This window comes from Leopardus geoffroyi, chromosome E2, assembly GCF_018350155.1.
Source record: "Leopardus geoffroyi isolate Oge1 chromosome E2, O.geoffroyi_Oge1_pat1.0, whole genome shotgun sequence".
Lineage (NCBI taxonomy): Eukaryota > Metazoa > Chordata > Mammalia > Carnivora > Felidae > Leopardus > Leopardus geoffroyi.
The window spans coordinates 2,402,227-2,456,246 of NC_059335.1; the positions used below are offsets into that span (position 1 = coordinate 2,402,227).

General features: G+C 42.7%; 2 protein-coding genes, 1 long non-coding RNA gene and 1 pseudogene across 4 annotated transcripts; 1 reads left to right on the forward strand and 3 right to left on the reverse strand.

Moving 5' to 3' along the window:
• Positions 1–6,190: 6,190 nt before the first annotated feature.
• Positions 6,191–7,753, reverse strand: LOC123578450 (zinc finger protein 883-like). The gene is made up of 2 exons (XM_045441324.1): positions 7,256–7,753; positions 6,191–6,488 (listed from the first exon to the last, which is right to left on the reverse strand). Exons 1-2 carry the CDS (start codon positions 7,648–7,650, stop codon positions 6,191–6,193), a joined length of 693 nt encoding a protein of 230 aa, XP_045297280.1. The 5' UTR covers positions 7,651–7,753.
• Positions 7,754–20,956: 13,203 nt separating this feature from the next.
• Positions 20,957–26,789, reverse strand: LOC123577958. Its single transcript, XR_006702169.1, has 3 exons — positions 26,659–26,789; positions 26,216–26,350; positions 20,957–21,857 (listed from the first exon to the last, which is right to left on the reverse strand). It is a non-coding gene; the product is annotated as an uncharacterized LOC123577958 (long non-coding RNA).
• A 208-nt stretch (positions 26,790–26,997) lies between these two features.
• Positions 26,998–51,177, reverse strand: ZNF582 (zinc finger protein 582). Of its 2 annotated transcripts, none has more exons than XM_045440304.1 (5): positions 49,229–50,905; positions 47,873–47,999; positions 47,547–47,642; positions 28,700–28,770; positions 26,998–27,101 (listed from the first exon to the last, which is right to left on the reverse strand). In XM_045440304.1, the coding sequence occupies exons 1-5, from the start codon at positions 49,235–49,237 to the stop codon at positions 27,093–27,095; spliced, it is 312 nt and encodes a 103-aa protein (XP_045296260.1). In that variant the 5' UTR covers positions 49,238–50,905; the 3' UTR covers positions 26,998–27,092. The 2 variants fall into 2 exon arrangements, with proteins under 2 accessions (XP_045296260.1, XP_045296259.1); XM_045440303.1 differs by lacking the exons at positions 26,998–27,101; positions 28,700–28,770 and adding exons at positions 37,550–40,858; positions 50,914–51,177 and having other exon boundaries at positions 49,229–49,317.
• On the forward strand, positions 41,050–42,982 carry LOC123578432 (annotated as a pseudogene).
• Positions 51,178–54,020: the final 2,843 nt, after the last annotated feature.

Below are 54,020 nucleotides of genomic sequence, written 5' to 3' on the forward strand. Positions count from 1 at the left end.
TTCAATTTTTAATCATTGCAATGTTAGAGGTGTCTGGGTGGCTCAGTCGGTTAGGCATCTGACTTTGGCTGAGGTCATGATCGTGTGGTTCGAAGGTTCGAACACTGGATCAGGCTGTGTGCTGACAGCTCAGAGCCTGGAGCCTGCTTTGGATTCTCTCTCTCTCCCAAAAATAAACATTAAAAAATAAATAAAATAATTGCAATGTTAAAATTATTGATTGCCACAAACAATATGAGAAAAGTGCTCAAAATCTTGAATACTAAGCAAATTCTTAGTATACTTCTAGCTCAAGTCTTGGCCAACTGACCCTCCTGTCGGTGTAGCGTGGATGCTTGACGAGTAAGTGTCATTCATTTCTGGGGTCAGAGATGCTCATATTTGTGAGGATATATGAACCACGGAGAATTGCATACTGTTATTTGTTACTGGAGAACTACAGAAAGCATTAGGATTAGAAAACAATATATTCTACTACCCAACATCTTGGTCTACCCTCCAGAGATTCTGGCATCCAACTATCTGGGCCAATTCTGCAGAAAAAAATATAAACTCTGCACAAAATAGGAAAAACAGTTACCTGAAAGCACCAGAGAGTTACCAAAGGAGGCAACAATTGAAAACATAATGACCACAATTTTCTCAATTTGATGAATGCATAAAACTGCAGATTCAAAAAGTTGAGTGTGCTGGGGAATCCTGGGCAGAGAGGGGACTCAAAACTTTTACAGTTGGATTCAGAATCCCTCGTATGTAGCCCCATGGCAGGAGGCAGTGCTGGGTGCTGAAAATGGGGGAGGGGGGCGGGGGGGAGGGGAAGTCTCCTCATGGAGTCCTCCATCCAGACTACCCTCTCCTTCCCTTACTCCTTGCCCTTCTTTAAGCTCCCATCAAAGAACAGCTAATCTCCTGGCAGCTTCTGCATTTCCGTAGGAAAAATAAAGTGCCCAAATTCAACTGATAGGATGTAAGCAATGTTTGCAAGGGGGATGAAAGCTAAAGTGATCTTGATTTAGCGTATAATGAGAAAATAGCAACATCTAGCCATCTAATGTCCTTTCGTCATGCTTTATGATTGCTATTGTAGTTAGTTTATATATTTACTCATTTATCTGTTTATTGTCTCTCTTCCTAGTGTGTGTGTTCTACGAAGATAGTTCTGTTTGTTTCACTTCTGTTTAGAACGCTTCCTAGCATAAAGTGGTACTCAATAAATAAAATAGGATGAATTTTTTAAACTGATGTGTTGTATCACAGGAAACAAAAGATGTTGGCAAGGATGTGAGAAGGGAACCCTCTAACACTCACTGTTGGTGGGAATGCAAACTGGTGCAGCCACTCTGGAAAACAGTATGGAGGTTCCTCAAAAAGTAAAAAATACAATTACCCTACAGCCCAGTGAAGGATCCAAAAATACTGATTTGAAGAGGCGCATGCACTGTTGTGTATAGCAGCACTATCAACAATAGCCAAACTATGGAGAGAGCCCAAATGTCCATCGATTGACGAAGGGATAAAAAAGATGTGGTGTATATATACAATGGACTGTCACTCAACCATCTAAAAGAATGAAATCTTGCCATTTGCAAGAGCTAGAGTGTATTATGCTAAGTGAAATAAGTCAGTGATAGAAAGACAAATACCAGGGGCGCCTGGGTGGCTTAGTCGGTTGAGGGTCCAACTTCAGCTCAGATCATGATCTTGCAGTTCGTGAGTTCGAGCTCCGCATCGGGCTCTGTGCTGACAGCTCCGAGCGTGGAGCCTGCTTCAGATTCTGTGTCTCCCTCTCTCTCTGCCCCTTCCCCGCTCATGCTTTGTCTCTGTCTCTCAAAAATGAATAAACATTAAAAAAAAAGAAAGAAAGACAAATACCATATGATTTCACTCATATGTGGAATTTAAGAAACAAAAACACGGGAAAATAAAAGGAGAGAAGGGTCAAACCATAAAACAGATTCTTAACTATAAGAGAACAAACAGGGTTGCTAGAGGGGAAGTGGGTGGGGGGTGGGCTAAATAGGTAATGGGTATTACTTGAGATGAGCACTGGGTGTTACATTTAAGTGATGAATCACTAAATTCTACTCCCGAAACCAGTATTACACTATATGTTCACTAACTATAATTTAAATAAAAACTTTAAAAAATAATAAAATAAAAATTGATGTGTTCTATGTGTATTCTAAATGCCCACAAAGAACCAAAAGAGCTTGTCCGATGCGGAGATCACCCATGTAGAGATGACTCCTGTCCCCTCCCAGGTGAGCTAAAGAAAACAAAATGAAATCCCTGGATGAAAGAAAAAAAACGGACGCATTAGAGAAGAGAATGTGCTGAGAGACTGTTTCACGGTACAGCAGCGCCACCTGCCGGACAAGGCGCCAAATACAACAGCTCCATCTCCTGGGAGCTGAGCTTTCTGGCAAGGCGGCCTGGGGACTCCCCCCTTCCCCACGCCCCATCCCCATTCCAAGGCCACTTAGACTGAATGGTTAGCAAGCGAGGGACGCAACAGGCTTTGCCGGCCAGAGGAAAATAGTCCATTCAGGAGTGGAGCCAACCTGGCCCTAACGTTGTCTCAGTTTTACGTGAAGGAGTGGCAGACACCCTTTCAGGGAAGCTTTATCCTTCTCCCTAAAGATCCAGTAGCTCAGTGGGGATTTTGAATCGCAGAGGTTACCCCCCCCCCCCCCAAAGTGCCTGGGTGCAATTCATTGATGGTCCAGCTAGGTGAAAGCGTATGGTATCTGTCAATGGTGGCATCTACCCAAACCTCTGCAGTAGGGTCAGGTGACAGAACAGGCCCAGAGGAAAGCCATCAGCCTTGCCTCGGACAAAGCTCTAAGGACTAGACCTCACAAAACATTAAGAATCTGGAGGAGCAGTGACCTACTTACTACCCAGGCAGGATATAAAAGAAAGGGCAGCTAGTTCTACTGGTAATGTTACAGAATTTAAAAATCACAGCAGTTGAGGGGTGCCTGGGTGGCTCAGCCGATTAAGCGGCTGACTTTGGCTCAGGTCATGATCTCGCGGTTTAGGAGTTCAAGCCCCAGGTCCAGGGTCCTTGCTGACAGCTCAGAGCCTAGAGCCTGCTTCAGATTTTGTCTGTCTGTCTGTCTCTCTCTCTCTCTCTGCACCTCCCCCACTCATGCTCTCTCTCAAAAATACACATTCAAAGAATGAATGAACGAACAAATCAATGAATGAATGAACAAATAAATAAAATAGTGAGAAGGGAAAGGGGTGGAGATATTTACAGGGGGACAGATACCAAATTGAGGCCCTTGCAGGTCATGTCAGAGACTTGAATCCTCTCCTGTGGTTGACGGGGAGCCACCAAAGGCTTCTGAATGGGGCACAGACACGATGACTTCTGCATGGTCCTGGTGGCAGGATGGAGCTGGGGGAAGAGGCAGGGAAGTCAGCCAGACAGCCAGCTCATTTCCTGGCACCCTCTGCCCTTTGTGTCCAGGGAAGACTGGCATGATTTGTCTACATTCAGTTCCACCATACACCATCAAGTTCACAATCTAAAACCAATCTCATGGTCAACACTTGCACGCAAGAAAATAAAAGGTGACAGTTCCCAGGCGAATGTTCAGAACTAGGCTACCTGGCGTAGAGTGCCCACTCATTGGTGACCTGGCTCTCCCATAACGTAGAGGAACACATGCTCTTTCCCCTTCACAGCTGCATCTGCAGATTTTCCAAGGAAGGTTTGGCTTGCTGAGGTAGGCAAATGCAGAAGGTGTGATTTTTCTTCTCTTGTTTGGGGGCGGGGGGACTTAAGAGTTTTTTTTTTAATGGTTTTAAAAAATATTTATTTTTTGAGAGAGAGAGAACACGAGCAGGGGAGGGGCAGAGAGAGAGGGAGATAGAGAATCCGAAGCAGGTTCCTCACTGTCAGGGCAGAGCCTGATGTGGGACTTGAACCCACAAACCATTAGATCGTGACCTGAGCCAAAATTGGATGCTTAAGCGACTGAGCCACCCTGGCGCCCCATTTTTTTTAAATTGTGGTAAAATATACATGAAATTTACCACGTTTGCCATTTTTAGGTGTGCAACTCAGCAGCATTAAGCACATGCACAAGCAGCACAACCAAGTGAGGTGTCTCCAAGGAATGCAAGGTGGTTTGGATACCTGAAAATCAAGCAACATAATTCACATTAAACAACTCAAAAAAATTAAAAACCAGATGATCATTTCAATACATGCAGAAAAGCTTTTTACAAAATGTAACATCCAACCCAAATAAAAACTGTGAGGAAACTAAGAAAGAAGGGAACTTAAACAACCTGATTAAAAGAAAACAATTTTCAAAACAAGCTAATTTAATATATAATGATAAAAAAAAACTGGATGCTTTCCCCCCAAAATCAGGAGCAAAGATGTCCTCTCTCCTACTTACTACTGTACTAGAGGCTTCATCCAGTACAGTAGGAAAAATAAATAAGACATCCAGATGGGAAAGAAAAGAGTAAAATTGCCTTTATTTGAAGAAGAGCAGATCACCGTAGGTTGAACAAGCTAATGTACCAAAACAACACAAACCCAACGAGAACAACCGAGTTTAGTATGGTTGCGAGATACCAGATGGCTACACAAACATCCACTGTATTTCTATATACCAGCAATGGTCAGAAGCTGACATTTTAAGGCAAATAGAATAATAAATATGAAATATGTAGGGAAATATGTAGGGAATAATATGTACGGAATAATGCCAGATCTATTAACTGAAAACTACAAAACAGCATTTAGAGAAATGAAAAGTCTGGCAACTTCTGTCTTTCACTCTTGGGCGCTCTGATGTACCCCATGAGAAGTCCAGCTATTCAGTCCAGACCACGGAGGGGGGGGTGGGCAGGCAGTCAGGGGCAGGGGTTCTGGGGCTGCATGGCTGAAAGCAGCAGCAGCAGCGGACAATGGAAACAGAGGCTCCATAGTCATGGTCCCAGCCACTCCAGCTTTGTGTCAGACGTGTTAAAGAAGAAGCCATCCTGGATGTTCGGTCCTGGCAGGGATCACATAGATGGGAGATCAGACACCTATCCCCCAGATACAATATGAATGCTTCACACACAGAATCAGGAGAAATATATAAAAGAAACAAAAAATGGTCCTTGCTCTGGCTCCAATGATTTGGGGTGGACTTTTAAGAAGCAATAAATAATCAAGGCAACGTGACTCAGGAAACCACAGAAGGGCGCTATATCACCTCATCTACTTCCACTGTAAAAGTTTAGCAATCCCCCCCCCCCCACCACACACACACAAAACACTTTCTTCTGCCGTGTCAACCCAATGAACATCAAGTGCCCCATGGTGGCAGAAATACACATTTTCACATTTTTCCAAATGTTAAATTATTTTTAAAATTACTTTTTATTATTATTTCTTAAAAACCTGGTTTAGGGACCCCTGGATGTCTCAGTTGATTAAGCATCTGACTCCTGATCCTGGCTCAGGTCATGATCTCACAGTGTGTGAGTTCGAACCCTGCATCAGGCTCTGTGCTGATAGTACCGAGCCTGCTTTGGATTCCCTCCATCTCTCTCCCTCTCTCTCTGGCACTATGTTTGGGCGCCATTTTTAGGATGCAGAACCATCAAGAAGTAACTTCTTGTTCTTTCATGTTGTATAATGTTTAACATTTTCCCATTTGAGGGGAGCTCTCTATTGTGTCTGAACTTGGTAGGATAAATGTCTTCCCTGTTAAAAGCAAAAGCCAAGAGATGATCTCTTGCCTATTCTCTGGCAGTTAGGACAGAAGCACTGTGATCTTGGTTTCAAGATACCTAACGTGAAGTGACACAGACCGACGACCAGTAAAGTTTCACTTGTAAAGCACTATTGCTCATTACTGATGGCACAGTGTAGGCCTTGTGTGGGAGCAAGAGGCCAGAGCTGCCTAGATCATGGGGTAATGGCTTCACTTTCTGCTCTTGAACCAGATTTACTTAGGTTCCTCTCCATTTTCAGAAGGGGGTTCATTACTATTCCATCCATTCAACAAGAACTTGAGACACTGTGAATAAACTGCTTCTTAAGAGGATCAGTGTCATGGATGCCACTTGTTACCAAGATCTTGACAGACTGTCAAATAACTAGAATGTTAACATTTCCAAGTCCAATTAGCTTTTGTTAATATTCCTCAACATGAATCCGCTGATGTTGAGTAAACTATGACTTGCATCTAAAGGTCTTCCCACATTCATGGCAATCAAAGGGTTTTTCACCAGTATGAATCCTCTTATGCTGACAAAGATATGAAGAAGTATTAAAGGCCTTCCCACATGCAGGGCATCCAAAGGGTTTCACTCCATTCTGCATCCTATCGTGCGTAACAAGTGAAGAGTGGTTACTGAAAGTTTTCCCACATACCTGACTTTCACAGGGTCTTTCCCCTGTATGACTCCTCCTATGATTGACCAAATGGCACCTGTAGGTAAAGGCATTTCCAGATTCCTTACATTCATAGTGTTTCTTGCCAGTGTGAAGTCTCCTATGTAGAGTGAGTTGCATGATATAGCAAGAGGCCTTTTTTCATTTCATACACTGATATAGTTTTTCTCTGTTGCAGACTAGGAGTCTGGAGTTCTCTCTTGTCCAGCAAGAGAGTGGATGCAGAATTGAATACGAGAGAGGCTAATGTCTATATGGGGAGACAAGAGTCCTGAATAGGCGTCCTTTCTCTGTATTTATTAGGATTTTGAAGGCTTACATATGTAATGGACGTGCAGAAAGAAACAATAAAAACCAGTAGTAATTAACTCATCAGTGTAAGAGATAAAGGGACTCGAGGGCATGCCGTGTTAGAGGTTAGGGTCAAAGCATAACAACATCTCAGCACCATGCAGACAGCCGTTTCCTGAAGGCACTACATCTGCTTTTCTGACTTTTCTAAGGACTAAGATAAATGGAACATGCTATCCTGAGAATGGTAAGTTAGTCAAGATTCCATTACGGCCTATATATCATTAGCTGTCCTCAGACACTTTCATCCTGTTAAGGCGGCTTTCCGCCTGATGCCTTTTTAACCTATTTGTGTAAGTGTAGAGAATTCTTAAACCTATTTCCCACATTTCTCCAGTATGAACTCTCTGATGCTCAATCAGGGAAGAGAGACATAGGAAGGACTTCTTACACTTACTACATTCGTAGGGTTTTTCTCCAGAATGAATTTTCTTATGTCTAGTGAACTGTGCGCTTTGAGTGAAGACATTACTGCAGTCCTTACGTTTGCAGGGTCTTTCCCCACTATGAATTCTCCAGTGATCAATCAGGGCTGAGGAATGGCTGAAGGTCTTTCCACATTCATGGCACTCACGGGACCTTTCTCTAGCATGTGTACTCTGATGCTGAATAAGATGAGTCATCTGGCTGAAGGTCTTCCTACATTCCTGACATTCATATGGTGTCTCAGCTGTGTGGATTCTCTCGTGCTGGTTAAGGTGTGCCGTCTGATCAAAGGTTTTACCACATTCATTACATGTATAGGGTCTCTCTCCTGTGTGGATCCTCTGATGTTGAACGAGAGTGGATCGACAGCTAAAGGACTTCCCATACTTATGGCACTGGTGGCACTTGTGAAGAATTTTGATAAGCGATAAGGTGCGTATTGGTGCAGGAAGTTTTTGCATGTTCTTTACATGGGTTGTTCATTCTTTTCATCACTGTTTCATGTTGGAATGTATCTTCTTTAATAGTCTTCCTTAGAGATAATTCCTTGCTACTCTCCGCTGAAGTAGAGAGCGAACGCAAATTTCATACCTTTTATAAGAAGCGAGCGGTCACAGAGGTTGCTGCTGACGCTCTGGGTGAACAATGGAAGGGTTACGTGGTCCAAATCCATGGAGGGAATGACAGACAAAGCTTCTCCATGAAGCAGGCTGTCTTGACCCATGGCAGTATCCACTTGCCATTGAGTAAGGGGTGTTCCCGTTACAGACCCAAGAGGACTGGAGAAAGAAAGTACAAATCTGTTCAGGGTTGCACTGTGGCTACCAATCTGGGTGTTCTCAACTTAGTCACTAGAAACAAGGCGGAGAAGGATACTCCTGGGCTCGCTGATACTACCATGCCTTGCCGCCTGAAGCCTCAGAAAGCAAGCAGAATCGGCCAATGTTTCAATCTCTCTAAAGATGATGATGTTCAGTGCACCTGGCTGGCTTGGTCGGAAGAACATGCGACTCTTGATGTCAGAGTCGTGAGTTCGAGCCCCACGTGGAGTGTAGAGATTGCTTATAAACAAACTTAAATTTAAAAACTTTTTTAATGTTTTATTTATTTTTGAGACAGAGGGAGACAGAGCATGAGCAGGGGAGGAGAAGACAGAAAGGGAGACGCAGAATCTGAAGCTGGTTCCAGGGTCCAAGCTGTCAGCACAGAGCCTGATGCGGGACTTGAACTCACAAACCACGAGACCGTGACCTGAGCTGAAGTCGGATGCTTAACCGACTGAGCCACCCAGCCGTCCCCAAACAAACTTAAATTAAAAAAAAAAAAAAAAAGACGATGTTCACTAGTATGTTGTGAGAAAGCCCCTAAAAAAGAGGGGGAGAAACCTAGAACCAAAGTGCCCAACATTCCTCATCTTGTTACTCCACATGTCCTGCAATACGGATGTCGGTGTATCATTCTCAAGAAACGGCGTACTGAGGAAAGGTAAGGCAGAGGCTGCAGAATATGGTAAACTGTGACCAAGAGAATGAAAGAGGCCAAAGAAAGCACCAGATTGCCAAGAGATGGACACTGTCCTCGTGAGAACTTCTATCTCTGAGTCTCATTGAAAATGAGATTTTCTAGGGGCACCTGGGTGGCTCAGTTGGTTAAGCGTCCAACTTCAGCTCAAGTCATGATCTCACAGTTCAAGCCCTGTGGGTTCAAGTTCGTGGGTTCAAGCCCTGTGTAAGGCTCTGTGCTGACAGTTCAGAGCCTGGAGCCTGCTTCAGACTCTGTGTCTCCCTCTCTCTCTGCGTCTTGCCTCTTCATGCTCTCTCTCTCTCTCAAAAATACATAAACATTTTTAAAAAACGAGATCTTCCAAGAGTGACAAATAAATAACATCAGACATCAAGTCTCAAAAAAACAGGGCCGGCTGGGTGGCTCAGTCAGCTAAGCACTTCGGCTCAGGTCATGATCTCGCGGTTCATGAGTTTGAGCCCTGTCTCAGGCTCCATGCTGTCAGTGTGGAGCCTGCTTGGGATTCTGTCTCTCTCCATCTCTCTCTAAATAAATAAATAACCTTAAAAAAATAGATTTATGTGCATATGGATATGTATCTTAGAATATACCTTAGGATAGGATATCCCATCTGTCCCCTAATAGGGCCTAGAAACAATAACACCCAAGCAGTAATGAGCACACGCAACCCCCACTCAGCTCCACCATTTGGTTTCTAAGTTCCATTCTAGAAAGAAAGAAAGAAAGAAAGAAGAAAGAAAGAAAGAAAGAAAGAAAGAAAGAAAGAAAGAAGAGAGAGAGAAAGAGAGAGAGAGAGAGAGAGAGAAAGAAAGAAAGAGAAAGAAAGAAAAAAAGAAAGAAAGAAAGAAAGAAAGAAAGAAAGAAAGAAAGAAAGAAAGAAAGAAAGAAAGAAAGAAAGAAAGACGGACAAAAATAAATCCCAGGACACCATGGAGAAATAGAGACCCCAGGGGTGGGTCCGGGAAAGTACAAAATGTGCCTGGATCATCTTGTGGTGCTAGAAGGTAAGGAAGTGCTCATAAAATAATGGGGCATGTCTAAAACACACAGGAACCAACCCGATGGTGTTCCCAATAGCTAAACCAGGGACAGCTTGGGCAAAACAAATGAGGGCTTCCTTTCAAGATACTTATTAATTCTAGGGACTAAAATAGTAACTTCACAGTGGAGAGACCTGTCAGACATCCCCTCAACCATGTTATCAAAGCCAATCTTTCCCAGTTGACATCATGTACCACGTGACATGATGTTCTTAGGAGGACTCATGACTTCTGTGGTCTTCAATTCCAAAATGAATAACTTCAATCTAATCATGGGAAAACATCAGACCTACCTAAGTTGAAGGTCATTCTTTTTTTTAAATTTTTTTTTTCAACGTTTATTTATTTTTTGGGACAGAGAGAGAGCATGAACGGGGGAGGGGCAGAGAGAGAGGGAGACACAGAATCGGAAACAGGCTCCAGGCTCTGAGCCATCAGCCCAGAGCCCGACGCGGGGCTCGAACTCACGGACCGCGAGATCGTGACCTGGCTGAAGTCGGACGCTTAACCGACTGTGCCACCCAGGCGCCCCGAAGGTCATTCTATAAAATAACTGGCCTCGACTCCTCAAAAAGTATCAAGGTCATGAAAGACAAAGATCTATGGCACTGTCATCAATTGGAGACTCGGAAGACACACCAACTAAATAAATGCAATATACATTGGATCCTTCAACGAAAAAAAGTACACGAGTGGGAAAACTGGCCAAATGAGAATAAGGTCAATACATGAGCTAACATTATTTTATCAATGTCGATTTCATGTATACAAGATGTTAACTTCAGGTGCAGCTGGATGAAGGGAACATGGCAGTTGTGTACCATTTTTGCAACTTTTCTGTAAGTTCAAAGGTATTTCACAATAACGTTTTTAAAAAGGAAAATGTTAATACAAAGACTGAGGAAATGTCAGATTAAAAGAGACTAAAGAGACATGACGTATGCCACCCAATTTTCTGGATTTTTTTTTGTTTTTTTTGTTTTGTTTTGTTTTTTATATATATAAAAGGCATCATGAGGATAACCAACCTCGGATTAGATGACAGAATTATATCGACGTGAACTTATTTTAATAACTTCACTTTTAATTTTGATAGCTGTGTAAGGAATTCACACTGGATAGATACTAAGGAGGGCACTTGTTGGGATGAGCACTGAGTGTTGTACATAAGTGATGAATCACTGAATTTTACCCCTGAAACCAATATTACACTATATGTTAACTCACTAGAATCTAAATAAAAACTTGAAATAACAACAACAAAAACCAAAAAGAAAAAAAGAAATTCACAATGAAATACTTAGGTTAAGTAGAGGAGCATCAAGTTGGCAACTTACTTTCAAATGTTTAAAAAAATAATACGAATATAAAGAAATATATGGATTAAGCAAAGGTAGTAAAAGGGTAACATTCAACGAACTGGAATGAAAGGATAAGGGAATTCTTTGTACTTTTCTTGTACCATTTTTTAAAATTTGAAGATGTGTCAAAAAGCAAAATTATCATCATCGCCATAAATCATGTAACCCACCAATGACTGCACTGGGAAGCTTATTCAATTTTCTGATTGCCATCAGATAAACTACTTTAGTCGGCTATGAAAAGTACAGCCTAGGAAACATAGTTAACAATACTGTAATAACCTTGCATGGTTAACACCGGATGGTAACTACCTATTGTGGTAAAAGCAACATAACATACAGAATTGTTTAATCAGTATGTGGTACACCTGAAACTAATATAACACTGCATGTCAACCATAATTCAATTTTGAAATTTAAATTAAAGAGGTACTTTAGTCAGAGTTTGCTACTCTACTGCTTCTACCTGGTTCTATTTCTAGACCTCACAGAAAAAAGCAGCAACTTAAATACTTTTTACCAGAGCCACAATTCCACACATCTCTGCAACCATCTCCTCTCCAGGCAAAAATACACAGGTTTTTCTACCCCTTCTCATGAGACATCGTTTCCAGACCCTCAATCATCTTGGCTTCCCACCTTAGTGTATGTTCCAGTTTATCAAAATCCTTCAGAAAATGTTGCTCCCAGTATCAAATTCAATCCTTTGATGGTCTGTCATTACGGGATACAGGAGGACTATGAAGTTTCAACTAAACACCACAGGGTGATGGAAAAGGCGGAATCCTCAGAGTCTGCCAGATGTGGTGGGAACCCCAGCTGGCACGACTCCCACCCGGAATCACTCCGCTCACACTGCAAGGAAAACAACTTCAGATTCACTGGGACAAAGTCATTTGCATCTCATCTTTCTTTTTACCATTTTAGTCCTTTCCTACTTCTTGTCTTCACATCTTTCCCTCTTTGCTTCTATCCTTTATTTTTAAAAGGGGTGGTACCATCAAAGTAAAAAAAAAAAAAAAAAAAAAAAGGTATGGATGAGAAAGTGATTCAGCCAGGTATTAAGTTTCCCATAGCAACTTTCCTTACAGAAATTAGGTACATGGAAGGGGACCTGGGTGGTTCGGTCGGTGGAGGGTCCGACTCTTGATTTCGGCTCTAGTCATGATCCCAGGGTTGTGGGATCGAGCCCCACATCAGGCAGCATGCTAAGCATGGAGCCTAAGATTCTCTCTCTGCCTCTACCCCTCTCCCCTGCTCGTTCCCTCGAGAGAAAGAAAGAAAGAAAGAAAGAAAGAAAGAAAGAAAGAAAGAAAGAAAGAAAGATAAAGAAGGAAGGAAGAAACATTCGGTACATGGAGTATTTCTAATTCATAAATAAGCCATCAACTTGATTAAAAAAACTTTTCTGAAGGTATAAGGAATGCTCTAGAGAAAGAGTGCTGGACACTTTGGGCATAAATGGAAACAGGTCTGCCTACCCAGAGGCCACCCAGGAAAGCTAGATAGCAGGTGAGAAGATGAACTGCTGGAGAGTTTCTGGGCTGGAAAATAAAATCCTCATGTGAAAATAAAATCCTCAATACATTGAGGAGCGAGAGGACCTGCAGTGTAATGGCACTTTTCTCAAGGTCATTATTCTTCCGTAGGGTTTTTGGACCAAGAGTAAGAAAGAGACATTTTACCACATGACCTTGTGACACTGCTAATGAAAGAATTTGAGAATGAAGTAAAATAGTTTTCAGCTATTAATACAAGGACACCTCGCTAACAGGGAGCTGGGAGGCCAGCAGGGGGAGCCATCAAGCCCCGCCACTCCTGGTCAATTGCAGGCCTAAAAGGAAAAGAGGGACCTTGCACTTGGATACTACCCTACAATCCCAACAGGTGGAAGGAAGGGTTTCCTCCTCCCCCAGCAACAGCCCAGCCAAAGAGAAGCCACTATACTTCCAACTCCAAGTGTATTCCCATGGACTTTTTGTTTATAACAGCCTTCCCAACTCTCCCCTTTCTCTATCAAGGTGCATTCCTCTCTTTCTTCTCCCTTCCTCGCCTTTGTTCTCTGGACTTGCCTGTGGTTTTGCCCCTAACATAACTGAATTTTACTTTTAAGGGAGCGTTAGGCAAGTAATAAATCAGAATATCTGTTAAAATTAAATTAGCTTCATTAAAGAATGAGGCATTACCATACACGCCTAAGAGCCGTCCATATTTTAATAAAGCATTTTTAAAAATAAAAACCTCTGAAGTGAAATTAGAGAAAGACAAAAATCATGACTTCACTCATACGAGGACTTTAAGAGACAAAACAGATGAACATAAGGGAAGGGAAACAAAAATAATATAAAAACAGGGAGGGGAACAAAACTGAAGATACTCATAAATATGGAGAACAAACTGAGGGTTGCTGGAGGGGTTGTGGGAGGGGGGATGGGCTAGATGGGTAAAGGGCACTAAGGAATCTACTCCGGAAATCATTGTTGCACTATATGCTAATTTGGATGTCAATTTTAAAAAATAAAAAATAAAATAAAAATTTAAAAATCCTAAAAATAAATAAATATATAAAAATAAAAACCTCTGTCCCTGGAGACAGAACAGACAAGACAGGCCACACATAACCTCCTACACACTGATGACCACGGACTTTGATATTGTCAGCCCATGTAAGTCCGAAAAAGAACCAGGATCAACCTAAGTGGGGTCTAGGCCCAACAGGAAATTCAGGAGCGCTCCAGGGAAGAAATCTGAACGAGCGGCGAGCTCTCTGCAAGTGCAATTCCGTGTGTGTTCTGTGGTTGCTCGGGGGGGCCACAGCTTCTCTCCTCTGTGCCCGCGCCAACCCCACACTGAACAGTAATAGCGGGAGTCTCGTAACCGAGATAAGCCCTCTGCATGTCCTCTTTTTAATCAGCACAGCTGCCATAAAACAGATTTCACTTTCCGCATCTGACAGATTTAAGTGCCAGGGTCGATTCTGAAAACCCAGATCTGGCGGACAGGACAGGGCAGAGGAGGGGAGAAGAGGGGAGGAGAGGGGAGAGGAGGGGGAAGGGAAAGAACAGAAAAGAAAAAAGAAAAACCTCATTGCACCATTGCACTTCCAACCAGGTCCCTGCTGACTTCAGGCTGAGCACCATTCGAGGTATTCAACCCTGGGACACGAGGAGCCGCTCAGGACGCAGCGTCCACTCTGCACGTGAGCAAGCCGGGCTCCCAAAGACGAAACGAGGTGCGAAAAGCCACACGGCCCCTCTGAGGCTCCACGAGCGGCCCAAGCAACACCCACACTGCCGCCTCAGGGGCCAGCCGGCGCACGAGCAGGCCGCCGGCACGCCAACGATGACACCTAGTCCCACACCCCTGCGGCGACCCCCAGAACCCGCTAGCAGGGGTGCTCCCCCAAGAGACCCTGCCCCACGCCGCCGGGGAGCCCCAGCTGCAACTCCAGAACGCCTCAGCTACCCCAGACAGCGGCCGCATGGTACTCCCTGCGCCTGCGCAGCACCCCCTCCCACGCGCCTTTGGGCACTAAGCCACGCCCCCCTCCAAACGCTCGAACGCACGCGTGTTCCGTCACTCGCAACCACCTTCCCTCCCTTCGCACATCCCGGAGACCCAATGCGCTGAGGCCCCGCCTCCGCTGTCGGCAGTAAACTTGCGCGTCCTATTCTTGGAAAACTCCGGCATCCATCATTGACCGAGACTCGGGGACAGGAGACCATTCTCTTTTGGATAGGAGGTTCTGGCTCTTTACTAACGCAGACACTCACGGCTCTACATCCGTCCCTCGCTACCGACACCGCAGCCTCTAGCTGGCCAGGACCGCGCTGCCTTCAGGGCTCTGGGACTACGGTGGTGGAATTGCGCCTGCACACACCGAGGCCAAGCGGCTCCCGGAAGCCACTGCGGCACGTGGGTGGTGAAGGGATACTTCCGGTCTGTGTGGCTCCTGGGAGACCTTGGTCGGGTGCCTGGCCTTCTCTTCCTTCGTGGTGTTGTTCTCCCAACTACGCGCGGTGGAAGGACACGTTTGAGCTTTGGCACGGGCGGCCAGGGCTAAATCCGCTCATTCCATGTTCAATACAGTAAAATTTCCTGAGTGTTGACTTTCTGTGATACTGGTACAAGCAGATGGTGCGGTGGAGGTGTATCTGAAAAGGACCGTGCAGGGCAGTTACTGGTGGTTGAAACCATAGTGAATCATTGTCTGAGGATTTAATGCAGCCTCAGGCTGTCGGAAAGGACAAAGAACCATATGCCCAGCATCCTCAGTTCATCCCTGGCTCTTTCTACATAAACAGCTGAAGATGAAACCCAATGCCTTGGTCCTGTTGCAGGCTCTGGTGGAGGCAGATGGGGAGAGATAACACATCTGCAGTGGAAGACCACGGTTAAAAAACGAATTACAACTGAGTAAATATCTAATTGGCTTTATTGAATGATTCATGAATCTAGCAGCAAACTAGCAAGTAGGGGAGCCCTGGAGAGTGCCACAAAATGAAAGGTTTTTATAGGAAGGAGGTTGGATTGAGAAAGTTATTAGCAAAAACAAAACAACGACAACAAAAAAGGGTTGTTCCAGGCAAGGTCATCTTCTGTTAGGGGGGTGGACAGGGTCCTATTAGATGGATTATCTCTTCTTCCTTTGGGGGATGGAGAGGGCCCACATGACAGATTGATATTGTAGTGGTGACCAGAAAGTTTCTGACAGGTGAACACTGTATTTCTGGGGGACTCCTGGGTGGCTCAGTGGGTTGCACATCTGACCCTTGATTTTGGCTCAGGTCATGATCTAATGGTTCATTAAACTGAGTCCTTGTCAGGCTCCTATCTGACAGCACTGATCCTGTTTGGGATTCTCCCCCTCTTTCTCTCTGCCTCTCCCCTGCTCACATTCTCTCTCTTTTCGTTCCCTCTCTCTCTCTCTCTCTATCTCAGAATAGATAAACTTTAGAACAAAAACACTATATTTCTCGGATTCGTTGAAAGTGCAGTTAGGATAGTTATTAAGCCCCGATTTGGTGACTTAGCCTAAGTGATGCCATTTTAATGACACCATTTTGGGCCTGTGGTTTTCTTTTTAATAGTACTTTGTCTTCAAAGTTTGTTGCTACCTAACAAACTCTACCTAAAATGCAGTTGAGATATCTTTTAAGTCAAAGCCGAGTGAAAGGAGATAGTTTATTCCACATTTCCTAAGAAAACATTTAAGTTCCACATTGTGCATATGTTTAGATGATTCTAAGTTGTTCTTATTTTTTGTGGTTAATAATTACTTTTAAGTATCACATTCTAATTCGACATATGTCATCATACCATTCTTCAGTGGTTTTAAATCAAGTGATTTTAAAATATTTTCCATTTTTAGTTAAGCTGCGTAAACTCTGGAAGAATAACCAAGCTTGGATAGGTATTTTCTCCTGAATTCCTGAAAAATTATCTTCTAGTTTAAAAAAAAAAGTAACAGGGGCACCTGAGTGGCTTAGTCGGTTAAGTGTTTGACTTCAGCTCAGGTCATGATCCCGAGGTTCATGAGTTTGAGTCCCACGTCGGGCTCTGTGCTGACAGCTCAGAGCCTGGAGAGCCTTCTTTACATTCTGTGTCTCCCTCTCTCTCTGCCCCTCTCTGCTCATGCTCTGTCTCTCTCTCTTTCTCTCTCTCTCTCTCAGAAATAAACATTAAATTAAAAAAAAATTGTGTTTTTTTAAATTTTATTTATTTATTTATTTATTTATTTTAAGTTTATATCCAAATTAGTTAGCATATAGTGCAACAATGATTTCAAGAGTAGATTCCTTAGTGCCCCTTACCCATTTAGCCCATCCCTCCCAATACCACCTCCTGTAACCCTCTGTTTGTTCTCCATATTTATGAGTCTCTTACGTTTTGTCCCCCTCCCTGTTTTTTATATTATTTTTGTTTCCCTTCCCTTATGTTCATCCATTTTGTCTCTTAAAGTCCTCATATGAGTGAAGTATATATGATATTTGTCTTTCTCTGACTGACTAATTTCACTTAGCATAATACCCTCCAGTTCCATCCACATAGTTGCAAATGGCAAAATTTCATTCTTTTTGATTGCTGAGTAATACTCCAATATAACTTCTTCTTTATCCATTCATCCATTGATGGACGTTTGGGCTCTTTCCATACTTTGGCTATTGTTGATAGCACTGCTATAAACATTGGGGTGCATGTGCCCCTTCGAAACAGCATACCTGTATCCCTTGGCTAAATACCTAGTAGTGCAATTGCTGGGTCGTAGGGTAGTTCTATTTTTAGTTTTTTGAGGAACCTCCATACTGTTTTCCACAGTGGCTGTGCCAGCTTGCATTCCCATTTTTATTTAAAAAAAAAATTTTTTTTTAACGTTTATTTTTGAGACAGAGAGAGGCAGAACATGAACGGGGGAGGGTCAGAGAGGGAGACACAGAATCTGAAACAGGCTCCAGGCTCTGAGCTGTCAGCACAGAACCCGACGCGGGGCTTGAACTCTCGGACCCCGAGATCATGATCTGAGCCGAAGTCGGCCGCTTAACCGACTGAGCCACCCAGGTGCCCCTTGCATTCCCATTTTTAATTTTTACAGTAGTAACAATTATATTACTGATTTTAAAATATTTACATTTTAAAGAGAAACAACTAAAATATTAATTTGGTAGTACTTATGATTCTTAAAATTTATATTCACAATTAACATGTAGATAAGTATTTGGTATTCAAGCACTCAACATTTTTTTTTGTAATTTGGGAGGTTGAGGAAATATGTAAATTTTGTTTCCTGTTTATATGTTGAGATCATGCAAGGTTTAGAAAAGGAACTGATAATTGCGTCTTTTCAAACTTGGAAATTTGTATCATAGATATTCCCTCTACACTTAATAGTTGGGTAAGTTTTTCTTCTTAAAAACTGATAATAATGGGGCACCTGGGTGGCTCAGTCGAGTGTAAGACTCTTGATTTCAGCTCAGGTCATGCATGATCCCAGGGTTGAGGGATCAAGCCCCGTGTAAGGGGCTTAAAATTCTCTCTCTCTCTCACTCTCTCTCTCTCCCCCCTCCCCTGCTCATGCTCTCTCTAAAATAAAAAAATAAAATAACTGATTTTTTTTAACACTTAATTGCATTCCCTATAAAATCTGTCCTTTGCTAATCTTTAGTCAATTCTAGAAACATAGTTTTTCCTTTTTAGGAAGGAAAGTTAATCTAAAAATTTTAATTTATTGGCATAAAAATTGGTAAGTATTCAACCTTATTTCTTAATATCCTTTATGTGTGTTGCTGCATCCTCCTCATTTGTTTTGTTTTGTTTTGTTTTTGTTTTGTGAGAGAGAGAGAGAGAGAGCATGAACAGGGGAGAGGGGCAGAGGGGGAGAGAATCTTAAGCAGGCTTCATGCTCCACACAAAGCCAAGTGCAGGGCTCAATCCCACGACCCTGGGATCATGACCTGATCCAAAATCAAGAGTCGGACCCTCAACCGACTGAGCCACCCAGGCGCCCCTACATCATTTATAATAATAGTACTTTTGGGGCATCTAGGTGGCTCAGTCGGTTGAGGGTCCAATTCTTTTTTTTTTTTTTTTTTTTTAATGTTTATTTATTTTTGAGAGAGAGAGTGCGTGAGCAGGGGAGGGGCAGAGAGAGAAGGAGACATAGAATCCAAAGCAGGCTCCAGGCTCCAAGCTGTCAACACAGAGCCTGACGCAGGGCTCGAACCCATGAACCATGAAATCAAGACCTGAGCTGAAGTTGGACACTTAACCAACTGAGCTACCCAGGCGCCCCTGTTGAGGGTCCAACTCTTGATTTTGGCTCAGGTCATGATCTCATAGTTTGTGGGATCAAGCCCTGCGCTGAGCTCTGTGCTGACAGTGTGGAGCTGCTTAGTATTCTATCTCCCCACCTCTCTAATCTCTCTCCTGCTCTCATGATTTCTCTCTCTCTCTCTCTCTCTCTCTCAGTAAGCTTCAAAAATTGTAAGCGTCCGACTTCAGCCAGGTCACGATCTCGCGGTCCGGGAGTTCGAGCCCCGCGTCGGGCTCTGGGCTGATGGCTCAGAGCCTGGAGCCTGTTTCCGATTCTGTGTCTCCCTCTCTCTCTCTGCCCCTCCCCCGTTCATGCTCTGTCTCTCTCTGTCCCAAAAAAAATAAATAAACGTTGAAAAAAAATTGTACTGTTATGAGATTTGCTAAATGTTTATATTATCCTTTTAAAGAAATAGCTTCAAGGTTGACAAAACCTACTTCTCTCGTAATTTCAAAACATTCTTTCATTGCTGAGTTATGTTCATTTTCTAGCTTCTCAAGAGGTCTCTGGTTCACTTATTCCAGTGTTTATAGTTTTCTGACCTATAAACACATTTAAAATTATAACTTCTTTGAGTAGTAACATGGTCACATCCCACAGGTTTTGTTATGTACTGCTGTTATTCACTTCAGAGTCTTCTTGTTTAACTGAAGCAGAAAATATTAGGTAACATAAAGGTGACTTTGTTAATGTCTAATTTATCACATTTTTACCTGAGTTATATCCCTGTATGATTTGTTACAAACTTCTGCACATCTTCCTCAACTTCTTTAATAGTTAAATGCTTAACTGTTGTTTTACATACCTGGAGTTTTATTCACTTTGCATCTTTTTTTAATGTTTATTTATTTATTTTTTTTTCGAGAGAGCACAACCTGGGGAGGGACAAAGAGAAAGAAAGAGAGGGAGACACAGAATCCGAAGCAGGCTCCAGGCTCTGAGCTGTCAGCACAGAGCCTGACGCAGGGCTCGAACCCACGAACCATGAGATCATCACCCGAGCAGAAGTCAGACACTTAATGAACTGAGCCACCCAGGCGCTCCTCAACTTTGCATTTTCTGACGCACAATAAATGGCAAGTTCTGAATGGGGGTTTTAAAACTTATATTCATCAGTATGAATCTTCTCATTAAAAGAGCCTTATGGTGGGGCGCCTGGGTGGCGCAGTCGGTTAAGCGTCCGACTTCAGCCAGGTCACGATCTCGCGGTCCGTGAGTTCGAGCCCGGCGTCAGGCTCTGGGCTGATGGCTCAGAGCCTGGAGCCTGTTTCCGATTCTGTGTCTCCCTCTCTCTCTGCCCCTCCCCCGTTCATGCTCTGTCTCTCTCTGTCCCAAAAATAAATAAACGTTGAAAAAAAAAAATAAATTAAAAAAAAAAAAATAAAAGAGCCTTATGGCTAAAGAAATTCTCACATATGTGACATATAAAGCGTTACTTTCTCTTATGCATCCTTTTCTGTAAATTAGGATTAGCTTATGGTAATAGGTTTTCAAAATTCTCCACTTGCATGGTTGTTTGCCATCATGAATTGTACAATAGTTAATAATTGATAGGTAGTAGGGGGAGCTCTTCTACGTTACCATATTAATATGGTCTTTAGTGATGATGTAATGATGTGAATCTGCTGATAAATGCAACATGAGCTGAAAGATAAAGCATTTCCATATTGGACAAGGTTATACGTAATAATAAATTATTTGATGTTCTTTCAGGGACAAAACCAGTGAAATATTTCCTTCACTTATTTATAGGAAGTTTCTATGGCATGAATTCCTTAAGACTAAGAAAGATGACCGTGTCTTGAAGGCCTTCCCACATTACTACATACATAACAAATAATGTTGAGTAAGTTGTGAACCCTGACTAAAGGTTTTCCCACATTCCTGACATTCATAGTGATTTTCACCAGTATGAATTTTCTAATGTCGAATAACTAGTGTTAAGTGACTAAAAGCTTTTCCACATTCAGTACAGTGAGAAAGGTTCTCACCAGTAAGGGTGCTAATGCTCATTAAATTATGAAATTCGACCAAAAGCTTCCATTACATTTATATAATTTCTCACTTGGTATAAATTTTCTGGTGATGATAAAGCTTTGAGCCCTGCCTAAAGGCCTTCCCACAAACCTTACGTTTATAAGGTGCCTCACCAGTATGGATCCTCTGATATTGAGGAAGATATGGCTGATGACCGAAGGCCTTTCCACATTCATTACATTTTTATGGCTTCTCCCTGGTATATATTCTTTGATGTTCATGAAGTTGCGTGATACCTCTAAAGGCCTTCCACATTCCTTACAGTCATAGGGTTTTCTCCAGTATGAATTCTCTGATGTTGAATAATTAGTGACAAGTTTTTGCACATTCAGTATATTGATAGAATTTTCCCCGAGTATGCATTCTATGATGTGCATTAAGTTTGAGAGCTCAATATAGCTTTTTTGATACTCCTTACATTCATAGGTTTTCTCACCAGTAGGAATTCTCTGGTGTTGGGTAAAGAGGGAAATAGGACTAAAGGCCCTTCCACATTCTTTACATTCACAGGGTCTTTCCCAGTGTGAGTTCTATGATGTTGAGGGGGATCAGAACGGTGATGGAGAAAGCCTTCCCATGTTGCTTGCATTCCTCAGATCGGTCAGCAGTATACATTTTCTGGTGACTTAGAAGGGATGTCTTCTGCCGAAACCCTTCTCTACATTCGTTATGCATAGGGCTTACTTCCAGGTGGAACTTTCTGATGCAGGTTATGGGAAGTTTGCTGTCTCACAGTAGATACTCTTCCTGGGTGATTATCACTTGACTGGAATTTCCTTCCTCATTTCTTTGATGTCTCTCAAATATGCCTTTATATTCCCAGTCATCCTGGAACATGGGGTCCTCAGGATCTTTGTTTATAAATTTTTCCATTTTCTCCCATGAGGATACATGATCTGAAAGATAATGAAAAAGCAGAGATGCTCATTTTAGTCCTTCCTCTTAGAGAGTTAGAGCTTCTTTAGTAGAAACTGTTTTTCATTTTTTAAAAAAAAATTTTTTTTTTCAACGTTTATTTATTTTTGGGACAGAGAGAGACAGAGCATGAACGGGGGAGGGGCAGAGAGAGAGGGAGACACAGAATCGGAAACAGGCTCCAGGCTCTGAGCCATCAGCCCAGAGCCCGACGCGGGGCTCGAACTCCCGGACCGCGAGATCGTGACCTGGCTGAAGTCGGACGCTTAACCGACTGCGCCACCCAGGCGCCCTCATTTTTTTAATGTTTATTTACTTTTGAGAGAGAAAGACAGAGTGCAATCAGGGGAGGGGCAGAGAGAAAGGGAGACACAGAATCCAAAGCAGGCTCCATCCAGGTTCTGAGCTGTCAGCACAGAGCCCCACGCAGGGCTTGAACTCATGAACCATGAGATAGTGACCTGAGCTGAAGTCAGATGCTTAACCAACTGAGCCATCTAGGCGCCCCTAGTAGAAATTGTTTTAAACTGAAAATGATGTTTATGTAAAAAATGACTGTTCTTTACAGCTCCCAAATATGACTAAGCAATTAGGTAAGTGAACAAGGAGAACAGGATATGTGGACATCCCCTAAGTGAAGTAAGTGAGGTAGTTATTCAGATAGACTTTTCAGTTTTTATCATTACAGTTGCCTAAGGAGTTTGTTGAAATAAGGATATCTAAGGTGGTTCTTGCAAGTGACAATGAGACCCATTGCTGAAAACACTTCAGAGCTTCATGTTGCACAAGAGTGAAATCCTGAGTCCTCAACCTGTCAAATGTATTCAAGTTCATCTTCAGCTACTTGCCTTCCTCACTGTGTTCCACCCCCAGTTTCTCCTTGCACATGTGAGGATACATGGGGTTGCATTTGCTGATCTGTATGCAACACTGTGCCCAGTTTTTGCAAAGCTGGCTTCTTGTTAGAATTCAGATCTCATATTCAACATCACTTCTTTAGATGGCTGTCATTTGTCTTATTCTAAATACTGTCACCCCTATGATTTCCCATTCGAGAATCTTACTGCAAAATAGAAAAAAGTTGTGATGGGTCACCTGGGTAGTTCAGTCGCTTAATCTTCCAGCTCTTGGTTTTGGCTCAGGTCATGATCTCGTGGTCATGGGATCAAGCCCCATGTCAGGCTCGGTGCTGTGCATGGAGCCTGCTTGGGATTCTCTCTCCCTCTCCCCCTGCCCTTCTTCTCCACTCAAACTCTCTCTCAAAATAAATAAATATACTTTATCGGAAAAATTTTTTAATGTTTATTTATTTTCGAGACACAGAGATAGGGTGCGAGAGGGGGAGGGGCAGAGAGAGAGGGAGACACAGAATCCGAAGCAGGCTCCAGGCTCTGACCTGTCAGCACAGAGCCTGACACAGGGCTTGAACCCACAGGCCACAAGATCATGACCTGAGCCAGTGCCAGACACTTAACCGACTGAGCCACCCAGTTGCCCCCAAATAAACTTTAAAAATTAAAAAATAAAATGCTTTAAAAAAAAAAAAAAGCTGTGACGATATACATGGAAATACTTTATCTACCTCTTTACTGCCTTCTCCCCTCAACCAAACTTTAACCCAAATCTAATTTACTTACTGTTGTATAATAAACCTCAAATTCCATGCCTGCCACACATATGACATCATATAACTCATGAATATTGAAAGAATGGACCATTAGGTTGAAGGAAGAAAATCAGGATAAGGATAAGGGGAAATAGCACAAAGGAGAAGGGAACCTACAATAGGTTATTATTTCATGCCTATAATTAAGTATTAGTAATATCAAAGTATAGTTTTCAAAAATTTTTCCAAATAAAAAATGAAGTTGTGTTAACGATTTATTTAACTCATTAATAAGGAACCAAGATGATGGTAAAGGTGCTTCAAAGAAGAAGTCAATAATTGAATAAATACACACAAATACTCAAATGAGTTTGCTAATAGATTAAAAACTGGTTAATGCCATACAGAGTATGAAAACCAGAACATTTGGATTTTTTTTTTTTTTTTTTTTTGGCCAGCCAGAAATGTCCAAGTTGACAAGCTAATAAGTTCATGAGTCTAGGTTCTTTTGTTTTTTGTTTTTATTTTTTTAATGTTTATTTGTTCTTGAGAGAGAGAGGGAGAGAGAGGGGAGGAGGGGCAGAGAGAGAGAGGGAGACACAGAATCCCAAGCAGGATCCAGGCTCTGAGCTGTCAGCACAGAGTTTGATGCAGGGCTCACACTCATGAACCATGAGATCATTACCTGAGCTAAAGTTGGATAATTAACCGACTGAGCCACCCAGGCATCCCTCAAGAGTCTAGGTTCTAACCAATATTTAACAGTAAGTCAAACAAAGGTACAAATCCTCTAGAAAATGAAACAGCCCTTGGGTATACTTATTAGGCAGTTTCCTAGTATGGTATTTAAAAAACATGGGTCTTGGGTACCAAAATCCCACATCTAGGAATCTACCCTGATGAAATACCTCCAACATTATGATAAACATGATACACATGATTATTCATTATGGTATGATCATCATTTTAAAATACTGGGAAGGGCGCCTGTGTGGCTCAGTCCGTTAAATGTCTGACTTGAGCTCAGGTCATGATCTCACCGTTCATGGATTGGAGCCCCGCATCCGGCTCTGTGCTGACAACTCAGAGCCTGGAGTCTGCTTCGCATTCTGTGTCTCCTTCTCTCTCTGCCCCTCCCCCGCTCACACTGTCTCTCAAAAATGAATAAATGTAAAAAAAAAACCTTTTTAATAAAAAATAAAATACTGGGAACAATCTAAACACCCATATATAGGAGAGTGGTTCAATAAACTGGCATATCTACAAAATGAAGTGTTATACAGTTGCATACAAGAATGAAAAAAATGTCCATGAAATTATAAGTAATTTCCAAGACATATTCTTAGGTGAAAAAAAGCTAGGTGCAAAAGTATACATAGAGTATGTGACTTTTTCTGTAAGAAAATAAATATAAGAGAATATACATGTATCTGCTCATTTTTACACAAGAAATACTGGAAGGAAAAGAATGTAAAATAATGAGTTTGATTAACTACAGGGGTAGGTGGGGATAAGGTTGAAAAGAGGAGACTGAGAATAGGTAGCAGGAATGAGGGAGATGCCATACTTTTCTGAGTACACTCTTTTGTAAAGTTCTGACTTTTCAGAATGACAGTAATGTTTCACACAGCATCCAAATAAACAACTAAAACAGTAATGAATGAACCTGCCTGTACTTCAAATAAATACAGCCACGATGAAGGGGGTGGGGAAGAAAAGAACCAATTTTAGTATATTTAGAAAACAGTATTTTGATCACATACTGTAAGACCAAAGAGAAAAAAACTCATACATAAACGTTGTACTCTACTTAATACATGTGTTTCTCACAGGGGTATGATAAGAATTATTTAAAAATTGACTACATAGAATTTTAGAAAATGTTTAAGAAATGTCTGGCAGCAGAAATTACAGGCTGGTCTAATCCTACATCTCAGGATGAATCAGAAGCAACCTTGGGACCCACGTTATTGCAGAGAGCCTGACTCAAATTGGAAAATTTGAACATGTTAAAAAAAAATGTTTTTTAAAGCATGAAAGAAAGAATGTACAAAATCTGAATCTGGAAATACATATCAAAGGAAGAAAAATCATTGGGAGGTAACCAAAATAAACTATTTTTAGAACCATATTTTCGGATGGAAACAATGATCCAACTGTTTATTTATTTATTTATTTTTTTTACAAAACCAACAATATTTTATTGCTGAATCAACTTGAGGTTCAAATTATGGGAGACAGGAGTCCATAGCCTCACCAGGGTGGATCCAACTGTTTAAAAAGTGGTGGGGGAGGGGCGCCTGGGTGGCTAGGTCAGTTAAGTGTCTGACTTCGGCTCAGGTCATGATCTCATGGTTCCTGAGTTGAGCCCCGAGTCAGGCTCTGTGCTGACAGTGTGGAGCCTGCTTGGGATTCTCACTCTTTCTGCCCCTCCCCCACTCATGCTCGGTCTCTCTCAAAATAAGTATAAAAAGGGGGTGGGGGAGAAACTGGAAAGAAACAGTGTTCCCTGGGTAGGTAAAAAGTTGTACTTCAAAGAACTCGCCTTCCTCTTTGAGTGGGGAGAAGCATGGGGAGGGTGCAGGGGGTGGTATGTGTGAGTAGGAGAGAGGCCCCTCCAGGCGCTCACCCTGATGGGAGTAATGCTCTGCTCTGAACACTAGGGACTTTGAGGGGAACTTTCCAGGCATTGTCTCAAAGGTGCCGCGTCTTGCTAACCGTCTGAGCCATTACCTACAGCGCCACTGCCCTTCTTAATGATCCTTCACTCAGCTGGGCACAGGCTTCCTGTCACATCTCTTTGTGCCCCCAAGGGTTCTTTCCCTTGTTCTGATAAGGAGATCACACCTGGCCTGGAAATAGAAGAACCTGTGTACGCAAGAAGAAATGCAACAGAGTCACAAAGGGGGCATCCCAGAAGTCACACCCAGCTCCTGGTCATCAATGAGGAAAAGAAACCAGAAAATTCCAGAGAAGAGGAGGAAGTCACTTTTGGAATGGGGAAGAAGCTTCTTTGGGTGTTATCCTACAGAACTATCTGTCCCCATTCAGTACAATTGCATTGACAACAGAGCAGAAACTCAACCATAGTCTTGAAGGCACCTCAGAATTCACACCCAAGGCAGCAGGTATTCCCGTGGGCAAATCCCAGCCTCCCAGGGGTGCTAACATCTTACCTAGAGATGAAGCTGCTGAAGTTCTCCAGTGTCACGTCCCTGTACAAATCCTTCCTAGAAGGATCTGGCTGGCCCCACTCGTCCTGAGAAGACTACTGCCACATCCCTAAACATCACTGAGCCCTGAAACAACAAACTGAGGATGTGTGCCATCCAAGTGAGTATTCATGACCAGGAAAATAGGAGGATGGAAAAGGACACCGCAGGGAGTGGGGAGACATACCCAGAGAATAAGCTGAGGCAGATGAGCACGTAAGACGATTTTGGCAATTCAAGAGAAGGGTCCGTATGTTCTTGATATTTCTATGGAGAGCAGCACAACTTCCTTCGTAAAGGGAGATACAGCCATCAAAAGATACTTCAATGAACGAAAAGAAGTCAGTTCAATGTTTTGCCAATAAACTGTAGAAGTTGAATTCACATGTCTGAATTCTCTATTCCTTCTGTTCTGAAATCAAAGGAGTGAATATGGAAATATACTGATATTGTTTTCAGTGTTTGAGTGCTTTCATAATGTTTCAAGAAAACTCAAACTAGAGAAATGGCTCTCAGGGACAATATGGCGCCCCCAGAAGACAGTGGGCAATGCCTGCAGACACTCTGGTTGGCGCCACTGCGATAGGGGGCGCTATTAGCACCTAGCGGGTAGAGACCACAGATGCCGCTGACCGGTCACCTGTTCACAAGACAGCACAACGAACAACTATCAGCCTCAAATCGCCTTCGTGTTGAGCTCGGGAAATCCTGAAACATTTTTCTCATGGAATCATTCCAAAATGACTAACAGAATCTGTGCTAGGAATTATGGGATTTGTGTATCATTCTTAAATATATTGAAGAAGCAGCTTCATCACTGTCCAAATGTTTCCTTATTCGGTCAGACTCTTTAATACAGACTTATTATTATCAGCTGCACAATTTCCCATGACATCGCACTAAGTGACAAACTCTTTTATTTCTGGGCACTTGAGGTTGAATAAGATACCTTTTTTTTTTTAAGTTTAGTTTTTAATTTTTATTTTGACAGCACAAGCAGGGGAGGGGCAGAGAGAAGGGGAGACAGAATCCCAAGCAGGCTCCATACCATCAGCGCAGAACCCGATATGGGGCTTGAACTCACGAACCGTGAGGTCATTACCTGAGCCAAGATCCAGTGAGTTCAACCACCCAGTTGAACATCTAGTTGAACAAGATATCTTTAGGGACATTCTTAGCTCTGCCAATTTATGGTTTTCAACAACTCACGCACTCTGACTAGTCTCACCTAGCTCATCCCCAGGCACACTCTTTCCTTGTTCCCGAGCACTAGAATGCTGATGGGCGATAAACCAGGCTCACACAGATGCGACCCGTTACCCACACGTATGGCTCAGCATCACATCTGATCTTGGGTCAGGCATCCATCTGGGCTGGATGGAGGGACTGCTGGGCAATGCCTCAAATTCCCAATGCCAACTCCAATTCAAAAGGTCCTGAACCTGAGACCTTCTGTCTTAGTCCATTCAGGCTGCTATAACAAAGTACCACTGGTCAACTTCCCATTACGTCCTCACGGGGTTGAAGAGGACCAGGGATTTGTCTAGAGCCTCTATTATAGGGACACTAATCCCATTCACCCTGACCTAATCACTTAGTAAAGGTCCATCTCCAAATACCATAACATATGAATTGGGGGGATACATTCGGACCACAGCAGAGACCAACCAACACCACGGCCCATCTTGTCTAACTGGGAAACCCTGGTCTGTAGGTTACCATTAAAGCATTGTTATGTGTGGTTCCTTTAGTCCATCAAATCATATTTCACATAGGAGTCTTTCACGTTTCCCTGAAGCAATGCGTTTCTGCAGAATTGAGTCCATAGGAGAGTCTACGTCATGTGGATACATGAACGCAGGTTCAGAGAGAGAGGGATTCTTAGCGATGGCTCAGGGCCTTTTGATCTTTTCATGCATGGGTGAGACAGGAAATCCAAGGAAGTTGTCCTATATTCATAAAAAATGAGCACAGTTTGAGGAAGGGGAAAGAAAGCATGACTCACCTGGGCCATGGCTTTCAGAACAGCAAGGGCCAATGAGTCATCCAGCCTCCTCTCCTGGGGAAGGGTGAGTCCTGAAAGGGCAAAACCAGGGAGGGAAGAAAAAACATGAGCGGTCAGCCTTGCCTCCCAGAAGGACAGGTTGCAATTCTCTTCCTCCCTCGTCTGGTGCCAGCCTTCTGGTGTTCATGAAAATTTTGGACAGACTTCTAGGACGTCCCTCCCCACCAAAGCCTGCTCCTCCCATGCTGCATGCCCTGTATGATTATAATTAAGCTACTAATCAGCTGACTTTGAGTTACCAAAAGGAAGATTAGCTTAAATGAGGCTGACTTAATCAAACAAGCCCTTTAAAAGCAGAAGTCAGAAAGAGACACACTCCTGCTGACCTCAAGGAAGAAAATCAGTGTTCTGAACCACTGATGGAGAGGTGTGGCCCCCGGGAGCTGTGAGTGACTCTGGTGGGCAGCCAGAAAGAACATGGGTACCCACGATTGTAAGGAAGTGAATTCTGCCAACAACCAGTAGCCTTGAGAGAGAACCCTCAGCTCCAGATAAGAACTTCAGTGTGGCCAACACGCAGACTGTAGCCTTGTGAAACGTTGAGCAAAGGATCCAGCTGAGTTATGCTCACTCCCATGGAATTGGGAGATTGTAAAGGATTGTTGTTCTAAGCCTCTGAGCTTGTGACGGTTGATCAAACAGAAATAGAAAACTAATACATTGAGGTCGATGGGGAGATTGGGGTCATATCTCAGCCATCCCCAACCCCAGTGGAAACATCTCCAGCCCTAGTGAGGAAACAGGGATGGGACGGCCCGCCCACTGCTGCTCTCCAAAATCCCAAGTTCCTGCTTCAGCAGGAAGGATGCATCCAGATGACCATGCATGCCCAACGTGCTAATGGGGCTCCAACTGGGGAGCCCTAGGTGGGGCTCCAAGGACCAGAAACAACCTCATCAGAGCAGCATGCAGGACGAAGCTTGCCTCCCCCGGCAAAGGAGCAGGGCACGAGCCGAAACCACGGACAAGAACAAGATAACTGCATAAACTGAGAGAATATAAAATGAGCATGGATTAAAATGCATGAAGAGATCAAGGAAGAAACAAGTCACACTACTGAAAGGAAAACAAACCAACCAGAGGATGTTGAGAAAGAGCTAAATACAAATTCTAGAAAACCCTGTAAAAGTACAGTTCCTGTGGCTAATTTTAATTGGCTGGCACTCAGAGTTCATTGCCACATCGTCCTGGTTGGACTTCCTCTCATGAATAGGCTGGAAAAGTAATTTTCCTGCTCTGTGCACAAAGCACTCTGAACAGAAATAAGATTCCACCCTTTAGATGCCCTTGTGTGACATTTGGATGACAGAGGCAGCATCTCCTCCTGCTGTGGCTACCAAAAGGTGGTGGCAGAGACAGCACGGCTGGGGTCTGAACTCCGCGTTCCACGCGTCTGTGGCAACAGTGAGTGGTGGTTTCATCATCTTACTTTCTTTTTTTTTTTTAACGTTTTATTTACTTTCAAGAGAGAGAGAGAGACAGAGTGCAAGTGGGGGAGGGGCAGAGAGAGAGGGAGACACAGAATCCGAAGCAGGCTCCAGGTTCTGAGCTGTCAGCACAGAGCCCGACGTGGGGCTTGAGCCCGCAAACCGTGAGATCACGACCTGAGCTGAAGTTGGTTGCTTAACTGACTGAGCCACCCAGGCGCCCTGCGTCATCTTACCTTCTGACCCTGGATTGCAGGTAAAGCAGCATGTGCTTGAAGTTGGTGGTCCCAGAGGCAGCCCCCTGCAGCTCGACCTCTGGACCGTGGCTGAGGGAGCACACGTTTTGAAGGTTCAGTTTTGCCACATTTGGGGAGGCACTTCTGGAGACCTACCTTGCAAAGTCAGCTCTTGTGACCCTTCTAACAATTTTATAAGTGCCCACTTCCTGTATTTTATATGTTTAAATACGTTCATCTCATACTCCCCCACACCTGTCAGAATGGCTAGGATGAACAACTCAGGCAACAAGAGATGTTGGTGAGGATGCAGAGAAAAAGGGTCTCTTTTGCACTGCTGGTGGGAATGCAAACTGGTGCAGCCACTCTGGAAAACAGTATGGAGGTTCCTCAAAAAACTAAAAATAGAACTACCCTATGACCCAGCAACTGCACTACTAGGTATTTATCCAAAGGATACAAAAATGTTGATTCGAAGGGGCACATGCACCCCGATGTTTACAGCAGCACTATCAACAGTAGCCAAAGTATGGAAAGAGCCCAAATGTCCATCAGTTGATGAATGGATAAAGAAGATGTGACTATATATATGTATACTATATAGTATATATACTATACTGTACTATACTGTATACTATATACTATATATACTATATAATATATACTATACTATATACTATATATATTATATATATATAAATACATATAATGGAATATTACTCAGCGATCAAAGAGAATGAAATCTTGCCATTTGCAACAATGTGGATGGGAATAGAGTATATTATGCTAAGTGAAATAAGTTAGAGAAAGACAAATATTATATGATTTCACTCATATATGGAATTTAAGAAACAAAACAGATGAACCTAGAAGGGAAGGAAAAATAAAATAAGATAAAAACAGAGAGAGACAAACCATAAGAGACTCTTAAATACAGAGAACAAACCGAGGGTTGCTGATGGGGTGTTTGGGTGGGGGGATGGGCTAAATGGGTGATGGGCATTAAGGAGGACACTTATTGGTATGAGCACTGTTATATGTAAGTGATAAATCACTAAATTCTATTCCTGGGATCATTATTATACTACATGTTAACTAACTTGGATTTAAATTAAAAAAAAATACCTTCATCACACACACACAATCTTAATACTGATCTTAAGAGATTAGAGGGGGATAAAAAACAAACCAGGATTTCAAGAGTAGAGAGGCCAGGTTATTCAAAACAACCCTCCCACTGAAAACACATTTTTAAAATAAAATTCACCCCCAAAATCTTAAGAGCATCAAAGTTCTGAAAAAAAAAAAAAAATAGCCAAGGCTTACCAGCCCAAATGTAAGGAAACTTGGGCTACAAAGTCAAGAGTACCAAAGATGCTTTTTCCTTGAGAATCCATCCTCAGCTCAGATGACCTCCTTGTCCTCGGGTAGGCAGAAAGGTGTCACAAGCCCAAGACTATCCAAGTGGGATACCTAACGGAAGAGCCTCCTTACAGTGAGATGAAGTCACAAGGGACTACTTAGGGGAAAGGTGAAACAAGTAAACCTTCCCCAGCCCTCCCCAGGAGGGCTGCCCTAGCACGGAGAAACGTAGTGGAGACAACGGGGGAGAAGGAACGTCTGTGCAGCTGTAACCACACGCCAGCCCCAACACGTCACCTGGTGTCTTAGTCCGTTAGCGCTGTTATAACAAAATACCACAGACTGGGTGGCTTATACACAACAGAAATCTGTGTCTCACAGTTCCAGAGGCCGGGAAGTCCAAGATCAAACGCTGACCTTCAGTGTCGGGAAGTAAATTCTTCTACTGTTCAAGCCATCGTATTCTGGAGTCTCTCACAGAGCAGCTCAGCCTGAGCTCCAAGACAAAAGTAAGGTCAGCTTGAGAGCTCTGTAAGCATTTAAGGAAAGAATTTAGGACGAAATTCTGAAAAGTCTTGCCAAACAGATGTGCGGTTTTTTCCCACAATGGCTTCCCCCTTCCTCCCTCACCTAGGCTGCTGTCTCTTCATCATCAAAGGCTATTCCCTTGCACCAACAATCACACCTGGCTTAGAATTGCTGAGCCCTGCATATAGGAAAATGAGTCAGACCTGTATGCTATTGCTGTTCAAAACCTCAAGCCCAGTCCCTTGAGAGGACATTGATACAGAGAGGCAAAGAGAATGGCTTGAAGAATCAGGGAGGGAAAATTTCAGAAATTATTCAGACTGGTCTATTTCCAGCATTATAAGTCTGAAACTGTTGATTCCCAGAGTCAAACACTAGCAGTTCCCTGGAGAGTCATGATGGAGAAATTATGATGCTCCAGATGACAGTCAATGAATTTTGAGAGGAAGCTCTTCACCAACAATTTGAGACTCCTGTCACTCTCCAATTTGTCCACATCCCTCTGGGTAGATATGTGTGGGAGTACGGAGAGAGACAGGGATTGGCCACCCACACTCTGCTCAAAGATGGCCGCATCCTTGTGGCTATCCTGGTGTGAAAAACCAACATTTTTAGTTTTAAAAACTGAGAGACCACATGGCCCTGAGGGGAGAAGTATGTGAAGGGAAGGAGGCCACTGTAAAGAAACTGCAGATAGCCTTAACGTATTGAGTCCAATAATAGCAAACCAGTTAAATTACCTAAGGTCCATAGAATCATGGACTAAATACTTTAAAAAAGTATTTAGTGTCCATTGACAGATGAATGGATGGAGACGTGGTGTGTATATACAATGGAGTATTACTCAGCAATAAAAAAGAATGAAATCGGGGCGCCTGGGTGGCGCAGTCGGTTAAGCGTCCGACTTCAGCCAGGTCACGATCTCGCGGTCCGTGAGTTCGAGCCCCGCGTCAGGCTCTGGGCTGATGGCTCAGAGCCTGGAGCCTGTTTCCGATTCTGTGTCTCCCTCTCTCTCTGCCCCTCCCCCGTTCATGCTCTGTCTCTCTCTGTCCCAAAAATAAACGTTGAAAAAAAAAAAATAAAATAAATAAAAAATTAAAAAAAAAAAAAAAGAATGAAATCTTGCCATTTGCAGCTACGTAGATGGAACTGGAGGGTATTATGCTAAGTGAAATTAGTCAAAGAAAGACAAATATCATAAGACTTCACTCATATGTGGAATTTAAGATACAAGACAGATGAACATAAGGGAAGGGAAGCAAAAACAACATAAAAACAGGGAGGGGAACAAACCATAAGAGACTCTTAAATATAGAGAACAAACTGAGGGTTGCTGGAGGGGAGGTGAGGGAAGGGAAGGGATAAATGGGCAAGGGGCATTAAGGAGGACATTTGTTGAGATGAGCACTGAGTGTTATATGCAGGGGATGAATCACAGGATTCTACTCCTAAAATCATTATTGCACTGTATGCTAGCATACATGGATGTAAATTTAAAATTTTTTAAATTTAAAAATTAAAAACAAAAGTATTTGGGGCACCTGGGTGGCTCAGTTGGTTAAGCAACCAACTCTTAATTTTGGCCCAGGTTATGCTCTCACAGTTTGAGCCCAAGTCGGGCTCTGCACTGACAGAGCGGAGCCTGCTTGGGATTGTCTCTCTTTCTCTCTCTGCCCCCTCCCCCACTCATTCTTTCTCCTCTCTCTCAAAATCAATAAATGTTAAAAAATGAAAGTAATCTTTGCAAATTCTTTCTGACCAGATGCAATTTAAATACAAGGATTTCCTGAGAATACGTTCATTGTTGTGAATGTTTAACATTAGATCATGGATGTTTTTCCTTGTTCTGGAAAACTTCAAAAATATTATCTTTATTAACTGTATAGTATTCTACCACATGGGCAGACATATTAGATTCTAAGATTTTCCCAGTCATTCTTGATTGGAGGGCACTCCTTTCCCACAAGATCTTACTTTTCCCAGACACCTGCTTTGGTTCCAAATTTTTCACAGGTGGCATAGGACGAGTCCAAACTCCAGCGCGGCCGCCTGGGCTTGGGAATGGTGGCTGCACCAATATCTATGATGTCATGAAGTAAGTGTCTTCTATCTCTGATACTGCTTTCTCTAAGGAATTCCCCACCTTGATTCAACTTCGATGGGGCTGGAATATATAGAGGACCATTTTCCTGCAGGCACTGTGTTTGATGAAAGATTTTAGAGTGACATAGACCCAAGTGCAAACACCAAACTCAACCACTCACATCCTAGCTTTGTGTTTTTCGGCAAGTCACTTAACTTTTCTACGTCTGCATTTTTTTCTACAATAACGAAAATATAATTGGGCTGCAGGGTTACTGCGGGGAACTATGATTACTGATATTAAAAGAAGAGATGAATTAGTTATACCTTTGAAGACTCAAAGCCCAGAAATGTAGTATTCTGAGAGAAGGGAAGGGAAGAGGATAGAAGGACTTGTTTTTGAATCATGAGGATATACTGCTTATTCAAAAATGTTCAAGTTTTTTTAAAAAAGGAATAAAATAGAACAATTGAGAAGTACTAATTAATATTTAGAAGAAAATTTCCTTGGGCTAAGAAAAGACATGAGACTATCTCCCCAGCATATCCTACTTGAGGTCCTGAATTCTTTTTTTTTTTTTTTTTTTAAATTTTTTTTTCAACGTTTATTTATTTTTGGGGCAGAGAGAGACAGAGCATGAACGGGGGAGGGGCAGAGAGAGAGGGAGACACAGAATCGGAAACAGGCTCCAGGCTCTGAGCCATCAGGCCAGAGCCCGACGCGGGGCTCGAACTCACGGACCGCGAGATCGTGACCTGGCTGAAGTCGGACGCTCAACCGACTGCGCCACCCAGGCGCCCCGAGGTCCTGAATTCTAAGGATGGAAACTCTTGCCAAATGCTAGGACAGAAGCAATTACTGTGGTAGGCAGAATTATGGCTCACCAAAGAGGCCCCTGTCCTAATCCCAGGAACCTGTGGATATGTTATGTTGGTAGCAAGGGGGAATTAAGTTGCAGATAGACTGAAGGTTGTCAATCAGCTGACCTTAAGATAAGATTATCTTGGATTGTCCACATGAGCCCAGTATAATCAGGAGATTCCTTAAAGGTGAAAGAGGAGGCAAAAGAGTGTTGCAGTGTTGCAGTGTGAGACACAGCGAACTATTACTGGCATTGAAGACAAAAGGGGCCACACCAAGGAATGCAGGCAGCCTCTAGAAGCTAAAAGAGGCTAGGAAATGGTTTTTCCCACAGAGCCTCTGGAAGAGAACACATCCCATCAATACCTTACTTTGGGGGGCGCCTGGGTGGCTCAGTTGGTTGAGCGTCTGATTTCGGCTCAGGTCATGATCTCGCGGTCTGTGAGTTCAAGCCCCGCGTCGGGCTCTGTGCTGACAACTCGGAGCCCGGAGCCTGCTTCGGATTCTGTGTGTCCCTCTCTCTCTGCCCCCCCCCCCCCCACTCATGTTCTCTGTCAAAAATAAACATTTTATAAAAATTTAAAAATACCTTGATTTTGGCCCAAGAGATCTAATGACCTAACCTATTTCAGACTTCTGCCCTCCTGATAATAAATGTGTTGTTTTAAACCAGTAAGTTTTTGATAATTTGTTATAGCAGCAAAAGGAAACAACTCTTTGAGAGAGAGAGAGAGAACTTGAGTGGGGTAGAAGGGCACAGGGATAAAGAGAATTGCTAAGTAGGCTCCATGCTTAGTAGAGCCCAATTTGGGGCTCAATCCCATGACCTGAGCTGGAATCAAAAGTCAGATGCTCAACTGACTGAACCACCCAGGCACCCCAGAAACAAAAATACCTACGTAAGCTAAGAAAATCATATTATTCAGAAAAAAACTATAATCCCAAGAATGTTCTACAAGCCAAAAACATAATTTGTGAGGGCCCAAGAAAGTTTTGGACATACAAGCATTCAGAGAATACAAATACTCAATAAAACAGCCTAACAAAATAGGATTTGAAATAAAACTGTTACGAGACAGCAAAAAAGATGAAAAGAAACAGCAGCCAGCAATGAATGTTACTCTCCCTGAGGATCTTTAAATTTAAATGGTTATCATGAATGGGTCTGGCAGTAAGTAACGTTGAGCATCAAATAAGTAAGAGAAAAACTAAAAGCTTTGGATTAGGTTCTTATTAGGTTAGTGAAATGGAGGAATTGTGAAATCGGCTTGCAGGAAAGAAAAAGCAAGAGTGGTCTCTTCTTGAAGGAAAGTGGCAGAGAAAATTAACAATGGGTGAGAAAGTGTTAACACTGCTCTCATTCTGTGGCACCTGGGACCCAAACAGGGTGGCTCAGTTGGTTGAGCTTCCGACTTTGGCTCAGGTCATGATCTCATGGTTCATGGGGTCGGGCTCTGTGCTGACCGCTCAGAGCCTGGAGCCTGCTTCTGCTTTTGTGTCTCCCTCTCTCTCTGCCCCTAACCCACTCGCATTCTGTCTCTGTCTCTCTCAAAAATAAATAAACATTAAAAAAAATTAAAAAATACTGCTCTCATTCTGCCCAAATAATAATTAAGAATGGGGAGATGATCACTACCCTAAGTACAGTGTTAAGTTCCAATTTAGCAAAAGGAATGATCAGCCAACATGAGCAAAGGAAAGCCCAAAATAAATCGAATACACACTAAAATGAAAGGAATCAAGTTGAAATTACACCCAACACGAATTTCTTAACAGAAAAAAGACTCAGTTTCTTAAGTTTTTAATTTATTTTGAGAAAGACAGAGACAACACAAGTGGGGGAGGGGCAGAGAGGGAGAGAGAGGATCCCAAGCAGGCTTCAGGCTGCCAGTACAGAGCCCCATGCAGGGCTCAAACTCACGAAACCGTGAGATCATGTCCTAAGCCAAAATGAAGAATCAGACACTTAACCCACTGAGCCACCCAGGTTCCCTCATATTTTCAATTTTTAAAAATCAGCAATTTTTAAAATAAGAAATCACTAAAATGACAGGGGTTGAAAATAATGGGATGGGTGAAAATATACCAGGTAAACAAAGACAAATTACTATTAGTAATATTACATGGTATGGAAATAGAATGCTAAAAGGATTACAGTAGGCCAGGGTTGACAAACTTTTATTCTAAAGGGTCAGTCAATATAGGCTTTGTGGCCATAGTCTGTGTTGCAACCACTCAGTTCTGCTGTCGTAGTGTAAAAACAGTAGACAATATGGAAATAAATGAGCATGGCTGTGTTCCACTAAAGCTTTATTTATAAAACAGGTAGTGGGCCAGATCTGGTTTGTCAACCACTACACTTGGCAGAGTTAGGATATTATATAATGATAAAAGGTAGGATTCATAAATAGGGGTTAAGTTGTATGTTTTTATAGGTCAAGCAACATAAATTAAAAAGTAAAACTCTCTGGAAATTCAAGATCTTGGTTTAAAAAATTCAATTTTAGAAAATTCTGATCCAGTATACAAATTATATAAGAACATGGAGAGTTTTATCATTATAATCCACTGGCTTACACAGAATCTTGTACCTAAGAAAAGTAGAATATATATATTCTTTTGCAACGTTACAGAATATATACAAAAATCAATCCTGGAATTAGCCACAAAGAGAAATGTCAAATTCAAAAAAAGTACTTTCAGCCACGTTTACCCATCATAATAAAATAAAATTTGAAGTTATGTAATTTAGGACGCTTTTGGCCACAAGTTTACAAAATACCCAACTAAAAGTAAGTTCAGCAGTGAATGGTTGTTTCTTTTACACAAGGCTTCAGAGACGTTCCAGAATTGGCCTGATAGTTCAGTGTCGTCAGGGCTCTGGGTCAGCTTCTCTGAGCTCCTCTGTTCTCTCCTCTTGGTTCCAACATGGCTACAACAGCTCCAGGCATTATGTTCTCATGGGAAAATGTTTAAAAGCAGATGAAAAGAGAGGGAGTCTTCCTAATGTTCCGGTCTCTTCTGAGTAAGGAAAATCTTTCCCAGAAGACTCTACAGACCCCTGGAACATATTGGCCTTACCCTGGAACAAGAGCCACCCTGAGCTGCAAAAGAGGCTGAAAAGTTTGCATCTGTTAGCTTCAGAGTCTAAGACCAAGACACAGATGCTGCCAATAGGAAAGGGAACTGGGTATGGCCACTATGTAGGCGACTGACCCCTCTGTTCGACAGAAGTTATGAAAGATAATCTAGAACATGGGAATTGAGAAATATTATCCTAAGTGTAGTTTATTCCTGGGCCAGGAAGAAATAAAACTGAGACTACTTTAAGATAACCACTTTCTAATTTCATTTTTTTTTTCTATTAATTTGTTCTTTCTTCACGTGGGTGTTTGGTATTCTCTTTTCTGGCTTCTCAAATAGTATGTTTAATATATTTGAGAATAATCGTTCAGGTTTTCACACTTTGCATGCATTTAAAGGCTATAAAAATTCTTCTAACTTTAGCCACATCCTCCAACTCCTAGAATATAAATCTCTCAATTGTCATTCTTTTCATTACCATTCATAATCATTTGCATGATTATTTCCTTATTAACCCAAGAGTAACGGGGCACCTGGCTGGCTCAGTCAGTAGAGCATGTGACTCGATCTCAGGGTCATGAGCTTGAGCCCCACATTCTATGTGGAGCCTACCTTAAAAAAAAAAGAAGTGGAACCCAAGAGTAATTTGGCTTTTTTTTTTTTTTTTCTTTTTGATTTCCAAGCAAATGAAAACTTTTGGCTGTTAAAAAAAAAAAAAAAAAAAAAAAAAAAAAAAAGTTTGGCTATTGTTAAATTTGTTACAGTGTGGTTAGAAAATATGGTTCTGGGAGTACCCGGGAGCTCAGTCAGTTAAGTGTCTGACTCTTGATTTTAGCCCGGGTCATGATCTCACAGCTGTGAGATCAAGCCCCGCAAGAGGCTCTGCATTGGGCATGGAGCCTGCTTAAGATTCTCTCACTCTCTCTCTCTTAATCCCTCTGCGCCTCTCCCACTCACTCTCTCTTGAAAAAAAAAAAAAAAGGACAGAAAAGAAAGAAAATGTGATTCCAAAATGTGTTAGAGGCAAAACTTTTTCCAATCTTCCCTTGCTTTTTTGATAATCATGGAGTAAACAATTTATATCCATACACTTGTTCCTCATTACAAATCTTATGATTCAGGATAAAGGATGGCTTGAATGAAGGCATTCTCATCCGTATTACACTCTTCAAGTCTTTCTCCAAAGTATAAGGGCTAAGCTGTGATGCCTAAGCTAATGGGCTCTCCCCACTGCTTCCATTTATATGGTTGCTTGCTAACATAAATTCTCTGATGATTAGTAAGGGGTAAGTGCTGATGGAAGGCTTTTCTACATTTATTATATTCACTTGTGTTTCTCTATTGTGCATTCTCTGATGTTGAGCTGTTGCTGAATCATGGTGTGTAGTCCTCCCACATTCCTTATATTCACAGGGCTTTTCCTCAGTATGAATTACCTGATGTTGTATCAGTTGCGAGCAATGACTGAAGGCCTTCCCACATTTCTTACACTCATATGGCTTCTCACCCGTATGAATTCTATAATGTACCGTGAGATGTGAGACCCGTTTGAAAGCCCTACCGCATACCCTACATTGGTAGGGTTTCTCTCCAGTGTGAATTCTCTGATGTTGCTTAAGTTGTGAGCTCACCCTAAAGGCCTTCCCACATGCCTTGCATTCATAGGGTTTCTCACCAGTGTGGATTCTCTGATGACGAATAAGAGTTGAGCCTTGATTAAAGGCCTTCCCGCATTCCTTACATTCATAGAGTTTCTTGCCTGTATGAACAGTCTGATGTTGAATCAACTGAGACCGATGACTAAAGGTCTTCCCACATTCCCTGCATGCATAGGGTTTTTCACCAGTATGGATTCTATAATGTACTTTAAGATGTGAGATCCTATTGAAGGCCTTGCCACAGTCCTTACATTGATAGGGTTTCTCACCAGTATGAATTCGTTGATGTTCAATCAGCTGTGAGCTTCGACTGAAGGCCTTTGCACAGTCCTTACATTCATAAGGTTTCTCACCAGTATGAACTCTCTGATGTTGTATAAAATTTGAACCAGAATTGAAAGCCTTTCCACATTCATTACATTCATAGGGTTTCTTGCCAGAGTGAATATTCTCATGTTGTATTAATCGTGAGCCATATTTAAAGGCCTTGCCACATTCCTTACATTTATAGGGTTTCTCATTAGTATGAATTCCTTGATGATTAATAAGGAAGTCTTCCTGCCAGAAATCTTTTCTACAGTCATCATATCCATAGGGCTTTTGTCCAGTATGAATTTTCTGATAAAAAGGAAATGATGGTGCTTGTTGGTTGAAAGTAGACATTTCTTCATCATTGACTATCACTGGACTCAGATGTCCATCTGAACTTCCCTGTTGTCTGCATTCCCAATCATCTTGGAACCTTGAGCACGCAAGACCATAACTTGCAAGGCTTTCCATTATCTCCCACTGTGGTGACTGTACCTCATAAATATGCTGCTTTGGAGAGGATACCTTAGTATCATACCTGGAGTTCAATTCTGGGGGGGGGGGGGGGGGGGGGGGGAGAAAAAAAAAAGCATGTGTTTTTTTCCCTTTTCCAGAAAAAGGAACTTCTATAGTAAAACCAGAAAATCCAGACTCATGATTATACTTATAAGCTCTTGAATGTGGCTAGGCAATTAGAAAACAGATATGCAAAACAGAAAGAGAGGAAACACCATAAATTGAGATGAAGTAGTCAGAAGGAGGTTATAAGAATAGCTCTAAAATGTTAGTGTGGATCAGAATCACCTCTGAACCATTTTTTTTTAATGTTTATTTATTTTTGAGAGAGAGAGACAGAGCAAGTGGGGGAGGGGCAGAGAGAGAAGGAAACAGAATCTGAAGCAGACTCCAGCTCTGAGTTGTCAGCACAGAGCCCGATGTGGGGCTCGAACTCATGAACAGCGAGATCATGACCTGAGCCAAAGTCGGACACTTAACTGACGGAGCCACCCAGGCACCCCATCTCTGAACCATGTTTTTTAAAAAGATGAATGTTTCAGGGTGCCTGGGTGGCTCCGTCGGTTAAGCGTCCGACTTTGGCTCAGGCCACGATCTCGAGGTTCATGGGTTTGAGCCCTGTTTTGGGTTCTGTACTAACAGCGCAGAGCCTGCAGCCTGCTTCAGATATGTGTCTCCCTCTCTCTCTCTGCCCCTCCCCTGCTCACTCTCTTTCCCTCTCTCTCAAAAATAAACATTAAAAAAGAAAAGGATGTTTCTGTGGAACCCTAGAAACATAAACTAGAGTGACAAAGAAATCACTGGTTGCCTGGGGCTGGGTGTATGAGCAATTGTGAGGGAAAGTGCACAAGGGAGCTTTTCAGGGTGATGAAAATGTTCTCTAGCCTGTGCTGACGGTTACACAAGTATACACATGTGTCCATACTCACCAAACAGTATACTTCAAATGCATGCCATTGTACTGAATGTAAATTATACCTCAATAAAGTGGATTTTAAAAAACGATGGGGAGGGGTGCCTGGATCTTCATCTGGCCGGAGGGACACGATGACGCATCTGCCTGCCAGGGGAGGTGGCAGGATGGGGGGCTGGTCGCACATGTCCACTGAAAGTTATAGTAACACAGTTATGGTCTTCTGCTGTGATGCTTTCTACCTCTGAAGTTCAGCTGAACACACGGCTTAGACCTAGTGTCTACTAAACCCGTCTCTTCTGGACCTTTACAGTGCCTAAATGTGACCCTGGAAAAAGGAAGGTCTTGTTCCTTGTTTAGAGGATCAGGCCCCAATTGAATGGAGGTGGCTTCTTCCAGAGCAACATTCTTTGCTGCTGATTCAAATTGTGAGGCAAAGTCGAATGATGTAGTAGGTCCTCATTTTACCTGTCACATGACTTCAGCTGCAGTGGCCTGTTTTACTATACTCACAGCAACCAATCCCATTTGGCTAAGAAAGAACTGGTTACAGCTTGATACAAGGAACTATGAAAAACAAATGGGTACTTTTTAATGTGCTCATAAAGTGTAGCAGACACATGCCCAAAGAAGACTTTATAGGAGGAGGTCAGCCTCGGGTAGTGGCATTTCACAGAACTTTATTCATTTGGTTATTTGTAGAAGTATTAAGCAAAAACTACTAGAATAAAAAATGAGTTTGATAATGGAAGATGATGAAGAGTCTGTGAAAGAAATACCAAATTTTGTGGGAATGATGCTGCTGTCCTCTCAAAAACTTGTGCTATGGAGCACCTGGGTCGCTCAGTTGGTTAAGCATCTGACATTGGCTCAGGTCATGATCTCACAGTTCGTGGGTTCGAGCCCTGCTTCGGGCTCTGTGCAGACAGCTCAGATCCTGAAGCCACTATAGACTCTGTGTCTCCCTCTCTCTCTCAAAAATAAATAAACATTACGAAAAAAAAAAAACAACAAAAAAAAACTTGTGCTATAACCATACAGCATTCATGTAAAATTGTAAGAACAAGACTAGGTGAAGAGGGCACCAAGTACATATAGATATTTTTTCCAGACACCATGTGTGGTTGTTCAGAAGAAAGGTTTTGGGTCTCTTCACTGTGGTCTAACAACTCTAGTGAGACAGATTCCAAATACCGTCATTATGATGGCGACCTATGAACTGGTGGCTGACCTACTCAACAGTTAGCAACATCTGACTGCCATCCTATAAAGGACAATCAAAAGATTGCACTGGAACATGGAAAATTGAAGCCAGCTTGGTAGAAAGAGAAGACTAGTTTGGGAACATGGAACTATGCCCAAATGTGAGTTTGGTTTTAGGATTAAAGTAATGACACATTACTTGCTTTTTGGGCAACGTGGAAAGAACCTTGGCTGCCTCTAAGGACAGGCCATTAAAAACACTGTCTCAAAAAAACAAAAAACAAAAAGCAAATGCAGCCCTTGGGTGGCTCAGTCATTTATGTGTCCAACTCTTTGATTTTGGCTCAAGTCATGATCTCACAGTTTGTGAGATAGAGCCCCACACCGGGCTCCATGCTGACAGTGTAGAACCTGCTTGGGATTCTCTCTCCCCCTCTCTTTGCCCCTCCCCTGCTTATGCACTCACCTCTCTCTCAAAATAAAAAAAATAAACTTAAAAAGAACTGCAAAATAGCAACAATAATATGAGATCTTCTGTATCAATTTCATGTTTTCGTGAGCAGCCTGGCAGAGTATTTTAAAGTTTAACCAATGGAACAGGACAGACAGGCCAGAAATAAACCCCCATGCATAAGATTAAATGATCCTTGATAAGGGTGCCAAGACCTCATGATGAGAAAAAGACAGTCTCTTTAACAAATGGTTCTGATGAAATTGGCTACCCACATAGGGGAAAAACCTCATGACATTGCATTTGGCAATGATTTCTTAGATAGAGTACTAAAAGCCCAGGAAAAAATAGACAAAAATAGACAAAATAGACAAAAATAGACAAAAGCAAAAATTGACAAATGGGACTACATCAAACTTAAAAACTTTCACTATGAAAGGAAACAATCAAAAAAGTGAAAGGCAACCTTCAGAATAGAAGAAAATATTTGCAAATCACATATCTGATAAGGGGTTAATATCCAGCATATATAAAGAACTCTTCCAATTCAACAACAAAGCTACCCTATTAAAAAACTGGCAAAGGACTTGAACAGACATTTCCCCAAAGATATACAATTGAGCAAGCATTTTAAAACATGTTCAACATCACTAATCATCAGAGAAACACAAATCAAAACTACAATGAGATATTGCCTCAAAGCCATTAGGATGGCCACTATCAAAACAAAACTAAACAGAAAATAACAAGTGTTGACGAGGATGTAGAGAAACTGGAATCCTTGTGCCCTGTTGGTGGGAATGTAAAATGGTGTGATCACTACAGAAAACAGTATGGAGATTCCTAAAAAAATTAAAGTGGTGCCTGGATGGCTCAGTCGATTAAGTGTTGGACTCTTGATCTCAGCTCAGGTCATGATCTTGTGGTTTGTGAGCTTGAGACCAACATCTGGCTCCCTGCTGGCAATGCAGAGCCAGCTTCAGATCCTCTGTCCCCCTCTTTCTGCCCCTCCCCTGCTCGTGCGTGCACATGCACGTCCTCGCTCTCTCTCTCCCCCTCAAAAATAAACATTAAAAATAAAAAAGAAAACGGAGAAGGGTGGAAGACCACAGGGTGATAAAAATATGAGGGAACTAGATAATCGTGATATTGCACAACACTGTGAACGTACCAAATGCCAATGTACTACACACTTTACAATGGTTAAAAAGGTGAATTTTGTTATGTATAGCTTACCATGATTTTTTTTTTTTAATTAAAAAGAGAAGGGGCAAAAAAAAAAAAAAAAAAAAAGGGGCACCTTGGTGGCTCAGTTGATTAAGCGTCCAGCTCTTGATTTTGGCTCAGGTCATGATCTCACAGTTCATGGGTTCAAGCACCACATCAGACCCTGTGCTGACAATACACAGAGCCTGCTTGGGATTCCCTGTCTCTCCTCTCTCTGCCCTCCCCCTGCTCTTTCTCTCCCTCTCTCGCTCTCACAAAATTAATTAATTAATTAATTAAAAAAAAAAAAAAGAGCATTGGGTGTCTGAGTTGGCTCAGTCGGCTGAGCATCCAATACTGACTCGGGTCATGATCTCACAGCTTGTGAGTTCAAGCCCCATGTTGGGCTCTGTGCTGACTGCTCAGAGCCTGGAGCCTGCTTTGGATTCTGTGTCTCCCTCTCTCTCTCAAAAACAAACATTAAAAAATTTTTTTTTAAAAAGAGCACTTTCCAGAAAAATATAAATTACCACAATTGACTCAAGAAATGCAACAGGTGAATGTTTAGATTCAGTATTCAGAACTAGGAAATCTATTCATATAATCCAGACTTGACAGATTAAAAAAGAAAACTTAATATGAAAAGGTGGATGCTTCTTTAACTAAATATCTCTATCTCATTCTTGAATCTAATATTATGCTTCATGAGAAGCCACTTACAATATCCCTATTAAGGTTAAGAACAAGATTAGGACATAAACTACCCCCATTAACATTGTTCTGGGGGTACTACGTAATCAGCATCTTCGTCAGGCAAAAGAAAACCCAAGTGGTATAAAAATGCAAAAACATTATCACCATTTGCAGATGATATGATTGACTACTTGGAAAATTCAAGTATTACATGAAAGCTATTATAAATAATGAGAAAATCCAGTATGTTGGGTTAATTACAAAATTAATCTGAAGACATGAATGGCTTTTGCCTTATATAAAACAACCAGTTGAACTGTAATAGGGATGCAAGGCCCCCATTTCCAGTAACAGCAATAAATACATAATACCTAGGAATAAATATAATATGAAATGGACAAGACCCATATAAATAAAACTCTACAACAACCAGGAAATGGACATAAATGAAGGGAAAAGCCTATCATTGTTCTTAAATAGATAAAATCGATTTAAAAAATCAGTTTTCCCCTCAATTAATCTAGAAATTTACTGTGATCTCAGTAAGAATAATTACGTGGTTATTTTTTAAACCAGATATTCTAATTCTAAAGTTCAAATGGAAAAACAAATGAGTATAGTCAGGAAAATTCTGAAAAATAAGAATGAGGAGGAACTATCCACCAGATATTTAAAACCTTCAGTAATTAAAACAATATGGTATCGGTCACGTAGTTAGACAAAGAGATTAACGAGACAGAAACGAAAGTCCACAAATGGATCCAGAGGTAACAGAGCAGATGATAAAGGTGGCTAGGGAAATTAGTGGTGAAAAGATAAAATCAGTTAACAAATGCTGTTTGAATAACTGGGTAACAACCTGGGAAATAATGTGAAATCACATCTTGCACGAAGAATAAACACCACAGGAATCATTAAGAGCACCATAAATATACTAGAAAAAAAAAATCACAAGTGACTCATTTTATAATGTCAAAGGGGGAGGTCTTCTTTAAACATGATGTAAACCCACACACCTAAGAAGTAAATAAAACTCAGCACATCAATCAAACATATGCTGTCAAACTAAAATGACAAAACAAAAGCAAAACTGACATTATGGGTGTGGTTGGCAGAGTAACGGCCTCCCAAAGATCCCCATGTCCTAATCCCCAGAACCTGTGAATATGTTCACACATACAGCTGCACACATCGTCTCTCCTGATGCTCACTCCACACTTGACCTCACTCACTCCCCGAGGCCAACTACCACTTCAACGTGGACGAATCTTCCACATCTGAAGTCACTCTGGCTGCTGTGTGAACAAAACACTTCAGGGGATGAGAATAGAAGCAGAGGGATGGGGAGGAGGCTACTGCAATAGTCTAAGCCAGAGATGACGGTGGTGTGGGTGAAGTGGTTAAATTCTGGACGTATTTCAAGGTAGAGCTAACAGGATTTGCTGACAGTCTGGATAGGTATGCGAGAGAGAAAATCCAAGAATGCTTCGAGAGTTTCTTACTTGACCAAGTACAAGAATTGAGTACCCTATTGCTAAAGTGTGGAAGAAAGAGAGAAGGGCGGATTGTTAGGATCAAGGACTCCTCACTGGAAAGTTAAATTCATAGCGCCCCATGAACAGTGAGGTGGACATGATGAGAAGGCAGTTGGATAAGTATGTGGAGTTTAAAGGAGAAGTTGAAGACGATGGAAATGTTCTGAATCTGCACTGCGTCCCGTAGACACAAGCCAGCCAGAGTGGCTATTGGATATTTGCAATGGGGCAAGTGCAACTGAGATACTGATTTTTTAAATGTGTTTAACTGCAATGAATTTGAATTACAATGTGCACATGGGGCTCCACGATGGACAACATAGGTATGAATGGTATTTAAAGCACAGTAATAGAAAAAAATATATAATAAAGCAAAGTAATGGAGAAGGTTCTGAGGAATGAAAATAAACAGGGAAGAAGAAACCCAAGTCTGAGCCCCAGGTGCTCCAACATTTAAAGAAAGTGAGAAGATTCACCAAAGGAGGCTGAGGATGCTTTAACCAGGTAGGCAAGGACAAGAGGCAGTGATAACCCAGATACACAGAGATGTCTCAGGAAGAAAGGAACCACCTGACAGGCTAGAACAGATGGTAACTCGGACCTGGCCTCTGAGTCGGGCACCTCGAAGGGAAAATTTTCCAACTCCAAGCTCCTGCTTCCTCGTGCACCCACTAGACGGGTATATGCAGCGGCTTCTCTCCTCCCACACAGGCTTCGCTCACCTGGGCACAGGCCTCCTGCTGCTGCTTTCTCCACCATCCAGGGCTCCTTGCCTTGCTCCAGGAAGGAGATCACATCAGGTTTGGAGATGGCGAGACCTGGATGGGAGAGAAAACATGCCACCCAGTTATGGCGTGGGGCCCCCAGAATTCAGATCCAGGATCTGGTCACCGAGCAGGAGAGACCAGAGGAGGCCTGACAGTCCCCTGCAGGTTGGGGAAGATACAGTGTCGGCCCATGGAGCTGTTTTTTGACCACTGAGAAGGTACCCGGAAATTGATAAGGAAGGAACGGATAACATCCAAACTAATACACCAGGTCCCCTTACCCAGTGAGACCAGGTTGCTGTACGTCTCCAACATCACGTCTCTGTACAAATCCCTCTGAGCCGGTGCCAGTCGTTCCCATTCTTCTTGGGAGAAGACTACGGCCACATCCCTGAACAAGTCTGACTCCTGAAACAACAGGCAGGTTTGTTATCTGCAAACTTCAAGGAAATGTTTCTTGATGGGATGAGAGGAGACAGAGGCGGTCTCTGCAGGAATGGGGTGCTCAGGTGAAAAGGAGGCTGGGGTGGGAGGCCTCCAATGTGAGCAAGTGACAAGAGAGGGTGGGCATGAGGAAAACAGTGTTGAAATGTTGTTGAACATTCTTTTTACTACAAACCAAAGCTCTGTACACAGATCTGGGAGGAAAATTAAAAGCCAGCTAAGTGGAGTTTTCCCCAGTGTGACAAACTTTATAAAATAGCATGCTGCCCACTCTGTCCTTGGCATATAAAAATTCTCAACTAGAGAAATTTCAACTTCTATGCAGCAACAACAAACCAAACCAACAATTTCTGATAGACTTACCCCCAAATGTTTTACTGAAGAAATGTTTCTATCTTAGAAAATAGGATATTTGTATAAATTGAGAATTAGTTGAAGATACAGGTTCATCATGATGTCAACATATCAAAGCATTCTTCCTTAGGAGAAAACTCTTAAATTAAGATTATTTTCATTAGCTATACAATTTTCTACCAAGTGAAAAAATGACTCAACCGTTCTCTTATTTTGGAGGCAGAGGTTGGATCAGATCTCTGAAGGCTCTTCGAAGCTCAGACTACCTAGATTCCGAAAAATTCATCCATCGGGCTGGTTATCTCACAACCCCCACATCTGCACTTCTCTTGGTCTTAAGCTGAAGAAGCTGTTGAAGAATGATCCACATTCAAATGCTCTGTTCAACCTTAAAGTGGACCTTACTTCTGGTGTCTAACCTCTCAGATTCCCGGCGAAGCCTAAGTTATACACCCAGTCATCAATCCCTCCCACAGCAGGAGATCGTGCCTCGCCCTGAGATTGAAACCAACCAAGACCAGTTCCCATGCTTTTCCGTGTCAGTTATCACAAGTATTCATTTCTATTTCATCCACCCTTGGTTCTCATTTTATACAAGGAAATGGATCCCTGCTCTATCTAGCCTCCCGGCACAATATCACACTATCACATGTGGAATGCTGTACAGAACGAATCCATGGGCGGTAGTCAGAGTAGAGGGGGCAGTGGGAGAGGGTACTAGCTACCTGGTCTTTTTAGTCCCTAAAATGGGAACCTCTGAAAACCAGATTCTTGGATGAAATCCAGGTGGGAAGCTTCAAGATAAAGAAAGCAAATATTTACACAACTTTAAGACTCACAAGGGACATGACTTTTAGAATGTCATGGGCTGACTGGTCCTCCTCCTGGTTCCTCTCTTGGGGAAGGGCAGAATCCTGAGATGGCAGAGCTGGGGGAGGAAAGAACAAACATGAGAGGCCAATTTTGCCTTACAGCTCCCAGAATGCCGTGGTTACAAGTCCCTGCCTTCTTATGCCCCACTCCCCACAAGAATTGGAGTTGGATCACAGTGGCCCTTACCCAACTCCAGGAAACACAGCATTAGCTGTTGCCACGTGACAGGGAACCAGTGACCCTTTCTCTCCGATTTCCCCTAAATATCCAGAGAATTCCACCTTGTTACTGATGCAAATCTGTGGCTGGGAGCTCAGTCCTGGTCCAGTGATTAAGGCCACATGGTGTCTCAAGGACAAGAAAGACTGTTCTCAGACCAGGGAGCACAGCCTACCTCATCAGCATCAGCCCAGCCCACAATGAAGCCTTCCCAAAAACAGACCATCTAACTCTCTCATGCCCACCTTCAGAGGTCTCCCTGGCTCTTTACCCAACTTCCAAACTCACCAAGAACCTTACAGCCCTACCTAAAGCCTAGTGGACATCACTTTGTGGACCTTGCCTTGAGTCAATAAAAGGGGTGTGGGTGCAGTGGGCAAATCATTACCATCACATACATAGGCCTCTGTACAGAGACATAGCAGCGAGCAAAGCTGTGTGCACAGTATTTACTGAAAAACAGAACAAAAATTAGTATCTAGCAGTCCACAAGTAGGCAAGTAGTTGAATCACTTTTGGCCCAGCCGTATGATGGAACACCAAATAACTATCAAAACTGATGGGGGGGCAACATTAACTTATAAGGAAAGACATTCACAAGCAGTCTCTTTATACAACATGAGAACATTCCGGAAAAGAGGTCAAATCCACCCTCCTACTGGCACATGGGCTTACAAAACCAACTGGAATAAAAACATCCAAGTATTAAGAATCATGTCATTTAACCACTTTGTGAGTTCATCATTAAACGAGTACTATTGTCGAAAGGAACTTAGAACAATGCCTTGCATGTTACAAATATTTAATTCTAAGTAATGTGTACATGAAACCATTGGTAACATGTCATAGGAGTCTTTTTTTTATTATTATGACCACTGTTTTAGCATTATCTGTAATAGCTTTGTAATATTTTATTACAAGAGTGGCCCATGATTTACCCAACCGTTTCCCCACTATTGGACAAGGACTATTTTACAAGATCATCTAAAATGTTCTCAAAGTTCAGTCTCCGCTTCTAAACTAGTGGTGTTAAATCTTTTGAAGTTTTGCAATTCTTTGAGAATCTTATCAAACAAGACTCCATCCCAAATTTAAAAAAAAAAGGGGGGGGGCACGAGTAAGAATGACTGTAAAACATCCACCAGCATTTCCAGGAAGTCGGGTCCCTTTCACACCCACCTAAGTGGTCCACAGATGGGGGCTGTGAGCCGGGACGCGGAAAGGAGGCGCTCGCTGGGGGGGGGGGGTGGGGGGGGGGGGGTGGACGGGTGCGCCGCGGAGGCCGATGGGAAATGTAGTCCAGATCCCGGAAAGCCGCAGACCGACGCGGGGGCGAGACGTTCCGGTTCTTCCCAGGCCCGAGAGCCGCCCGGCCGTGGCGCCCGCTCCCGCACGGACCCCGGAGAGCCTGGCAAGCTCCAGAGCCCCTCACCTGCCTCCTCTTCGAATCCAGGTGCCACCGTGGCCGCGCTCCCCGCAGGCCCGGGTGCGCTTCCTCCTCGGTATCGGCGGACCCGCCGCCTGAAGCCGGAAGATGGCGCAGGCGCACAACGCCCCGCGGACGCTGCCTCGCGAGTGGGCCAACGCCGCAGTCTCTTCTGGGAAACGTAGTTTCTGGGCGCAGAGGCACAGCCAGGCCTCAAAGCCGGATCTCGCAATGTTTCTGGGTGGGCGTGGCTCCGGTGTGCCTCGAGGGAGCGTGTTCAAGTCCCCACGTGGCTGCGGGCGGGTTTGCGCATCAGGTGCTTAGTGTGTGTGCCATCGCGTCTTGCGTGGCCGTTGCGGTGTGTGTCGTGTGGTTCGGACCTGTCGTTGGGTCTGACTGGGACCATGCCACTCCGGGAACACGCTTGTGTGTGACCGTCAAAGTGTCTCATTCGTTACATCATCGTTTCCGCGCGGAGCGGCCACTTTACCAGAAGTTTCGGAAGGAGAAAAACTCGCGAGTTTATCCGGTAACTAACTTTGAACGTCATTACATATGTTGAAATAAATGTAGGTTATGAAGGAGAGTGCGGAATAAGCAAAAACGTTTTTAAGTTTATTTTTTTAATTTTTTAATGTCTGTTTATTTTTGAGAGAGAGGCACACACAGAGTGTGAGCGGGGGAGGGGCGGAGAGAGAGGGAGACACGGAATTCAAAGCAGGCTCCAGGCTCCGAGCTGTCAGCACAGAGCCCGATGTGGGACTCGAACCCAGGAACCGTGAGATCATGACCTGAGCCGAAGTCGGAGGCTCAACGGACTGAGCCACCCAGGTGCCCCTGTTTTTTATGTTTATTTGTAATCTCTACAGCCAACTCAGGAGGCTTGAGCACAAGACCCCAACATCAAGCGTCGCATGCTCTTCCCACTGAGCCACATGGATGCCCAGCAAAAATGTTTTAAACAAGATGACAAGGAGTTTCCGCTTGTGGGGGACAGCTCTAGGCCGAGTCCCCCAGAACCACAGGCAGTTGGACCTCTGTGTGCAAAAGTTTGAAAAGCTCCTAGACCTTACGCATCCCCAAACGGCGTGGTCCAGTGTGGTCGAGCTTCCCATGTCCTGGATGCTGGTCAGGCGGTGTGAGGCCTGATCTCTGAGTGAGGAAGCCTTACTCTGCCCACGCGGTACAGTTGTCCTTGAGCTGGCCTGGAGTCCAGAGCTCCTGTCTCTCCAACTGGTCTTGTTTCCCTCACACCATGTAATCTGTTATCTCTTTTGAATCATTTCATCTGACATTTGCCCGTGTCTGCATTGTTGCACATCTCAAGATGTCTGCGCCTCCAAGTTAACTTAGAAATTTAACTTAAACCCGATAAAAATGCCAATACTGTTTTCCCCCTTGAAAATAGATAAGTTGATAAAAATGTCCAAATAAAAAAAAAAGAATGCCTAGGAATAGGAATGCTCCGAAAAAGAAAAGCTGAGAAGGTGTGCTAAACCTGCCAGATAGTAAAACATTCTAAAAAGTTTCCATAATTTATTTTTTTAGTGTTTATTTTTATTTTTGAGGGAGAGAGAGAGGGAAACAGAATCCAAAGCAGGCTCTAGGCTCCGCGCTATCAGCACAGAGCCCAACACAGGGCTTGAACTCACAAACCGTGAGATCATGACCTGAGCTGAAGTCAGACGCTCAACCGACTGAGCCACCCACGTGCCCCAAAAATGGACTTTTTAATAAATAACCTTGGGGAATAACTGGATAGTCATTTAGAAAAAAGTAAAATTGGGTTCATACTTCAAATCATGCAAGAGAATAAACTCGAACAAATTGCTCAGAGGTCTAAATTCATACAAGTACCAGAAACGTACAGAGTTGAATTCCATTGCAGCCTGGATATGTGAAAAGACTTTCTAGCAATGATACAAAAATCCAGACTTAAGACTGCTACCTTTGAGAACGTAAAACTAACGCACTTTTGTGTGGCAAAATACACCGTAAGCAAAGGTTAAAGACAAATGACAGGCAGAGAATGTTTACAACCTTGTATATATATATCAGATAATATATAAAGACAAAAACTGCAAGCAACTTCTGAACTCAATTTAGAAGATTTGTTTTTGTCATAACATAGGTGTAGTGATTTGGAAACTATTTTATATGTACCATAGAATTAAAGGAATGAATAAATGTATTGATGGGAGCCAGTGTTTTACTGTGGGACAAGAGAGATCTAGAAGATGATGGAAGGTGAGAAAGAAACTGTGAGGTTCAACTGGTATAAACTCATGATGAAAAATGTGGGCGTATGGGGCACGTGGGCGATTCAGTGCGTTGAGTGTCTGACTCTAGATTTTGGCTCAGGTTGTGATCTCACGGTTCATGAGATGAAGCCTCGAGTGAGGCTCTGCGCTGACATCCGGGAGCCTACTTGGGATTCTCTCTCTCCCTCGCTCTCAGCCCCTCCCCCACAGGCATGCGCGCACAAATGTCTCTCTGTCTCTGTCTCTCTCTCTCTCAAGTATTTTTGTATACGTTTATTTATTTTTGGGACAGAGAGAGACAGAGCATGAACCAGGGGAGGGGCAGAGAGAGAGGGAGACACAGAATCGGAAACAGGCTCCGGGCTCTGAGCGGTCAGCACAGAGCCCAACGCGGGGCTCGAACTCACGGACCGTGAGATCATGACCTGAGCCGAAGTCGGATGCTCAACCGACTGAGCCACCCAGGAGCCCCTCAAGTATTTTTTTAAACTAAGAAAACTATGAGTAAAGTATGGACATTAGTTAATAATAATATATCAATGTTGGCTCGATAACTAACAAAAGCATCATAGTAAAGTAAAGTGTTAACAGTAGGTGCAGGGCATTTGGGAACTTTGAACTATCTGCAGTTTTTCTGTAACTCAAAAACTTCTAAAATAAAAAAAAGCTTGAACTTCTTCATTAAAGTCTTACTCTTTCTTCTGGAAAAAAAAAAATGTGTTTGTGTATTTTCTATTTGGTGAATGGGCCTGGAAGCAACGATGCCCTGTAGCAATGAGCATAAACCTAATGCCCAGACCTTGGTTTCTAAATATCATTCTCTAAAAAAAAGAAACCAAAGCTTCCTGGAGA

Coding starts and splice junctions, on each gene's coding strand:
- LOC123578450 (XM_045441324.1), bottom strand. CDS start 7,650: ATGCAAAAACTTCCTGCACCAATACGCACCTTATCGCTTATCAAAATT. Junction 6,489..7,255: donor ATTCATAGTGGGGAAAGACC/CTGCAAACGTAA, acceptor TGGCAAGAAACA/CTATGAATGTAAGGAATCTG.
- ZNF582 (XM_045440303.1), bottom strand. Junction 47,643..47,872: donor CAGCAACCTGGTCTCACTGG/GTAAGGGGACCT, acceptor TCTCCCATCCAG/GTCTCGCCATCTCCAAACCT. Junction 40,859..47,546: donor AGCAGGAGGCCTGTGCCCAG/GTGAGCGAAGCC, acceptor CCCCCCCCCCAG/AATTGAACTCCAGGTATGAT.